The 72,089-nt window shown below is 39.3% G+C and overlaps 2 protein-coding genes and 1 long non-coding RNA gene across 3 annotated transcripts in view; 2 read left to right on the forward strand and 1 right to left on the reverse strand.

Annotated features, from left to right (window-relative positions):
- Window positions 1-1,599, forward strand: part of LOC139721075 (quinone oxidoreductase-like protein 2 homolog) — a 63,450-nt gene extending 61,851 nt beyond the window's left edge. The window contains exon 9 of the mRNA XM_071632404.1: window positions 1-1,599. This exon is cut by the window's left edge and continues 429 nt beyond it. The gene's annotated coding sequence lies outside the window, so the exon portion shown is untranslated.
- Window positions 1,600-9,012: 7,413 nt separating this feature from the next.
- LOC139721076 (uncharacterized) lies at window positions 9,013-18,402 on the forward strand. Its single transcript, XM_071632405.1, has 6 exons — window positions 9,013-9,087; window positions 10,647-10,804; window positions 11,252-11,466; window positions 11,832-12,034; window positions 13,985-14,272; window positions 15,211-18,402. Exons 1-6 carry the CDS (start codon window positions 9,013-9,015, stop codon window positions 18,400-18,402), a joined length of 4,131 nt encoding a protein of 1,376 aa, XP_071488506.1.
- Window positions 18,403-24,182: 5,780 nt separating this feature from the next.
- On the reverse strand, window positions 24,183-28,689 carry LOC139721059 (uncharacterized). Its single transcript, XR_011710204.1, has 2 exons — window positions 27,696-28,689; window positions 24,183-24,831 (listed from the first exon to the last, which is right to left on the reverse strand). It is a non-coding gene; the product is annotated as an uncharacterized lncRNA (long non-coding RNA).
- Between the last annotated feature and the right edge of the window lie 43,400 nt (window positions 28,690-72,089).

Genomic DNA, 72,089 nt, shown 5'->3' on the forward strand with positions numbered 1-72,089 from the left:
ATATTTTAATATTGTAAGAAGTTAGAAATTCACTGCAAATAATATGTAGATAGTTTCAGTGCCGTAGGTAGTTACAGGGTCCCAAATTCTATTATACTGAAATTATGAATCTTTTATCATTGCAAACCTCATAAGAAATTCTTTAACCTATTGAACACAAGTCTTGAGTATACTTGGGCAGGTGTCTATGGGAAATGCGTATTGTAGCAAAATCGGCCTGTCCTCAGCGGGTTATTAATAATTCTTCAATGTGACATGGCTTTGGAACAGATCAAAATGCTCTGAAGCAATTTGGCGGCAGTCATCTGAACTGTCTTATATGTAATATTAGCGTAAGAATCATATTTCGAGGTAATCGCGTTTCAAGTTTACACATATTCCAATCATGATTGCTACACTTTTATGTCGGGCATTTCCAATTATTTTTGTAATACGCCAGACTTTAATTCTTACTTCAACGTGTGATGCTTTCATCAAATTGTGTTGTTTGGAAATATGCAAAAAATCGCAAGAGAGGTACATGTATGTTTTTTCGGTCTGCAAAGACTATTGTCATTTAACATTTTGTGTCTCTCCAGTATGACAGTTTTGTTGACTGCGTGCACAGTACTTACATTCACCGAACCGTTGTATATCACTAATATTACATGCAAAGTCTATGTGCCCTATACAACGGTTTGGTTGACCTTGCGCACTGTGTTTGCGGTCATCTGCATTGCGGTCATTGCGTTTTTTTTTTTAATGCACACACCTGTGGGGAAAAGTAATTATTGAAGCAAAGTGAAACAGCAAGACTATAAAAGTGATAATCACACAAAGATTTCACCAAGTTTGAAGATGAGAATTTCACAATATGAATAATGGAATGTCCAATTGCCCAAATGTCAATGAATATCGAAGTGACAGAAAATCTCAGAATTGAAAATTTGACCAAATATAGGATATATGTCGGTTGGGATGACCACCGACAAATCAATCCCTAGAAGCATTTCAATGGTAACTTGGAAGAAAAATATCTTAACGTCCATTCATATGTCATTTCATCAAATATCATCTTTCCGTATTTGTATTATGGTATTCATTAGAAACACCCTGAACACTTTCCTAGCCAGATGTTAAGGCATCCACACACATTAACTTTTATCAAATTTCACCTTTATCAAAGTGCTCAGGGATATATGTATAGCGAAATAAGAATGAATGCAGTGATTTGTTCAGTTTCTCTCACATACAATCATGTAGACTGCCATTTTTAAAATTTGATTTGCTTTACTTTCATCTCTCAATTTGTTCTGAAAAAAAAAATCATGTCTGTTAGCAGTAATTGGGCAGAGATTTATTGCAAGTGATAATACATATACATGTATTTCATTTGTCAAAGTCAAAATCAGTGTAAAATGATTTTGGAATAACAACTCAGGAATGAAGAGTAGTGGAAACAATGGAAATGTGGCATGTACAAGTGCTTAAGTACAATATGGGAATATTTATATCTTTTGTAATAACTGTTAGTGACCTGAAGGACTGAAATGTATGTTTAAACATTTGATAAACCAAACACTTTCCTTCTCTTTCAGTCCATGTAAAATATTAAGAGAATTGCAGAACAATTTAACAGATTAAGACAAGATCAATGAAAGCATAGAAGTATATGTGAAATAAAGCATAGAAGTATATGTGAAATATGTGCAAAATTTCTGTCTATTTAAAGCAGAATTATGTTTCTTAAAATAACACATTCCTAGAATATGTACTTGATGTCCGTCTTTTTAATTGCCCCAGTAGGAAATGTACAATATTAATTCAATTTAGTGACAAGGAATGGTATGCATGGAAACTTTAATTTTGTTCACACAATTTGAAAGAATGTTATTCTTTGGTATTTTTATTCTTAATTACAGAATGTCATGAAGATAAAGAGCTACCATGTCTTTCTTTTTGGCATCAATCTGCAATGTATGTCACATGTATAAATACTCTTGATTTTGTATACTTTATGAAATGCAGACCTATTTTGCATCAGCTGTGGTTACTTCTTTTGATGTTGGCATGTGTATTGCCAATGATGCACATACTCCACTTACAAAGTCCAAGGGTGCATGGGAATGGATGTTGCCATGGCAACCCCTCCAAGAGTCTTCCAGTAGACCCCCACCTGTTATCTTACAGCAGGTTTCATGACCACATCTCCAGTGCCTTATATACCCTTCACTTGATGCTCTCCCAACTTTGCCTAGTCATAAGTTTTGGAGCCCCAGGAGATGTTGTTCCTGGTCCTCTCAGCATCGTCAAACTTTTGGAGATGGAACATGGTTTTGAAAAAGTGGATTTTGTGCATCAGCTGACACAGCTATGAGTTTGGCATGAAGAAATGGATGTGTTTTCTGAATTTTCTGGTAAGATGTCATTTGTCAAAAGATAAAACTTTGGTTAGTTTATCAAGTTGAAAAATGAGTTGTTATTTCATTTACAGTGCAGAGTGCCAAGAATTCAAATTTATAACAACTTCTTTTTGCTTTTAAATTTGGGCATCTTGTGTATCACGATAATAATGGCATAAATTGGTAGAGGTTCATTAGTTGGTGGAGCAGTGACATGATAGTTCATGATATCCCAAACTATATGATGTAGAATAAAATGAAATCTGGATGAAAAATCAGGACATCTCTCCCCCTGGTCAGTCAGTCTTGTTTGAGACATATATTCTGCATAGATATGTTACAGTTCAGCCATGTATGATGAAAGCAGATACTGTCGTGTCAGTAGCACTGTGATTGTGTGTCTAAAAGTGCTAGCAGTGTTTGGATTTACTGAAATATTTTGGTACATGTATATTACAAGATCTTCTGATGCTGATTAAACTGTAACACAAATGAACATCATTTCAGGTTTCTCTTGTAAATTGTGTTTGTTGTGTTAGAAAAATCAGTGCTCATATTTTTCTCAACTTTACATTAATGTATGTATACATGTATATATATCTATAAAAATAATATAGACATAGATATAGATATAGATATAGATACACATACATATAATAGAGAGAGAGAGAGGGAAAGGAGGGAGATTGAGAGAGGGAAGGAGGGAGAGCCAAGATTTGTCAACTTGTAAAATTAATGTTGACTCGACGCACAAAGAAGAAACAATTTAAAACATGGGACATTTTTATTGTGTCTATCTATGTGATGTGGCTTATGTGAACATGGCTCGTGCTAGGTTTAGTATTATGTAGGGCCTACTATGTATTCATATTCACAACAGTAGGTCAATATAAACTCCGTTAGAGATGTAAATTCGACGAATTTTCACCCATAGGGCTTTGTCAAGTCAATACATTTGACACTTTATTTTGAAGCAGATCAAAATAGAAGATGCGTCGTCACTGGTAGCGCGTCCATAACAAAATGCGCACATACACAAATAGCGCACAAGGGCGCACATACACAAAAAGCGCACAAAGTAGGACGTCACAAAGAAAACTAGGAACCTTCCTATACTTTCTTAGGACTCCGAGCAGAAACTGCTGTTATTCATATATATATAAATATATATGTATATACATACATACATATATTCACATTTATGTACATCACATATATATGTTTATGTTTTATAGATTATACACACGCATGAAAATATATGTATTGATATATAGGGCCTATATGTATACATAATTAATGATGTCCAATACACTTTCAAAAGCTCCTGATAAGAAAATAAACATGAACTTCACATTGGCTCTGTACAGAAAGCATATCACAGCTAGGCCCACCACTAGCAATTAGTGCAGGGAATGTGTGCGTGTGTTTAAAAGAAAGTGAACTTTTGTATAATTCTATGATTTTCCTTAAATCGGTACAGATGTTTTTCAAAGCTATTTATATTTAATGGTACGATATAGTAGGCCTATGTGTTAAATTACACTATATATATATATATATATATATATATATATATATATATATATATATATTATGATAGGTGTGTGTGTGTGTATGTATGTATGTAAGTGTGTGTGCAGAGAGGGACTTCACTCAAAACACCATTGACATATGGCATGTGGTCTCCTACATAGTGGAAGAACACAATTCTCATTTCTTTGATTTCAAGTTCAATATATTTGGTATTGCCAGTACTTTTTATCTGCTCCACTTTGCCACCCCCCCCCCCCCCATCCACAAGCATGCAGCTCTTACCCCCACCCCCCCCCCCCACCCACACACACACACACACACACGCGCACACACCACAAAACAAAACAAAAAACAAAAACACAACCCACAGAGGAAAGATACACGAATTGAAAGTGGAAAGAAAAGGAAATCTCGCTTAATATTATGATAAAAGATAAATTACGCCTTGTTCGAAGCCTCCACTACCCCCCCCCCCCTAAAAAAAATACATGTAGAGTTGAAGTTTAAAAAAAATGGAATCTAGTAATGTTTGTGCACCTTCATGAGTTGTAGGAAACAATATACACACGATCGCACACCACGTGGGTTTACGCGGAGCAGCAAGTTCATGTGTGTGATCGTTAATAATTGGGCACACAAACTGTACCGCCAGCTTGGCGGGTCTCTGTGTGTGTCTGCGTCATGCCTGTGCTGTGTGCTGGTCGCACGTTGCGGCAGAGCGCGGCGCTCTAGCTATCATCTTTGGTTGCGGGATCCGGACGTGTCCGCGACGGCTACATGCTGGTGGTGGCGTTGGGTACGGGTCGGTCGTGTGTGGATGGCTAGAGCGCGTACGTGCCTCCAAATAAATCCGCGATGGCGACGCCGAGCTGCTCCGAAAATCCGAACACTGATGACGAGAAAGACGCTACAAATCCAGCTCTCCAGATGCAAAGAGTGCTGGATACCTTCCTTCAGTCCTTTCTGGCCTCGAGCTCTTCTGCAGGAGGGAGCGATGGAGACCACATCAATAACAATATCAAGTTTTGTCAACTGCTGACCGAGGTAAGCGAGAACCGCTTCCAGGTTAGCAGCATTGTGCGTGCCCCAAGACAATCCATCACAGTATTCCATAGGTTTGCTCGGAGCATGCAGCGCTCATCGTGGAGCCCGATGCCGAGCCACCGACACCAGCCAATGCTCTAACCTCATTCGTTTGTTTTGGTCCTCGAGGCCCTAGCCTAGTCTAGACAATAGAGGTGTACTGGAGCGGAGCCCGAGGGCTCTTGGCAAAGCGAAGTCTCTTTTGTTGTATCCCGTAACTGATTGTGTTTACTAAATGTGAGCCAGATATTAAAAGTGATTGTTTCCGCCAATGTTTTTGTCGGCGTTTGTTTTTAAATTTTACTGTGTAAAGTTATGCACTTTTCAATTGTAGTCGCGGCCCCTGGGTACCCGGGGATGGCCGGGACTTGCAACCAAGTTGGGCGGGGATTTCAGCATTTTTTTCGCCTGGTTGGGTCGGGAATAGACCGGGCTTTGTCGGGGGAAATCCACTCAATTTGCCCCGGTGGGCCGGGGATATACCGGGGTGTTGTCGGGGGAAATTCAATTATTTTGCCCCGGTGGGTCAAGAATGGACCAGGATTTGTCGGGGGAGATTCACTTATTTTGCCCCGGTGGGTGGGGAATAAACCGGGGCTTGTTGGGGGAAATTCGCTCCAACCAAATGGCAGGGATTTGGGGCGGGAGTTTTGGCCGGGATTGTGCCGGATTTTGCTTGAGAGTTGACCGTGCACCGCGTAATTTGTACCATTTCCAGTACGACGGTAATGTGACCATAAAAATTTTGCTTGACTAGCAATTTCCTGCTATTGAGGACTCAGTAACATTGCCCAAAAGTCGCATAAACGCCTGAATCACGTAAGAAAATTGAGCCTTGCGTGAAACATGCGCGATTTGCGCATTACATTTGTAATAATAGAAATAATTAAATTGTCTGACGTGGAACCTTCGTATTGTCCGCCGATGTGCAGCGGATCGGCGCTTTACGCGATCCATGCGGGCTCAGTCACACTGCCCAAAAGACGCGTTTAAATCGCATAAATCACGTAAGAAATTTGGTTTTGCGTGTTTGTCCGTCGAGAATTTGACCATTTTTGCTGATTTACGCAAGGAAAATCACCGATGAATTGCGCAAGAACTACGCGGAAAGATCACGCAAAAATCACTAATATAGCGCCAAATATAGGCTACGTGAGTTGTTATGATTCATCGATCAGTATTTCATAAGTATTACATGCGCTTATTTGCGTGTTCTGTGAGAGATACATACGCCAATATTTTTTTTCAGTGATTTTCAGTGATACGTACGTAGGTGTTACAAGCGCAAAATATGTGTCATCATTTATGTCTGCTAATCGTTAGTGGAAAGTCAGTGAATGCAATAGCGGCAACATTTTTGGAACTATCGCTGATATTCCACGCATATTTCGCGCATTGTTCGCGTAAGAACCATGCAAACTACGCAAAAATTACGTAAAACAGCACAATACTGCGTATACTTTTACGCGAAGCCGACTTTTGAGTTGCTCAAAACCCAGAATCGTGGAAAGGTTCCACATCAGACAAACTCATGAAATGCGCAAATCGCGCCTGTATCGCGTAAAAGGCTCGAATTTCTTACGTGATTCATGCGTTTACGCGACTTTGGGGCAATGTGACAGGGCCTCAAAGACTCAAAACTCGGCTTCGCGTAAAAGTTTACGCCGCGCAGTATTGCGCTGTTTACCTACTCTGTAAAAAAATTTAAAAATATTCACTCTTGAAGGAGTGAATACAAAAAAGAGTGAATTTAGAGTGAAATTGGAGTGAATTTTGGGTGAAAATGTTCATTTTCACTCGTTTTGGAGTGATCTCAGGGATCACTCGAAGATTTTGGAGTGATCCCTGACGTCACTCTAAAAAGAGTGAAAACAAACATTTTCACTCAAAATTCACTCCAATTTCACTCTAAATTCACTCTCTTTTGTATTCACTCTTTCAAGAGCGAATATTTTCACTCGTTTTTTTTTAGAGAGTAATATTTGCGTAGTTTGCGTTGTTCTTACGCAAACAATGCGCGAAATATGCATGGAATATCAGTGATCGTTTGCGAAAATGTTGCCGCTATCAAGTTCATAATGTGCGAATTATGCGCGATTCATACGCAATTCATTAGTGATAAAGCGCAAATTATGAGTGATTTTCCGTGGACCTCAGTCGTCGCGCACAACCAGGAATTCGCCCTATTTGGAGCCTTTGAGTGCCTTTGCACTGAAAGTGCGTGGTTTAGTGATTTTTGAGTGATATGTCCGTAGTTCTTGCGCAATTCATCGGTGATTTTCATTGCGAAAATCAGCGAAAATTCTCATCTGACAAGCACGCACAATCAAATTTCTTGCGTGATTCATGCGTTTACGCGACTTTTGGGCAGTGTGACCGGGCCTTGAGGGTCGGGACTTGGCCGGGGATTTCTATGCAAATATGCCCGGCTTGTCGGGGACTTGGCCAGGGATTTCTGCACAAATATTGCCCGGACTGTCGGGGAATTGGCCGGGGATTTCTACTTCAGCTTTGCCCGACCTGTCGGAGACTTGGCCGGGACTTGGCCAGGTGGTGTAACATCCGAAAATTGGAAGTGGGATGCAAGTCCCGACCATCCCCCGGTACCCAGGGGCCGGGACTACAATTGACAAGTGCATTACTAACACTAACAGGAGTTACGAGTTCCAACAGTCAACATGTTAAAGGACAAGTTCACCTTCATATACATAAGGATTGAGAGAATGCAGCAATATTAGTAGAACACATCAGTGAAAGTTTGAGAAAAATTGGACAATCCGTTCAAAAGTTATGAATATTTTAAGTATCTGCGCAGTCACTGCTGGAAGAGAAGACTACTGCAGTGTATGATGTCACATGCGTACAACTATATAAGGAAAATAAAAAGAGAATTTCACAAAACTTTACTTTTTGAATAAAGTACACATTTCTTCGACTTGCTACTGACGTATGTTAAGGGTAATATTATTCCCCCTGCCTTTTGAAAGAGAGGAGTCGAGTGTTCTTTTGTTATGCGAGAAAAATGGAAATATGTTGAATTTTCTTTATTCTTTCTTTATATCGTTGTACTCATGTGACATCACAAGCTATAGTAGTCTTTTCATCCAGCCGTGACTGAGCAGAAACTTCAAAAATTCATAACTTTTTAACGGATTGTCCAATTTTGCTCAAACTCTCACTGATGTGTTCTACTAATATTGCTGCATTCACTCAACCCACATGTCTATGAAGGTGAACTTGTCCTTTAAACAGATTTCATTTTGATGAAAGTTGTACCAGTAACAGGAAAAGTCGATACTGAAACAAGGAATAAACATTTAAAGATGATTTAGATTTGGTAGTGATCAGGGAATTTGTATGAAATTTAGAAGGATTTAAAATTTAAAATATTTTGCCAAAAAGGGACAACAGGTCAGTGAACTTGGCCTTGCCCAACAGGTTCAAGAATCAAGCTGCTAGCTGTGTGTAGATTCTAACGTGTTAGACCTATTTGAAGTGAATTAGAGGTTTGCATACGCACTCTAAAGGTGGATGCTGATGACATGAACAAAAGGTTTCTTTTGGGAAAATTGGACAATTTTCAGCATGCCTGCATGGGTGAAAATAAATGAGCTGCTGTGTGGAGTTCTGCCCTCTCCGAGTGCTTCTCTAGAAAGTTCAAATAAGAAAGAGTTCCTGTACGCACTACGCCATGGTTTACCTGCTGTACGATACGTACACAGTTTAAGCAGCGCCTTGGTCAACACAGCACAAGCGCAGATCCCGAGCGTTAATAATTCATGTGGCTCCAGAACCCACTGTGAATGCCTGCCACTCACTCCCGATTGCTCAGAGAATGTCGACATCTCGACTATCACAGTGCAATCGCAGCAAGGACAGAGATAGATATCTTGGCCTCTCTAGTAGTGTAGAGCTCTCTCCTCTCCGCTGCTCGCTTGCTAGGTCTTGCTGCTGATTGGCTGAGCCATGGCACTGCATTGGCTGTGTGTCTTGCTCGTTTTCCTGACTGCACAGCATGCGTGGTCACTCCAAGCTCGCTCTTGAGACTGGTTTCTACCCTCAACCTCGCTGCGCACCTCAGAACTATCGGGTAGGTCCTTCGCTACGGAAATCTAACAATTGTTGAACATTGATCTATGCACTTCAGGCATCCTCGCACATACGTTGCACACACTCACACTGGTTAAATTTAGGATCAAAGCACAGATAAGTTGCTCGAGAATTTATGAAAATATGCCAAGAGATCAAAAAAGATATGCATGTATGATCAAAATTACTCCTTTGAAGGTATACTCCTGGCACAAACTGCTGGAAAATTCAAATTACAAGGAAAAGTTATCATTTTGTTTTCCAAGGAGCCACGGAAGCAAACGGAAGAGTATGTGGTATTTATTAACATAAAGCTTATGAATGGAAGAAAGCTAATGAAGAAAGGTAATGTCATTTTTAGAAGGCATTGTGGGAAAACAACCCGACCAATGAGGAAAAGCTTTTCACAGTTGAAAGCAATAGCAAGCAGATCAGCTAATTTATACTAGCTTGTCATCATTTGTTATGATACTGGGATAAATGGCATGGTGCATGCAGTGTACTAAGCGAGACATGATGTCAACTTGGCAGTGCGAACCGCAGTGATATGTACCCCCCACTAACCTAGGCCACTGGGGTCCGCATTACCCTCGGACACTGAGATCAATGTAGCCGTAACTCTAACCCTCCCCCTAAAGCCACGTAATATACATATAACTCTTTACCTAAACTCTAACCCTCACCCTAAAACTACCTAATGTAAAATTTAATCATATTACTTAAATGCATATCACTCTTCTTTCATTTTTTCAATTTTAGCGGAGGTACACCATACGGAACTCTTGCCAAAAAGTCACCGAGGTCATGTTCCAGTTTCAAAATTTTTTATCTGCGTTTTTCACCACTGCTTCAGCAAGTTATTTAGACAACTAGATTCTATCTAATAGAGTGTAAACATGCGTTCGTTTTGGTAGTTGAATATCAGCTGTAACAGTAGAATGTTGTTGTCTAAACAATTTACTGCCCCAAACCAAAGGTTGGACCTCCCGTGCCAAAATTCAACTGCAAGCAAAAGCATTGTTTTCTGCATGTAGCCGGCTGTTGCATTAAATTGGGTGGCTTGTTGTAATTTTAGACCTATACGTGGGTAGGAAGTACATACAGGTTTGTAAGTGGGCTACAGTAATATGGATGTCGGATGAATGGTCACACACACTTTTGTGGTACAGACTTTTGTTTCATTTGTTTGATTTGGGATTTGGTTGGTTTTAATCATCCAATAAGTCTGGCCAGCTCACCAATTGCCATGGGGGGGGGGGGGGGTATGTTGTTTACCATGCTTTATGAATTTTTTTCTCCAGTCCGTGTGAAAAATTAACTAGGGACAAAATTGCACAAATTGTTGTTTGTATGATGTCCATTGACTGATTATTGTCTGGTGTAGACTTGCCCAACCAGACGTCATGTGCAGCACGGTGTCTGACAATGCGCCATACACCGACCGAGCTAGACCCCTCTACACAGCTACAAAACTTTAAAAATGTCTACATTCTAGCACAAATTTTATGTTGTTGTGGAGTGTATTTATGCACAAGCTTCTTCCACCCTATGCTTTCCCAGGTCACAGAGTCTTTTGATATGCACCAGCGAGCTGCCAGCATTGCTCCCCTGCAGGCATTAGCTGGGTTCTACTGCATTCTCCAGACCATAGAAGCAGCCATTGCATGCTTTCATGCAGGTCACGAGCTCTTGTCTACTGTTTGCTGCAGACTCTATGAGTAAGTCTATCTGTGTGCTGTGAAAGAACTTCTTGGACACTTGGCAAACAAGCAGACAAAGCTGTGCTAATAACAATTGACTTATGTGTTCAAGAACTTCACCAATAAATGTAGATGCAAATTTTAGGAGAATGAAAATGTTTAGGTGTCTTGACAGTCTGACTGAATCATGTTCACTGTTTAATCTTTCAGTTCAATCTTTGTGTCAGATACAATGTTTAGATAGGTTTGTCATTTGTGTTGTCTCAAAAAGTGTTTTGTTGAAGTGAGTTCAAGACAACTTTGCTGATGAGAACTGATCTGAGATCTCTTCACTAAGTAAATGGAAGTTGTTACAAAAAGTAGGTGCTTCATTATCTTTTGTGGCAGGCAGCATACCAGTGAAGATATCCAGTTGATTTGACTTTGTTCTGTTTGTATTTCCACACTGACATATCCCTTGTCCAGATGCTGTGTGTGCCTCATTCTTGACAAAGACTGGCTGAAGCTACCGGCCTTTACTGTGGAAGTTGTGGCAAGCAAGTTTTCCAGCCTCCACGAGAGCCTCAAGCCCTGGGCACAAGACAATTTCCTGAATGTCGCCCTCCTAGCCAGGGATCCATTGGGCAAGGAGCCGATCTGCAAGATTCTTGCTGCCGAGAACATTCTTGACAAGATTCAAGGTATCAGTGGTAGTTTCATTCTGTAGGAATATTCTTTCTGCAGATAGCATATGCGTGCGTAAATTATTACAAAACATAGTTGTTGTGAGTCCTTCAGAGGAGATTGTTTATTGGTTCAGTTCATTTTAAGGGAAAGCTCAATTAGCTTAGATGTCTCATGTGAGTACAAATGGAAAGTCAGTACAGTTTGGTCTTGAAGTGTAGTTTTGAAGACAAGGCATGAACAGTAGAAAGGGTCAGGAGGGGATGATAAAACACAATGTTGCTTTAATGTGCTTGAAGTGTGGAACTCGGATTGTTTCTGTGAAACTCAGATTGTTTCTACTCCTCCCTCTTTTTTTTTTCTCTTTTTTTTCATTTGCCAGTTGACAAGTGCCTCACTAGGCAGGGGGACTTCCTGCTGGAGCGGCGGGTCAAGGTCCTACTGGAATCTGGCCACCATGCGGCGGCTCTCTGCCTGGCCAGAGCCTGCAGCTCCCATCCCCAGCTCTGCCGCAATCCCATCTTTTGTGAAGTCACGTGTCTGCTGTGTCACAGCCAGGGCGACTTAGAGGGTCTTGCTTTGCAAGTATGCTATCATTAGGAATCCATCATTTAAAGGCAAAACATAGTTCTGGTACGCCTGCAAAATTGTTAAATTTCACTCCAAAATGTACATGTATGCCTAAGAAATGTGTGGAATAACGCTGTAATCACAAGATATTCGTTGGGTAACGACGGAAATACAAAATATTAACCAAAAATGTTTGCATCTCAGAGCTTACCTGATAGGGTCAGGCTAACTCGGACTCGGGGACAACTCAGCCTCGCTTTGACTGTGGGGCCGAGTTGTCCCTCTGGATAATAAAGTGTTGTACTACGGGAGTGCTATGCAGTCTTGCTGGTCGCAGTTATGGACGGAGTTGATACAACACGCGCATCAAAGAACCTCTTTGGTGTGCATACAAAATGAACATGCACCTATGTATGGAATATAGCGATCACGAACTGCGTATAAATTGTCTGAAATAGGGCCGAGTTGTCCCTGAGACAGAGTTAACCTGGAGCCTTCTGGAATAAAAGTCGGTAAACCGACTTTTACTTTTGATCTCAAAATACTCCAAAACAACTCATCATCCCGGCAAATCACGTCAGTCACTTAAGATTCGTGGTAGCCTCTTTCGATATATTGCAAGCAAATATGAAATGGTGCAAGATGGGTTCTCAAACCCTTACCAGAACTATGTTTTCACTTTAAGTCATAGTAACACCTGTCAGAAAGATTTAACCAATGTTTGATGGATAGAAACTTTGCAAAGAGAGACTTGTCCAATGTTTAACATGTTCTCCGTCTCTGATTGATGCTTCAGTCACTAAAGTTTGTTGGTAGCCTCTTTTGATATATTGCAAGCAAATATGCAGGGCTCGACACTAACGGTGGCCCGGGGCCACCAAAAACGCACGTCGGGCCACCAAAATTTCAGAAATGAAGCATTTGGTGACCTGATCGGGCCACCAAAAAAGGTCGGATGTTTGCCTTTGGGCCTCAAAAAATAAAAGTTAGTATGGAGCCCTGAAATATGAAATGGTGCAAGACGGGTACTCAAACCCTTACCAGAATTATGTTTTCACTTTTAGCAGTAGTTACACGTGTCGGATAGATTTAACCAATGTTTGATAGATAGAAACTTTGCAAAGAGAGACTTGTCCAGTGTTGAACATGTTCTCTGTCTCTGATTGATGCTCTCACGAATAAGAGTAGGGAGTGGTTCATCGATTTACCCATAGCATGTCAGCTAGAATCTATCCCGGCCCCAAGTCTAGTCATCAAGACATAAGCCAATGCAAACTGACAAGTACAGGAAGAGGAAGACGGAAGTTGGAAACAAAAGGCTTTATTTTCTCGCAAACAAAAATCATATAATCAAAGGACAAATTTGTCCAGTGGAGTCTATTCCATGTTTTGCTCATGCACAAAACTTTCCACCAGACTGGAAGTACCTCGCCAGACAGGGAATATATTTGCCCAATTAGAAATGGACGAGAAACACATGCAAACAGAGATCAATAGATTTAAAATTTTGTCTTTCATCCGATATCCCTTAAATGCTATCCACCAAGGTGTGACTGCTGCTTTGCTGGCATAAGGTGTATTAGATAGGAAGTTTTTGAGGAGTTATTTTATCTAGGAAGCAATGGGGTTATTGGCAGTAGTCTTGTTGTAGGTGAAGGCATTTTTTTTTTCTTTTTGTTATGGAGATAATTTCATTGAAAAGATATGTTAAAGAAAATGCAATTTTCTGTTAAAGTCAATGTAGGAGGTTTTGCAATGGACACCAGGTAGTGATTGATTTATATATCTGTATAAATTTTTTGTTTACAAGAAACTAGATAAAAGATAAAAAAAGACATTTTCAGACACGTTCACATTTGTGACAATCTTTAAAGAAATGGAAAACATTGCAAACAGCTTTGATGAATAGCGTGTCTGTTAAGCGTGAAAGTTGATAACTGTATTTGACCGTCCTCTACTCGATAGGTAAATCAATATCCCAGTGTTCAGCATCTGATCCCCGTAGCCGAGGGCCTTGCGTCATACTGCCCGAGTACAGCCGTCCTGGTGTCGAGATTGCTGTTGCTGCGATTGTGGGAAGAAGAGAATGCAGACATTGCTGGCGTGGAGAAGGTCACCAGTCTGTGGGTGGAATTGACGTGGGAACTCTGCGCCCACAATAGCTTGCAGTTTGCCGAGGCTTTGGACAGTCTACACAAGCTGACCGATGACCCCCTCTTCCTGTATTACCTGGCAAGGATGGCCTTTGACAAGGTGACCATTGCAGTCAGTTTGACTTTATATTTCATGTGCTGTTGTTGTTTGTGTGTATATGTGTGTGTGTGCGTGTGAGTGTGTGTGTAAAGGGTAAGTGCAGTTGTAGTGCTGCAGATTTTTCTTTTCTTTTCAAAAACTCTGAGAAATAAGGGGTTTCTAAAGCTGTGATTTTTTGCTGTCATGTTGCATGTTAATAATTGTCAACAGGGATATGATCATGTAGGGCAGTCGGTCACATTTATTTCATGTATTCCACAAAATGATACATTAGTGATTTGATTCTCAGTGTTTGTTTGGAAGGACTTTTCCTTGTAAAGATTACCTCATCTTAAGATTGGAGAGAAAAAAACCCCCAGATTTTTCAAAATATTTTACTTCTGATGGAGTGCCATTAAAAAGAAAAGCACCATTCGGTGATAGTAGGACCTGTGGTTTTCTTGCTATCAATCAATATCAACTGTAATTCAAATGTTATGGAGCTCCTCCTTGTTTTTGTCAGCAAAGTTCTATCAGGTGACAGAATCCACACAACAAGATACATACTTGTATTTTCACTTTGCCTTATCAATATCTGCTGATATTAAAGGGCCCCTGAAATCCAAATGCAGGTTGATTTGTGTTGATTTATGATACCCTCAACATTACTTTTGCGGTGAAACGAATATCGAGAAACCCTATATTTCTAACAATTTTTTCTTATATTTTTCTTCAGATTACTTGGGAGCGTCCACAAAAAATCCTTCCAAACCTCAGATAACCTCATCTGCCAATCATCGCTAAAGTGCTGAAATGTTTAACAAAAGCAATTGGAATGCACCTTCCCCTCGATTCAGCATAATTTGCACGTTCCCTCGACATTTCTTTAGTTAGTCACATTACTATTGCAGAAACATGCAAGATTATGTTCTTTTCTCTCTCTCTCTGTCTACCTTCAGGTTGGTGTTGGGGTCATTCCAGTCCTGGTATCTCTCTGTCTCGGTGCCTTGAGAGCACCAGAGGTGCACCCCAGTGAGGACATTGTCACTGCCACAAGCATCGACCTGGGGAATGAGGCCCACTTCCAACTGCTGTCCGAACTTTTGGAGGATGACGTCCGCATGCAGAGGCTGTGCCTGCTTGCAGTATTCTACATTGCCCCAGGCCCCAAGAACTTTGCCAGTCTCAAGGAGAACTATTCCTCTCCAAACCACTCAACAGGTCCTGCCAGGCTGAACTCCTGGCAGCAGCAGTGGCTGATCCAGAGTGTTAACTACTTTGTGCCAGGAACTGTAGCCCTGACTCTCTCAGAGGACTGGCCCAGAGTGGAGCCTGTTTTCCGCAAACACGCGCAGAAGAGCAGGCTGATTATCTCAGAGTGGCTCTTACTGAAGGGCCGTGAACGAGCAGTGAAGCTCTTTTTGAAGCCTGTGGTGTGCGATGAGCAGATTGGAAGGCTGTTGTCTGTCCAGGAAGGTAAGATGCGATGGAAGCAGTTGGCCAAGGGGTGTAGGAAAGGACTGGTGTTGAAGGCCGTAAGACATATGGTGCCAAAGCTCCCAAGACCAGAGGCAAGTGTTGATCCCCTCCAGAGTTCTTCCACTGAGAAGCCACCAGCCTGCCTTCAAGAGCAGGGTGAGGTGGATGATGTGGGTGAAACAAGAGATGTGCTTCCAGCGGAGATGATCACCAGTCAGTCTGTCCATCCTGCAGAGGCAGAACTGCCGCAGCAGCCTGCCTGTGTGGATTCTGAAGTGACGGGAACAGTGGAGAGAGTGCAAGGTGACCAATGCGCAGCTGAGACGGAGGATGATGCTTCTTTTGAGATGGAAGTGGATATCACAGAGGAGCCAAGAAGATGTGATGGCTCTCCAACCGATGAAACGTTAATGGCGACAGATGATGGTGTCCAACGAATGGAAGTATCCAGTGGTGAGCAAGCAGAAACATGTCGGATGGGTGTCTTGCCAGTGCTTGAGGCTCACAGTGACAAAACTCCACTTTACAAACAAAGTGACATTGAAAAGACCATGCAAAAGGTTGTGCTTCTCAAAAGCGCAGGTGACCTGCAAACTTCTTGTGAGGTGCAGAGAGACCCACCAAAAAAGTTCCCAGGGGCAGCAGTAGTTGTGGGAGAGGAAAAACGAGAGGATAATGGCCAGCACCAAGTAGCATTAGTTGCGTTGAAAGGGGATAACCGCGTGGCAGCCAAGCAGGTGCGAAAGTTCAAACTCAATGCTGCACAAGCAATGCAGATCAAAGGGAATGGCACAACATTCCTGGTTGTGAAGGGTAACTGTGTGCTCACCAAGATTGGGGAATGTCAACAGCATGTTGGTACGGAAAATGACCAGTTGATCAAATCGAGGAAAGATGGAGAGATCTACGAGAGTAGAGGAGGCAAATCATTGTCTTTAGCTGCAGAAACACTGAAGGACGGACCAACTGGTCATGTAAGTGGTAATTCCAGTGATAAATTACCCCAAACTGGATCTGCGTCTGTGATGCAAAAGTGTCAAAAAACTGAGGGTCATTCCAATTGCCGTATACAGGTGCCTCGAGGCACACAGGGCACGGTAGAGGTAGCTGTTAGTGCGGGAGATACTGACAGTGCCAAAACAGAGCGCTATCGAACTCCACATTTGAGTCTCGGGGCGAGAAGCACAGAAGCAGTATCACATAACAACAGCAAGAGCCTTCTTGTCGTGCAGAAGGAGAGTGCAGGGAAGAGATGCAAGATGGCTTCAGCACTCGGTTCACGTGACCATGGTGAAGGGGAGAGCAGAGCGTGCAGAGGCTCAATCAAGAAGCAGTCACACGCGACGGCATGCCCGCAAACTCTTGTAAGCAAGAAAAACAAAAAGACTCAGTCTTTCGCTCCTACGGGCAGCATCTCTGGAAACTGTCAGCAGGGAGCCAAGCACTGCATGGCTAAATCTGGAGGTTACACTCAGTCGTGCCAGAAAAATTGTGGTCCGAGACAGGGAAAGTATAAAAAGATCACAATTGCTGTGTGCCCTAGTAATCTTTCTACCTCATCAGATTGCAACAGGAGACGGCTGCAATGTTGGAGTACTCACAATAGTGTCCCAGAAAAGCGTAGGATGCAAAAAACGAATGATACTGCTGTGACTGCACCACAAAGCTCATTGGGCTCCAGTGTAAATAACCCTTCTCAAGAGCATGACAAAGGAAGATGTGTTAGGACGACGGAAGTGTCTGAAGCAGGTAAATCAATGGACTCGGCAGAATTAAAGAAACCACAAACAGAGACTGATTCCATAGCGAGCAAGGAAGACGTAGAGTGCAAAGAAGAGGGCTGCATCCAAGGGAGTAATGGAGCAGTTCCAGGCAGTGGGGATGTGTGTACAGAGGAAGACAGTCAAGATGTCAGCAGTATCACAGATTCAGACAGCTGTGTGTGGCTGAATGTGAAGGATTCCGCAATAGAATGTGAGAAAGGCATGGAGCAAAGTGAGAGTGATGTGCCTAAAGCCTGGACGTTAGGTTGTGAAGCGGATGATGGGGAGAAAGGAAACACCGTAAAAAACGGGCCCAAAGGCAATGCTCATTGCTCACCCAGGAACAGCTGTGCTGGGGAATCTGTGAAAAGAAAATCAGTGCGGTTGAAGTTTCGAAACAGGGAAGCTAGTTCGATGAGAAGTGGCTGTGGTAAACGAAGCAATAAGCGGAGTAGAGCATGTCGAGGCAAAGAAGTCAAGCCCAAGGATGAATTTGTGAGCATCACGATGGAGGATCATGCTTCACAGAGGGGGCTGGCCATGAAGGTGTCATCAAGGACAGGAATCTCAAAGAAGAGAGCAAATGGAGTGATAAAATGTGACCCGGCTGCTGCTGGTGAGAAAAGGGGTGAGGAAAGTGGCAAACCAAAACAAGAGGCTGTGTGTACCTCCCCCGTTGCTGGTCAGGAAGCTAAGGGGACCTCGGAGCAAGATTATAGCGGAAGGCACAGAGACCTGCAGCAGAACCGACTCTTTGCTGTGACATACAACGCCAAGGAAGCACTGAAGAAGAAGCTCTCCCCAAAGGTGCCCTCCCGGAATCGGAAGGGACCAGGCCCACGAACCGCGGGTCCCGTCGTCCTGACCAGATGCATGCATGCCAAGGCAAGGATACCGCCACCTGATTAGAATCGAGCAAGTCTATCCACAGAAGATTGAGTGTCTTTTAGGGAAAAAAATTCACCAGTCTTTCATTGGTTTAGAACGTGACCTTCATTATTTTTTTTTAGCGTTGATACATAGATAGTTTGCAATATTTAGAGCAATACAATGATCACCTGACATGCCTCAAATATGCAAATTAGTTTGTGGTGACCGAAAAAGCATAATGTTCTCTGGTGTAAGTTTCTTTGATTCATTCCATGAGGGACTAGATGTTCAGTACTTGTGCATGTTGAGTGGTAATAACTGTACTTTTGCCATTTCTTACTCTTTTGTATGATATCTTTGCAGATTTTTGTCTTGTGCCAAAAGCATTTGTATTTTAGATCATTCAGATTTTACCAGCATTCATGTTGCATTCATATTCAAATAATCAAACTGATCGACAACAGAGAGAGATAGAGAGATAGAGAGAGAGAGAGAGAGAGAGATTGGGAGAGATCAAATTTATGAATTGCAGGAGCATATACATTTCTCACATAAAACTGTAGGAAAAGTCCCTTTCACTTTAATACCCATATGTGTAGATTGCACACTTGTGTTTGAAAGCTACTACTTGTTGATATTTTTGGCAGGACTCAACACTATTTTTTTTTTTTTTCCTCCGGTGGTGGTCCACTCTGGGCACAGAAATATTTGAATTGGTGGCCAAAAAAGGGAAATGTAGGGCTTGAAATAAAAGGAAAAATAAAAATAGATTTTCAATTTTAGCTGCCAAAATTAGGCCACAAAGAGATAATCTTTTTGGAAATTTGTTGGCCAGGCATCAATTTTTTGCGGCCCTAGGCCGCTAGGTCACTGCTAATGTCGAGCACGTTTTATGCATAAGATATAAATATGCAATTTAAATTTTAAATCTTAATACTCATAAGCTGCAGTCACACTAGCAAAAAATTGCAAAGCTTAAGGTCACAAAGTCTTTGCAATCTTTGGTCGTCCGTCCACAATGGCAGCCAAACTTCTCAACCTTTATTTAGAAGTTCTCAAAGTTTGGGCCACCGGTGCGCATGTGCAAGAAAGAGGAAAGAATGTGCCGTTTGACAGCTAGTAATTATGCACACCTGTACATTGCAATTACTGAGCACCTTGCAGGCACTGCCGCAAATGTGGTGGACTGGTCACATGACAAACTTTGCAAAGTTTAAGTTTCTAGCTTTCACACTGTCCAGAGATTGAGAAGATTGGCAGGGGTGCGGGAAATTTCCCTAGTTAGAGTGGGAAGTTTCGCAAGAAGTTTTTGATCACACTGGCAAAACTTTGAGATATTTGAGATGGCAATCTTAAACTTTGTGATATTTTGCCAGTTTGATGGCGGCTGTGGAGTTGATTTCAGAGAGACGATTTGCAATTACTTTGCACTCACATTCTCTACCTCACTGTAGAACAGACATTTCCTTTTATAGTTTTGTGTACATATTCTGTGACAGCTTGAAAAATGGTCACATACGTGCAGTCAATCTCTTGGATGTGGAAACAGTTTTTGAGTGACAAATGAGTTTGAATTCTTTGAATATTTGACTTCTGTAAGGGTTGATTCCTTTTCATTTTCCACATAATTTGATTCTTTTTTAATGCAGCAAGATGGGCTGACCTTGTTTCTCATTTTCATAAAATACTATGTTTTTAGTAGGTATTGGTCATTCATGTACAGAATGATTTGTAGATGTCAATATACTTCCAATTAGTTTTACATCCAGTTATGCAGGCATATACTGTGTTTCAATTCTTCCCAGTTATGTGTACTAATTTTTTGTACTTGTTTTTTTTTAATAATTTTTAGAAAATTAATTTGAAATATGAATAACTGTCTGATGAGTGATCTTTGTTTTCAATCCTTTGAAAGAGGAAATGAGCAATTTCACATTTAACCACAATTTATTTTAGAAGAGTGCAAAATGTTATAGGATGAGAGGTGTCTCACTTGTTGCTGTTTCACCTCCTAAAATGTTCCTCCTCTCCTAGTGTTGTTCGTCAAATATGTGCCATTTAATGGATTTTTTTTTTTATTGTCTTCCTCATATGAAGAGAAGGAGGCATTTACAGTTAATATATTTACTGCTTATCTGGTGTACCCCAGTGTACTGATTAATTTTTTGCCCTCATTTCTTTCAAAGAATATGATTTAAAAGTAGTTATAAAAGCATTACAGGTGAATTCAGTCAAAATTACAGACATCTATATGATGCTTTGCTTGTATACGATATGACACACACATGCACACCCTAGCTAATACAACCTCAATGCAAAAATGCCGAACTCATATTTACACTGCATAATAATTATTTCAATCAGTACTCCGCACCCTTTGTTCTGTGTAGTGTTAAGTGAGGGGTTTGCATGCAAGTGTATTTATGATGATTTTCTGAAGAGAATGTGCATGATAACTGTCACATTATTTTAGATTAAGAAAAAAAGAAGAAAGAAACCAGAATGAAATCAGATTCACTGGAATCCAAAGTAATGACCAGCGTGTATGGACATTTCTCAAAGTCATGTACATGTACATGGTCATGATATACATATTTATTAGGTATGCGTGTGTGTGATAAAAGGGCAGCTGACTGGTATGTGACAACTGCTTTGTCATTTGTGTCCTTGATGACTTGATGCCTTAACTCTGAAAAGAACAACTCAGAAAAGTGTGGACAGCTCACAAGACTTATATTCTCTGCATTCGAATGGGCTATTTGTGTGGGATTGTCCGTTTTCTCGCCTCCTATATTGAGGGAATGAATGTTTTCATGTATTGTATTAAACCAAAGTTGATAAGTGTGGGAAGAACGCAAGATGCTGTAGGTAGAGATGTGTTAGTTTTCAGAATTTCACATGCTGAAATGTGCCTCCTGCATAAGTGTTGTACTTTAATGATGTGTCGTGTAATAATATTCTTTTTGTTAACTCTTATGTTAAGTTATGTTACGGAGGCAGGAGAATTATCTACATGTACTGTGATGTATCAATGCCTGTGTGTTTGTTAGAAAAAACGTGTCAATGCTAGTCATTGGACAAAATCAGTGGAGGAAGAGAGCATAGCATGTTCTTCATGAATGCAAAAGTTGTTTTGCAGCAGCAAGTATGCATCAACTTTACCAATTGCATTTTTGATTTGGTATTGACGGAATTTGATGTGGCTAGCTGTAATATTGTGTGTATATAAAACAAGAATAAAGCTCAGCACTGGAAGTTCCATAGAAAGAGATCTAATGATAACAACAAAAAATGAGAGTAGCAAATTCAATCTCATTTTTTTTTTCTTATGTAATCATACCAGGGGCCCGTTTCATAAAACTTGTCATTAGTGACAAATTGTCATAGATGTGACAAGCTACTGAAATCCTTGCATCTGATAGGCTGAGAGCAAATTTGTCATAGAAATGTGGCAGTTGTCACTGATGACAAGTTTTATGAAACGGGCCCCTGATCTTTATAAAGTGAAAAATGTTGAAATTGACTCTATTACCAGGACTTCCTTCAGCAAATTTTCCCTCTGCCGTGATAGAATGCATACTTATTGCCAATGACATTCTGAAATAACTGGTCTTGTTTAAACAGAGCAACTGATCTGGAAGTTTGATTTCCTCAAAAAACCAATGAACAACTCATATTATGAGCTGTTAATATTAGACGACACAGAAAAAAAAAAAGAGAAGATGTATTTCTGTACATACAATGCTTCATAACTCAGTAATTGTGCATTTGCGACAAATTGTAATTCTTGCCGTATTCTCATTTGACTTCAAAAGATTCATGATACATTTTTTTTTTCCATTAAAAAGATTATTGTCCACCAACTTTGGGTTTATTATTTGCAGCTTGAATGACTTAAAATTGTTTAAAGTGTGTTGCTGATATTATTATTGTGGCCTATGATGATTTTTTTTTTCCTTCTCTCTCTCTCTCTCTCTCTCTCTCATTCTCTGTTTAAATCTGTATATTTATTATTCAATCAGATATTTGTTAAATTATTCAAGTATAAGATACTTGTTTGTTCACAACTTTTCATTTCAAGTATTTGCATAAAAAATCAATTGGTGAGGACTACTGAAGGCTTTAGTTGTGAAAAAAGTAAACTTTTACACCACTCCCACAAGTCCTACAGGACTTCGCTACTACAAACACACAACAAACAACACTTATGTCGATATACACTGTATAGCACTAAGACAAGTTATAAAACATATTGTTTAAATTTGAGACCTGTTCAATGCTAAAATTTGCCAGATGCTTTTGAACTTGACTTAATTACAGTCACTTACAATAAATAATCATTTTTGAGCAGTCACTTTCAAAATATTAGATAATCATTTGCCAATGGCAGACATATTCCTTCACAGGAATACTACATATTGCGCAGTGTTACGTCACATATTGCCTGTATTTTAAAGCTACCATGTAGACCTTACTGCAGTTTGGCACTAGGATGATGACTGATGAAATAACATCCAACTGCTGCACACAGATCACAATCTGCACCCCTGTGTGGTTTATTCAGTCTTTTAACACCCCAGTGCAAAACTGCACATGTGTCCTTGGTACATTAGCCTGCTAAAGATGAGTCCCAAGTATACTCAGTCTGGCGTCTAAGGAAAAAGCATTTTATATCAATATCAGTTCATTTTCATAAAAGAAATACTGCTATCTCCACAGTAGACTGCTCAATTCCAACTCCTGCCAAAAAATAACATTTGTACCTAAAGTGTTAAGGGTAATCGGCAATGCACAATAATTTAGCCCGCTAAAGTGAATTACCCAAACACTATACCACTTTGCTCTGTCCACAAAAAAAAAAAAACCCGAATCCTCCACAGATCCAAATGATGATGAGGAATTCTGAAACAAAAAACAAAAATGCTATTATTCAATAAAATATATATCTTTTCTAATATAACATGCAAACATAAGTAACGTTTGAATATCATAACAATCATGAATAATTAACATTCCAGTATTCTTGGTTTTGACATAGACTGTCTCTAATGTATCGCATGTTGAATGGCCCAAACTTCTACACTGTTTGCTACTGAAACACATGAAGTAATAGTATTGCAACTCATGCCTTTCTGACTTGACAATATACCACCTAAATTTGGATCCAAACAGACATGCCCGTCAGAAGTTATGAGAAATTATCAAAATGCACCCTAAACAACTTTTTGGCTCCTAAGAGTTCATTGACCCCTGCCTGTGACCTCCGACCTTGTGGTTACCTTCATCTCCCAAGGAAACATTTACTACCTAAGATTGGTTGCAAACAGACATATCCATCAAAAGTTATGAGCCATCATCGAAACACGCCATAAAAAAACTTGACTTCCGCCCTTAAAGTTCACTGACCCCTGCCTGTGACCTTTGATCTTAAGGTGACCATGCTGTTTGGTAAAATGTGTAACTTTGCATAACCACAGTACCCTCCAAATTTGATTAAAATTGAAGCCCTCAGTACAGATATTCCAGTTTTTGTAGCGTTACAGACAGACGACAGACGAGCGGATAAAGGAGGGACAGACACTGCACACAATCCCTTAGTCCCGCCCCTCACCTCCAATGGGCTCGACAAAAACCTACAATAGGCAATCACGTACAACTCAAATGAAGTCATTCAGTGCTCTGTTCCATCTCTCATGAACCCAAGGTAAAACTGCACTATTAGTCTATTGAAGATACTGGTATCCTCACAATAGACTACACAAGCCTGATTCTTGTCCAAAAAAAAAAAACTGCAATAACTTATTCTCCTAAAGTGAATAATTGTACATCCTGCATAACCTTTAGTCACTACCAACAATACGCAAGTATTTACTTTAGTGGGATATACTATAGTGCAATGCCAGTTATCATAAACACCAATGGCAGACATATTCCTTCACAGGAATACTACATATTGCGCAGTGTTACGTCACATATTGCCTGTATTTTAAAGCTACCATGTAGACCTTACTGCAGTTTGGCACTAGGATGATGACTGATGAAATAACATCCAACTGCTGCACACAGATCGAAATCTGTACCCCTAATATGATGTCACTGTGTGCTTTATTCAGTCTTTTAACACATGTACCCCAGTCCAAAACTGCACTTGTGTCCTTCATACATTAGCCTCTTGAAGATGAGTCCCAAGTATACACAATCTGGGGTCTAAGGAAAAAGCATTTCACATCAAAATCAGATCATCATCTAAAAAAAAAAATACTGCTATCTCCACAGCAGACTACCAAATCCCAACTCTTTCCAAAAAACAACATTTGTACCTGAAGTGTTAAAGATAATTGGCATTGCACAGTAATTTAGCCCGCTAAAGTGAATTACCCAAACACTATACCAGGAAAATGACCACTTTGCTCCGTCCACAAAAAGAAAAACCAAATCCTCCACAGATCCAAATGATGATTAGGAATTCTGAAACAAAAAACAAAAATGTTATTATGCAATAAAATATATATCTTTTCTAATATAACATGCAAACATAAGTAATCTTTGAATATCATAACAATCATAAATAATTAACATTCCAGCATATTTGGTTTTGACAGACTGTCTCTAATGTATCGCATGATGAATGGCCCAAACTTCTACAATGTTTGCTACTGAAACACATGAAGTAACAGTATTGCAACTCATGCCTTTCTGACTTGACAATATTCGCATGAAACAATGAAAAATTACCTGAAAATTTGTGCAGTTTTGATAGGATACCTAACAAAAATACTAGTCCAAAACTCTTTAAATAATGTCAAACATTTTGAAGGATATTAGGACAGAAACAGAAAAGAATAAAACCTTGTTTCATAATTATTAATAATATTTAAATACTGTAAAACATGATATATTGGCGGCACGAATTTTTCGCGAATTGGAACCGACAGCCTTTTTCGTGGCATGAAATTTTCGCGAAGTGCCACTGGCGTTCAATGCATGTAGTGTAAACAAGGACTTTCGCGTGCATTTTAATTTCGCGATTCTTGGCGCTCGCGAAATTAAAGTGCACGCAAAAATTTGTTTTACAGTAAGAAAATTCGGGCAAATGATATCTATTTTCGGGCAAGTGTTTTGCAAGTATCAAAATTACCTAGCCTAATCAGGCAATTGCCCCCCCCCCCAAAAAAAAAAAAAAAAAAAAAAAAACCAAGAAATTGTGTACCACCCTGAAACTGCCCTAATTATCCATTAAAGGGGAAGTTCAAGACTGGAACGGAGTTTGCAAATTTCCTAAAGAATCTTAGGTACGGTAATTATCCCAATTCCAATAAAGATACATTTCTGACAATTAAGAACTCGTACCTAAGTACAATGTAGTCTCTTCCCCTGTATGCCCCCTAAAAAAAAGGAAAAATGAAAGGGAGAAATGTTGTTTTTCGTATTTTATTACCACTTTTAAATCATTCTGATTATCTGCGCCACGTCATCCTCTAACCCTAAGGAGTCCATGAAAGAGTCTATGACTGAGCTCATCATATTAGGTTGATCACGTCACGCATGCTGCGCGAGACTCTAGAATTTAGGGGCCATCTCACAATCTCATGCATGACACCCATTTTTCTCACGCATAGGGCGAAGTCTGCAACTTGGACCTATAATAATGAGCATAGCTCAAAAGATTTAAGTGATAGTTGCAATTGAGGGTATATTTCCCTTTTGTCTGTCAAAATAAGAAAAAAAATAATCACTGAAGTGTGCACCTGACCGCACCATTAAGAGCAAAAAATTGAAAAAGCTCCCTACCGTGGGAGGCCACAGGAAGGAAAAACCCTCCCACACCCTCACTCGCGCGCACATTCGCACGCCGAGATACCAAGTTATGAAAATCTCACTCATAAAAATTGTTTGAACTTGGCATCCCTTGTCAAGTGGCAGTGTACAAGATAAATTTCCCTCCACCATAATGGAGTGTGTGCAGTGCATCTATGTACAGAGCATCTATTCACAGGGATGCCAAGTTCAATTTTTAGCTCTTAGACCGTTCTAGTCTTAATGGCACGATCAGGTGCATAATAAAGCGACCATCTTTTCTTTTACTTATTTTGAAAGACAAAAGGAAAATATAGGCCTAGACCTTATGTCTACCTTCAATTGTAACTATCACTTTAATCCTTTGAACCATGCTCCTTATTATGGACCCTAATTCCAGACTTTGCCCCATACGTGAGAAAAATGGGTGCCATGCGTGAGATCGTGAGACGACCCCTAAATGCTTGAGTCTCACTCACAATGCGTGAGACTTGGTAGCTCTGTATTCATATCATGCACAGAAATCACTGCTATTACACCACATAAATACGCCCTCTATCGATCTGTTAGCTAAGAAATGGCGTCCGTATTTCGCCCATGGACCTACTGACGTACGTTCTACTATTGACCGAAAGATCGGTCTGTATCTGTCCGTCGGGGAATGTTCCGCGGAGACTGCGTCTGGCTTCACGGATCCCCTCCGTATACAGACCGAAGTCAATGATTGCGGCTCCTGTGTGGAGCAGTCGCGCACAGATCAAACGTTACGATAAACCAAATTTCAGACAGCTTTTTTACATTCAAACAAGTATGACATGACATGACACATTATGCAGCAATATTTGGGATAAATTTCTCACATTGTGCAATCGAAATACTCACATAACCTCGGTTATAATGCAGAAATTTTATCGATATCGCAACATCGCCGTTCGCGAGCAGTAAGTCGCCATTTTGAATCTGTAACAATTGCTAAGCCAATCACATGCGAGGTACGTGTTTTAGTAAAACAAACACGTAGAAACTACCTCGCATGTGATTGGCTAATAGATTCATAGTGTATGTTTCTGCAGTTTGAATGTGACGACGCGACAGGCTGTGTTTTACGTTGAAAATTCTCCGTTAAGAACATCCACACAGCAATGGGTACTGCAACCTTCCGTCTGTCTACGGGGGACAGCGTTAATGGCAAAATATAAAAGAGTCCTCCGGACAGACGGATCTTTCTGTCTAGTTCTACTACTACCCCTAAATCACTATCTCTTTGGAATTGAATGGAACTTAGGCTTCTTACAAATCTCACCTTGCCCATAGATTCAGGTAACATGGTCTAACATTAAATTCTACGTAACTACGTTAGAAACCTTGCTTGCGACCAACAGCCTCATACGCACTACAACGTACATTCAGGGAGGTATCTCCCTTGATTTTACTTTAATAGCTGCGGGGGCCTGCATGTGGTGCATACGGTGGGGCCAGATACCAAGAATCGAGTAAGGGGGACAGTCTGTGTTTAGACATGCCTGTGCACCTACCTGGTATGGTACTCGAGCTGAAAACTCAGTGTCAAACAAAGGTCGTGTCTTAGGCTAGGAAGAAATTAGACGTAGAGTAGTCGTAGAAAGTTTACAGTTACCATCACACCATAGCTTTACGTACGTCGTGATTGCATACAAAGTACTGTAGCACATCGTACCACTGTAAACACGCGTACTGTATACACGTACACGGTATAGGGATCGGAGAACATGTGTGTACGTGTATAGAGCGCACGCAGTTTGGTAGGTACATAGGCGGAAGCACAGAACATCAGTCTTACAAGGAGTTCTGTGGGCTGAAGACGTTGTCACGCACAAACGCTCAAACTATGGCAAGCCGAGTGTATTTCCTAACCATTAACTACAGTTCAAATTTACGATCAGCTCGATATCCGAAAGTTCGTTATTCCGAGGGCTCTTTATTTTTCTTTCTTTCTTCCACTTTCTGTGCAATAAATCAACAACAACAATGGCTATCAACCACACATTCTCCACATGTTTAGTTCATGTCACGAACATAATTCCATGAAATAACAACTACTTGATCAGACACCATCTTGGGTAGGTAAATTATGGTCAAAGGTCAAAAATGTCTAATCGTGTATCTTGATAAATGCACGTCCTATCTTTCCCACATTTTGCACACGTAAGGAACATGTTGCAAGAATCATTTCATAAAATAACTTTTTGCTCAGATGCCATCTTGGCTGTGTAAAGTGGAATCAAAGGTCAAATGTAAATATTTTCCACACACACATGGACCTCGATAGATGTATCATCTCATAAAATAACGACGATTTGGTCTGACGCCATTTTGGTTGTGCAAATGAGGTATTATCTCTATGGGAGTACATTTTTTCTGGAAATTTTAGTACATGTCAAGCACATATATTTCTCATAAAGTAAGTGATTCATCAGACAATGTCTTTTCTCGGTAAATTAGGGTCAGTAGTCACAACATTTATTTCCGAATAAATCGGATCACCTAATTTGTCAGTGTTGACAAATTCTAAGTCTAGTTCTTTTTATTTCTTTTGTTTCAACACACACACACAAAAGGAGGCGCCCCTCTGAATCCGCCACTGTTTTCAAATGGAGAAGCAAGAATTAACTTAACATCTATACAGTGCCGGAGGACGGAAATCAGACTGAGAGGGGTGATACCTCGAAACAGATGCTGATTACTTGTCTGATCAGAGAAAATCAATCTATAATCTTAATAGCGTCAATTAAATTGCACGGACACACACAAGAAGCATGAACGTTTCACACCAGGTTAAAAATTACTTTGAACATCTTATTGTCTGACAACGGATTGTCCCTGGCATATAGACATATACTTCATAACAATTAACATGAATTCTGTGAACACTAAACCGGGCTACAGTGAGATTAAGAAAAGAAGCTAAAATATATGTGAGCACTAGGAAGCTTCAAGTTGATAAAGGGAGCATGAAGTTTCATACAGTAGGCAACGGATATGATTACAGAAACGATATCATAAGGCAGAAGCGATCCTTTGCGTCAAATGATATTTGTATAGCAGTTTGGTCAGTTAGGCCTCTAGGGTTTATTTCAAGGATTGTAATTTTATTCTTGTACACAACAAAGCAAACAAGTTGTCAGTACATGAAACGTCACCTCAGATTATCTATTTGTGGTCGCCAGCAAAACGCACAGTTGCATCACTTTTCTTTGAAAATCATAACTTCAAAAACTTCTGACATTATCCCCATTAGATTTAGAAGGAGGTTTGGAGGGCATATGCATCGTACTCTCAGGCGTGTTTTTTCATGTCAGTCACGAAAGCTTAATCGGGATCATTGTATAGGAGCTTTGCTTATGACCAGGTTTTTATTGCTTGCTGCAGATAAAACAAATAATGGGAACGTTTAATTTTGCAGTGAAAATGACACCATTTTCAATTCCGCTGTGACACACCTTTGGAGATTGGCATCAGCAAACTCCTATCAGAATAGGCCTATACATATTTCATTTGATATAGAATATACATAATTATGTACAATATTACGTACGCTCTCTTTATTTTCGACACAATATTGCATATAAAACTGAAAACGCAAAAAGATGTGGCAAAAGATAACTTTTGCTTTAATTCTGTTTCAATACTATGTCAACATGGAACAATGAATAAGGCCTAGAAAATTATTATTTACGTCAAAATCGCTGATGCTGCCAACTCGAGGAAGTCAGATGGATACAGGATGTCGGGGTGATCTATAGAGACTGCTCTCTGCCTCGGGCAAGAGAAATAGCCGCTCCGGTGATTGGAGGAGGATTTAGATGGAGAAGTGATGAGGATGCACTGGTGGTGGAAGAGAACAGGTTGACATGGTTGATGTCTAGACGTTAAGTGTTAACATGTTGGTGTCTTCTAATATAAACGGATCTTCATCAAATCAATGCGCCGGTCAAGTCTACAAAATAATGAGCAAACGATAAAATAAATCACCTCTGGTGGTATCCAATCTCTTTCCCCTTTTCCTCCAATGAGAGCGTCGCGATTCGAAACAAGATGACTGGAGTAAAATGATTTGTGAGTTTTGCGATCATTAAATGAAGATCTATATACTGCCCATACTATACTGCAAAATTAAAGTCGAAGATACTTTCTCCCAGAAAAAAAAAATAGAGATAGATTATCAACAGAGTAATGCATATACGTAAATTTCAATAAAGTTATCAAGGAAAGGAATAAAGTTATCAAGACGATATCTCACCAAAAAACAAAAACAGAGAAAAGAGAAAGTAGAAAAATCCAATTTCAGTTCCATCATCACTGTCCTTTGTCGAATACTCCTTCGCAGTGAAGATGGCAAAACTAGGATCCATCATGGCGATGAGTGCCCTTTTCTCTTATAAATTCCCATTCGGGTCTACAAAGGTAACGTAGAGAAACGACCTCAGAAATTTATTTAGACGGAGTGCTTTATATTTGAAGAAAACAGCAAAAAAAAAAATTATGTTCAAGGTATGTTCGTTATCATAGGATTTCAATATCACGTGTCCTCTGTAGAGCACGTCCTTAAATTCAAACGTCTATCTTCTTTCCTGAATCTGTAGGAAGGAGGAAATTTCTTTGCCAAATATTTTGCGGGTCTGTATTTTGCGGTTGAAGATTACATCAACACAAGCAATCAGGTCAACAGTTTGTTGTTGTTTTTTTAACCTTTTTACGTTGCACTTGGCGATACAGTATGCAATTACTGGGGTTTATTTTGGGACCTATTGATCGTAATGATTTTAATGTTGTGTATTCAAAAGAATAAAAACGGTATATTTTTCAAGACATGTATAATTTATTTGTTATCATGAAATTTCAATAGGTTCCCCCGCAAAACATGTCACGTAAACCCCTTTTCTTTTCTGGCTCTCTGCTTAAAGATGAAACTATACTTTAAATTAGTTTGCTATAGCAAGTAACGGAAAATGTTGTCAATACCAAATCACTCGAATCTAGATCTTTTGATAGTTTTTGCTAGACGAGTTTGATACTCGTCGATTCAATATGCAATTACCCGGGAATCAACGCATTGATCTTTTGTTTTGAATACCGGCATTTTCCAGTCAAACCTTCATCTCTTGACCGTTTTACATGATACTGGTGTATTCAATATTCAATTACTTGTGAACTACTGCATTGATTGTTTTGTTTTTAATACCGCTATTTTTGATTGAATGAATAGTCGTCGGAACCCTTTTCTGGGAAGGCATGCACAAATGATATTAGTGAAAGAATATTTATTGTCTAGAAGCTTTGGTAGCTGACTTTGCTAATAGGATTTGAATGATTTGCGGTATGATCCCATATATTAATTTCAACAATCACCGTTGTATGGTCTTTGCAAATCAAACCTTGCTTTCCCTTAATGATTTCTTGATTTTGATTCTTGATTTTTCTTCTTGTATCTCGCCATGTTCTAACACCATGTCGCATTAAATTTGTGTATTTTCACTCAACACGTTTTGCTATATCTACCGAGCCATAACCTTTTGATAAAATATGATTGTCTTCACATTCTCGGATAATGTTCAGAGATGGAAACCTTATCTTAAAAGAAGATTCCCATCGCTAAGTTCTTCTTTTTTATCTGTCTGTGTATGGCTTTTCTTTAGCTTGTTTGTTCGTTTGTTTTTATACTTTCTCTGGTATTTGCGTCTTTTCATCAGATTGTACCTTATTTGCAAGTAAGTTCCAATGTAGATTAATGGTCTGGTTCGGATTGATACAAGAAATAATGTTAATGGATGGCTAGACAGGAAGAAATAAAACTAATGAAATCATGGGTGGAGGTGAGAAGGAAGGTAAGCACGCAGGAAGCGTATACACTAGTATGCTAGAGGCTTCATGAATGCCAACATGTATTGTCATATTAAGCCTCTCGACACTCACATTCCCAATTCAAAGATCTTTGTTGCTGGATGAATTCACTTAAAGGATATTTGTTGACACACCCATTCCACATGTAGGGCAAGTGACCACTGAGAGACTGTAAAAATTAGCGGATCTCTCGATGATCTTTCACTGAACTACCCAGAGATCCGGTAGACAACCACAGTACATGATATGCATTTAAAGATTTCTTTTAACAGGGAACTCAAAGGGGAATAAGGTTATGGGCGGAGCATCAGGATTGTGCGCTTATTGGCTTGTCACAAGGCAAGAAGCTTACATAACATCCAAGAAGCTTGATGGGACACCAAAACATCAAGACTCTCTTCGAACAATGACGTTTAAAACATAATTTATTTGAAATTCTTCATTTTTCAATAAGATAAATACACTCAAACAATGTGATATGAATAAGATATTATGATCTTGAGATGTAGTTAGTAAAGGTATAGTAAACGGAACAGCAAGCAGTACGTGCTCTCACAATTTACCCGGCATGCTCCTGGAACTTATTGAAAATAGAGGTTATAGTTTGGGCCATGAGGTACAAAATGAAAATGTGTTAGGAAATAACTACATACATGTTTTTTGGCAGCATTATGCACTAGAGGAAATATTTTCCCAAACATAAGCTATAGCCTGACCGTACGATATAAACTATTATCTACCAAAGTATCTGCGAACACCACTGACGAATGCACTAAAATACAATACAAAACAAAGCATACCACGACACCTCAAGAAGGAGGTGTATACAGAAAGATATAATCGTATAAATGCAAAATTATGATTTTGCAGGATAGGAATATAAGGAAAAACAGTCTGTTATCGTTATGACAAAAAATTTAGGGCTCCATGGTTGAAAACGAAACAGCATATATATATAGAGGTCTTTGAGCAGCATAAACGTTTTGAGTGTCAAAGATTTTTGTGTGTGTGTTCTGCTCGTTTGTGTCCGTGTGTGTGTAGTGTATAATGTGTTAGTGTATGGGCATTCGTGTGTGTTGGTGTGCGTTGAATTGTGTGTGTGAAGTAAAAAAAAGAGTGAGACACTGAAATAAAAACAGTCTAGTAGTTCATTCTCTTGTTCGAGGTAATGTATTTTAAGTATGGATTTGTCAGATTTGTATCAGATATTAATGTTTATGTGTTTTATAGTACAAACAAATTTCAAAGATTTACTTTACTTTCATAACACAAATAATATCAGGGATTCTTATTGCTTTGGAAAATCTTGGTTTCTCTGTATTAATGACTTCATCACATGAAGTGTGTAAGTTTCTAAATAAATCATGGACGTCATGTCGTAACTATGACTACGCCAAACTATTTGTTCGAAACCTTCCAATGTTTCTGCTATATCAGCTTTTGAAGGCCGTGTGAATTTTTAAGGGAAAATATTTGACTTCCAATTGCGACTGAAGAACACTCGAATGGCACTGATTGCCAAACTGCCATTTCGACACCTTTTGGTATGTTTGAGTTTCTACGCATGCCCTTGGGTCTCAAAAATGCGGCACAAAGTTCTCATGTTTCAACGATTCATTGATGAGGTGACACGAGAAATGGGTTTTGTCTATGTTTACATCGATGACATTCTCGTCGCCAGTTCTACACCTGAAGAACATGAGCATCACTTGCATCAACTCTTCACCCGCTTGAGAGAGTATGGCATTGTCATCAGTCCCAACAAGAGTGAGTTTGGTGTGAGCGAATTGAACTTCCTTGGACATCATAAATGCCTACTACAAGCAGCTACGCAGTTTCCTGGGGTTAGTAAACTTCTATCAGGCGGCTTATCCCTCACTGCGCAGACATTCTCGCTACACTGACTAACCTCCTGTCCAAACAAAAGAGAGGATCTGGCAAACCGTTAGTCTGGACGCCTAAAGGCCACCGCACACTACACGATCAGACTGGTCTTAAAGTCTTAAGCCAAGCTGGGTCTTAAGACCAGTCGTACGACAGGACACCGCACACTATACGACCCGACTGTAAAGCGTGCGTAGTGCGCACTGCGTGCGCTTGCATTTTACTGCATTGTGAATGGCTGAAAGCCTACGACCAGTCGTAGAAATTCAACATGTCAAATCTCTACGACTGGCGCTAAGACCCAGTCGTACGACTGGAAACTGGCAAGACTGTGACGTCACACTTCTAGTCTTAAGGTCTTAAGACCGGTGAATCGGGGCAAAATCGTGTAGTGTGCGGCGGGCTTTAGAGTACACAAGCCCTCTGTGACATAGGCGTTATCACACACCACCATGTTGGTGCATCCCGAGATCAACGCTACGCTAACTGATGCATGATGCATCTGATGTCGCCGTGGACGGGTACTGCAACAACTTGTTGGAGATTCAATTCAATTCAATTCAATTCAAAGGTTTTATTTTCACTTCTTTCAACAGAATGTACAAAAAATATAAATTCGACATACGTTTGAAGGAATGATACATAGATAGCAAAGGATAGCATTTGTCAATAATCATTACAAATTTAGGCATTTTTCATACAGACATATTTATACATTCTGCCAAAAAAAAGTGGAGGTACCCACTCAAAAGACTATGCTTGTACAACGTGGGCACCTCACAGGAAGAAAAAAAAAGGTGAAAACTTAACTACAAGTGTGCGGGATGAAAAAAGAAGTGGAAAAGGGGAAAGGGAAGAAGCATAAATACAAGTAAAGAGACGAGACAACTAAGAACAAAAAGCCTAGATCAATCGGTACATTCAAGATCAAACCAACAGAGACTATTAGCCATATTAGAAGTGTAGAGCATTAAAAGCGACGAGAAAGTGATATATACAATTGTATTGAATTGCTGATAGCAGAACACATTATCTGTTCTGTGAAGGCACGTAAGTTTGCAATAGGAAAAACAGGGGATGCGATGCGGAATTCCGCGAAAGACGCGACCTAACAAGCCTATGAAAAATCAATAGCATCCTGGTGCTTACAAAACCTACTTACTGAAAAAAATAAACAAACAAAATTAATTTCTTTCTGTTACATTATAAGACTTAAGAAGGAATGATTTCAATCTTTTTTTTGAATGAAAACAAAGAAGGAGCATTTTTTATGTCTGGACTAAGGGAGTTCCAGTCTCTTGGGCCTGTATATATAAATGTCTGCTGAGCTAAAACCGTTCTAAGCAGGGGCAAATGAAATTCATTAGACTGTCTTGTTGGGTAACTATGGTATGTCAGGTTACGAGGAAACATAGAATCGAATATAAGCGGAAGACAGTTATTATTATAACTATACATAAATTGTCCTAAATGAAATAAAAACAAATCCTTAATTTTCAGAATCTTATTTTCAGAAAACAAAGAAGCTGTATGAGAGCAAGGAGCGGCATTACAAATGATTCGAAGTGCCTTCTTTTGTAACAATAAAACCCTATCTAATAATGTTTGATGCGTGTTTCCCCATGCCAAGATTCCTTAATTTAAATAAGGTAGTATCAAAGACGAATACAGTATGAATAATGAATGTTGGGGAAGAAACAATTTGAACCTGTTAATGACGCCTATATTGCGCGAAATAATTTTACAAACATAATCTATATGAAATTTCCAAGAAAGTTTATCATCTACTGTGATTCCAAGAAATTTTGTATATGAAACACTTTCTAAAACAGTGTCATCAAAATAAATATCCATATTCAAATTATCTAAAGTGTTACTAAAAAACATATACTTGGTTTTATTGATATTCAGGGACAGCTTATAAGCTCGTATCCAATCTCGTAAATTTTGTAACTCCGCATTTACTGTGTGCACAAGAATATTTGGATCTTCATGTGAAAAAACACATTTGAGTCATCGGCGAAAAGTATGAATGATAACACTTGGGAGGAAGCACATAAATCATTAATATAAACAATAAACAACAACGGCCCCAATATACTACCTTGTGGCACGCCACACATTAATTCTCTCATATCAGAGTTATAATTGTTTATTGAAACATATTGTTTACGATCAGTTAGATAACTCCTGAACCACTCCAAGGCCTTCCCACGTATACCATAGTGGGACAACTTATAAAGCAATATATTATGATTAATAGTGTCGAAGGCCTTGGAGAAGTCCAGGAAGATACCGATCAAATGAGAATGATTATCTAAAGCATATGCTACTTTATCAATAAAATTCAAAAATGCATGAGAGGTGCTATGCTTTTCTCGAAAACCAAACTGGGAGTTTGTCAGAACACAATGCGTCTTCAAAAAATTCATTGTTCTTTTATATATAATTTTCTCTAAGATTTTTGATATACAAGATAATAAAGAAATAGGTCTATAATTACTAATATCCAGGTTGTCACCATTCTTAAATATAGGAATAACTTTTGCTATTTTCATTTGTTCCGGAAACTGACCGTTTGACATTGACAAATTGAAAATATACACCAAAGGATCCACAATAGAATATATTGCTCCTTTTAAAATCATATTGCTTATATCATCATAACCTGCACTTTTTTTATTTTTCAAACCAGAAACAATATCAACAACCTCATACCTAGTGGTAGGAGTAAAGAATATAGAATGTGTATTATACTGATTCAAAAAATCCGTAAAATGTTTATCAGTATTGGGAATTTCTTGAGCAATATCTTCTCCAATAGTTGTAAAATATTTATTGAAAATATTTACAATATCTTGAGAATTATCAATAATCTTGTCATCAAATCGAATTTTTGATATACCAGAGATTTCGGTAGATGTATTCATAGCTTGTTTTAACACATTCCACGTACTTTTTATATCATATCTATATCTCTGCAATTGCTTATGATAATACTTTTTCTTTTCTATACGTAATATTTTTGTGAGGGTATTTTTATATGATGTGTATTTCAAACGTGCTTGCTCAGTACTTTTCATCTTAAATGAATAAAACAATTTATTTTTTCTGTTAATAGATCGCAAAATGGACTTTGTAATCCAGGGAAGCCTTGGTGTTGTTTTATAATTCCCCCGTTTGTATTTTCTTTTGGGAATACATATATCCAAATGATTATTCAAAACATCAAAAAAATTATTCAAAGACAAATTAATGTCATCTGTATCAAACACACATTCCCAATTAGCATTATCTAAAGAAGCACAAAAAGAAAACAAGTTTTCTTGAGTTACTCTACGCCTTTCCTGACGATGAAATGAATTAACATTAATATGATTATACTTAAAATGCGTCATAACAGGAAAATGATCAGTAATATCAGACAAAATTATAGAAGAATCTGGGAGAGTTAAAACATTACAAAAAATATTATCAATCAAAGTAGCCGAATGACTAGAAACACGAGTTGGTTTGGAAATAAGGGGTAAAAAAGAAGAGGATAAGAATGTGTCAAGGAATTCACCCGGTATATTGTCTGTTGTATGTTTTAACAAATCAATATTAAAATCACCGAGTATAAAGGACTCTGAGTTAGCAAATAAAGGATCTGTGAGCAACTCGGTGAGATATGATAAAAAATCTTTGTTATTAGAATTTGGGGGTCTATAAATGATACCTATCACAATATTTTTACTACCAGGAACATTAATTTGAACAAAAAGGGACTCCACAATGTCATTCATTTTACTCAACTTTTCACAAACAATACATTCAAAACTGCTTGAAACATATAAGGCAACCCCACCACCAGAACGATCGGGTCTGTTATTCACAAAAACATTATATCCTTCAAGCGAGAAAGATCGTTTGGGGCATGAAGATAACCACGTTTCAGTTAGTCCTATCACAGTAAATAAAGGGTTATTTGGGTTATCCAATAACTGTAATTCATCAAAATGCTTACTTAAACTTCTTATATTCAAATGTATCAACGAAAATGTGTCTTTACATAAACCCTTACGAATTTCTTTAAATTGATTCATAGTAACATAACTACATAATGGGGCTTGGGTTAAATCATCAAAATCATACTGCATTTCTTCAGCTGTTGAGTTCATATTATCGGCAACTAACTTATCATAAAAAGATGTATGCGAATTAGAAACATCATCTAGGAAATCAAATTCTGGTGTAGTAGGTCTAAATAGATCAAAAAACTCATCATCCAATACGGAACGAAAAGGCGCATTTATCCCCTCAGCCATTTTGAATGAGAAATTCTCTGACATTTGAGCGCGCAAATGATGCTAACAGGAAGAAACCAGCATAGGCATAACAGCAAAGTCGACGCGGCAGATACCGCACCGGATTCTGCGCAAAGTGAAAAGGTAGGCTGGCGCCATGTGTGACAATGAAGGGTAAGTGCCTCTCACGGGCATACAAACAAAATGTTCGGGCTAGTTGGCTGTCAGCAAAACCAGGGGTACTAGAGTAGTTAGAGGCAAGGAAATAAGAGGAACAGTGAACAATCAAGAAAACATAAAACATGGCTAATGTCTCTGTAGGCTTACACTTCGTTATAAAACACAACATACATAGAAAAGAAAAGAACAAAATGTTGAGAATACACATAATGGACAATGATCTTACACGATACACTACAGTACAGGTAAATTTCTCGTATGAAACGAGGGTGTAATCCCAGTTGCGGGTAGAGCTCCCGCCAATAAGTGCTAAAAAAAACATCAACAGCTGATTTATAACGAGATACACGGAATGAGGTAGGCCTTTGTGAAAAGGATAAAAAAGAGAGTGGGATAATCGATCAAGAGGGTGAATAGTGAGCGAGCATTATCAGAGCACCTTGTATTTTGAAAAGAAATAAGTGCGGCGGGGAGAGTCTCGTCTCAGTGGACTTGAAATATGCAGAATGAAACCGAATAAACCCAAGAGCTTCAAAAGGGTAAAGATTTGAGAGACTTTGACGTATTCAATAAAAACAGAAGATCAGGTTAAGAAAGATGTGCATATATCATGAAATAAAACATGTACATCTGAGCAATTTATCGACGTGTTGACATCAATCAGCGATTTTTTTTTTATCAATGTGCAGCTGTTCAAAAACTTACTCAACATCAGGGTCAAGGACTTACGTAAGACATAATATGAAGAAAGAAAAAAAATAAGAAAGAGAAAGAGAGAAAAGAATGTGTAAAGGGAAGGTGTCAGCAAGTAAAACGTATAGAACCGCATACTTCCGAACTGGGTGTGGACAAAACAACACCAATTGAACCCGGTAATCTGCTACATCGACAAAGACTTAACAAGGATAATGAACTGAGGGAATTTGATCTGTTCCTAACTTGTAACAAGACAAACAAAAATCGGAGAAAAATTCCTGTGACAGGGAACAAAACGTTTGTACTTGAACATTGAATCTATTAAAGGGAATGTGTATCGGTTCAAAAACTTGCTAAGCATTAGCGTTTAGTCAGAGGACTTGCGTAAGACAAGAAACTTGCATATCAAAACGAGTATTCAGGGGCGTCACCAGCTTTTTTTTGAAGGGGGTGCGTTTTGACACTAAATGTTTACGAGATTTTTTTGGACAGACATTTGGAATATAGGAAGCTCTCAATCCCTAGACTTTTAATGTTAGCTAGGATTTCATCGGGGGGGGGGGGGGGGGGGAGGGTGTGGAAGTGCCGGAGAGCGGGTTGCATCCCTTATAAATGGATTATGGAATGACGGTGTGAAACGACAAATTACTGGCAGCGATATCAGGGGGATGGCATAACGACTACATACGAGCGAGCGGAGCGAGCGAGCTTGGAAATTTTGACATTTTACAGTCCAAAAAACTGCCGTTTGTAGACATATTTTTTTTGCTTTGTAAATTAAGGGGGCGCACCGAGCACAACTGCTGGCAATTCCTGGCAGCAATATCAGGTGAATGGCATGATAATTAAATGCGAGCGAGCAAAGAGAGCGAGCTTGGAAATTTTGACATTTTACAGTCCCAAAACTGCCATTTGGAGCCATATTTTTTCGCTTTGGAAATAAAGGAGGGGTGGGGCGCAACGGGCGCAACTGCCGGTAATTACTGGCAGCAACATCAGGAGAATTGCATAACGACTACATACGAGCGAGCGAGCGAGCGAGCTTAAAAATTTTGACATTTTACAGTCCCAAAACTGCCGTTTGTAGCCGTATTTTTTTGCTTTGGAAATTAAGGGGCACACCAGGCGCAACTGCTGGCAATTACTGGCAGCAACATCTGGTGAATGGCATAACAATTAAATGCGAACGAGCGAAGAGAGCGAGCTTGAAAATTTTGACATTTTACAGTCCCCAAACTGCCATTTGGAGGCATATTTTTTCGCTTTGGAAATAAAGGAGGTGGGGGGGGGGGGTTCACCGGGCGCAACTGCCGGCAATTACTGGCAGCAACAACAGGAGAATTGGGTAACAATTAAATGCGAGCGAGCGAGCTTGAAAATTTGACATTTTACAGTAAAAAACAAACTGCCGTTTGTAGGTATATTTCTATATTTAAGGGGGCCCATCGGGCGCAACTTCTGGCAAATACTGGCAGCAATATCAGGAGAGCATAATGATTACATTCGAGCGAGCAGAACGAACGAGCTTGAAAATTTTACATTTTACAGTCCAAAAACTGCCGTTCTTTTCTTAGCCATATTTTTTCGCTTTGGAAATTAAGGGGGAAGGGCACCGGGCGGAACTGCTGGCAATTACTGGCAGCAACATCAGGTGAATTGCATAACGATTAAATGCGAGCGAGGGAAGAGAGCGAGCTTGAAAATTTTACATTTTACAGTCCAAAAACTGCCGTTCTTAGTCATATTTTTTCGCTTTGGAAATTAAGGGGGGCGCACCGGGCGCAACTGCAGGCAATTACTGGTATCTAGCAACATCAGAAGAATGGCATAAAGATTAAATGCGAGCGAACGGAGCGAGCGAGCTTGAAAATTTTGACATTTGAAGACCTGAATATAAGAACGACCCAAGTCCAATTTTTGGCCAAATTCAGTTTGACATGGGAAATTGTAGCTTATGCATGGACTCATCTTGTGTATAAATGATAAATCCCAATTACCCCCCGGAAGTGCCTGAAATGAATGAGTTAAATCTTATATTAATGTAAGAATGAAGGACTTGGGTCATTCTTACATTCATATAATAGCGCTCTCTCTCATCCTTCTCTCATCTCTATAGCAGAATATCATGTATATGAATCAAAGAACGACCCAAGTCCACCACACAAAATGGTCTCTCAACAATTAATGTAAATGTTAATTATTATATGGTTTTTTTTTAGTTTACTCGAAATGGTCTTCCATGGACTTGGGTCGTTCTTATATTCATATACTCATTTTACAGTCCCCAAATTGCCGTTTGTAGCTATAATTTTTCGCTTTGGAAATTAAGGGGGGGCGCACCAGGCGCAACTGCCGGCAATTACTGGCAGCAACTTCAGGAGAATGGCATTACGACTAAATGCGAGCGAGAGGAGCGAGCGAGCTTGAAAATGTTGACATTTTACTGTCCCAAAACTGCCGTTTGAAGCTATATTATTTTTTTTTTTTTCGCTTTGGAAATTAAAGGGGGGGCGGACGCCCGGTGCGCCCGGTGCGCCCCTCCCCCTGGATCCGCCACTGCAAGGGTGTGGGTTTATGTTCATGACTGGGGGAGGTATGACCAGCGAGGTGGCGTCGAAGTGACCAGCGGGGAAAGGATGTCCAAAATCTGCACTTTAGAGCATCCCCTAAACTAATTGTGCGTGTTTGTTTGTGTGTGTGTATTATATGTACATGGAAAAGTTAGGAATTAGCCCAGGTCAAGTCTTTTTATTGGCAATGCAAGACATTTTTACATAGACTAGTATGTAAAGCAACACTGCAAAAGCAATGATCTAGCTTTGATATAACGAAGCGTAAGGTACAAAGGTGCTGTACATTCTACATCACATTGCGCAACATTGTAGCGACTCTTCGTTCGGATGTACTGAGTACACTGCGCACATCCTGCTTATATGCAGAATGCCAACCAGGAATCACGCTGAATCACAATCTTTTGTCGGGTCCGGGCTTTTTGAACAATGTTTCACACTATATACCTATCTAAAATGGTTAAAAGAAATCCGATAGAAAAATATCTTATTTCTTGATCACCCTTTCATTCAAAAGCAGTTTACTAACACTTGAATTACTATTTCGGTAAGTCTTTTTTTTTTTTACCAGCGGATTATGAGGGGGCGCACCCCCCCCCCCCCGTAGTTACGCCACTGCTTTTGGGTGAAATAATTGGACATATTTCTTGAATTCTAACAAAAAAGCAAGACAATCTTTTCATCGCGGGAATTATGATCATGTGGGGTGGGGCAAATGGTGCGCTTGCCTTCCAATATTTTTATGGGGGCAACATTTTTGTTTTATTTCAAAAGCAAGAAAATTTCTCATTTCGAGAATTATTAATTATGGGGGGGGGGGGCAAAATTAAAATATGCTTGCCCCTCCAATATTTTATGGGGGTAACTTTTTGTTTTTCGGTCCAAAAAAAAGATAAGAAAATCTTCTCGTCTCTGGAATTATGGAGGGGGGGGGTGGGCAAAATAATATGCTTGCCCCTCCATTTTTTTTCATCTTTTTTTAATGAGGCTAAGGCTCGCTCTTGTGATGGGCTGGCAATATGGATTGGTCAGAAGTAATGTACATAGACCCTACTATGTACTTGTAAGTAGCACACGTACATGCAAACGTGTATAGGTGCTCGGTATCGTAGGGATGTACAGTACGGTCGATAAATAGTAAACACTGTAGAATACTAATAGATATGTATAAAATCAGTGCTGCCAGAACCAGGGGTGCGAATTGATTTTTTTTTTTGTGTGTGTGTGTGTGTGTGTGTCCCTGGTGCAAAATATGAAAAAAAAAATAGAAAAGAGTAATTATCTAACGTCCGGCGTTGAGGTCGCTCGCAGACTGATTTTTTTTTTTTTTTTTTTTTTTTTTTTAGGATCTGAAGGGGGGTGCTTTCGCACCCAACGCACCCCCCCTGGTGACGCCCATGGTATTAAGTGTAGAATGAATGCTAGACAAACATCAGCAAGAAAGAGAAAAAATGTACATATATTTTGTGATAATGCACGTAAAGCTGAATATTCTGTCGATGTGTTGACATAAATCAACGATTATTCTATCAGTGTGCAGCTGTTCAAAAACTTACTTAACTTCAGGGTCAGGGACTTACGCAGGACAAGAATATAAAGGAAAACAGAACAAAAGAGAGTGAGAAAAAAATGTTAGAAGGGAAGGTGTCAACAAGTAGGATACGTGGGTATGAATAGCCAGAAAAGAATAACCATTTTAAAATTGCAGAACCACATACTTCCGAACTAAGTGTGATGGGCAGAACAACTCCAAGTAAACCCGGTAATCTACGACATCGCCAAACAAAAGACTTAACAAATCTGGGACAGGGAACAAAAAAGATTGAACCTGGGTATTGGGTCAATTAAAAAGAATGCGTATCAGTCATGTCGTTTCAAAGACTTGCTAAGCATTTGTTGGAGGACTTACGTAAGGCAAGAAACTTACATGTCAAAAAAGCATGTAGGAAGCATACATGACAATGAAAGCTAGAGCAACAACAGCAAGGTTGGAATTCTGAAATTGCATACGTTGAAATGTGCGTAGGAAGTGAAAGTACTGCTTGCCGACATGTTTACAAAGGGCAGTGACTTAAAAAAGAATTGATACGTTTTCTGGTGTGTAACAGAAGGCTCGCTCAAAAGAGAACTGCATTCGTGAATAAATATAGCGTGTGCTAAAAAGCATTAATGACATGTACAGAGACGCAATAACAAAAATGTGGAGCAGTTCATGATGGAGTAACAGAAAATTCTTATCTGAGCTATAGTATGCGTAAAACAGCGAGAAATTTGAAAGGAAAACACACAGATACACACCAAAATTTGTACATTTACGCGACCCGAAAACCAAAATCCAAAAATAAGACTTCAGTATCGTAACATGAAGGCCTATGACATGGAAATAATGATTACATGTCTTTTCGATAATCAAGGGAAAATTCAGCGCATGTTTTCAGTTATCAAACGCTTTTCGTTGACCTTACGTTGACATTGTGAAGAACATTTGAAATAAAGAGGGCACAGCGTAAATGAGTATGAATAGCCCAGAGAAAAAAGAAACTCCACTCATTACAGGAGCGTACTTTACAGTCATTACGTGTGAGTTACTTCATAAGGTAAATGGATTAAGATGAAAAAGTACCTGAACAGCTGTAGTACAATAAACTAACAAACCAGACCATTCAATACTCTGTGACTTTTCGAGTGTTGAATTCTCCTGCTTCTCGTTTCACCGTGAAACGTGATGATAGTACAGTGCCAGTGGCAGACCGAGGCCCGGAGCAGACAAAGCACTGGAGGGGTACCATGTGCGCCAGTCCAACGCCCCGCCAGCCCCAAACCCCAGTCCGCCACCGGCGCGTAATTGGTTACTCTGTTTTCGACATTTATAAAAGAACAACGATTATATATTGGGGAGAATGAGAAGTAGTTGCAAATCATGATATACAGGCAGGCAAAAACAGTCTTCCTATTAATACCCTAATTTGGAACGATGTATCTAACAACCATTTCATATTATCTTGGTATTGCAAACATACCGATATGAAAGTAATTTACAAAAATTGTTTTAAAATAAATACATGCAATTTAAATGGTGGATGTGTCTTGCTTGCAGAGAGATGTGAAAAACAATAACAGCGACAACGTGATTGCGCTGAGAAAAAGGATATTTATGCTTAGTGCAATATCAAAACTGATACATCTAATTTCCTTCTCTCAAATCACATTAATCATTCACCTGCCCATACACCTATCAAAGTATATGTTGCATTCACACATAATTAAATGCAATATAGTGATTATGAGTAAATCACTGAGTTGCAGAGAAAATTTTTATCATGAAAATTTTGTTTAGTGGGTTTTGTGGGTATGAATAGCCAGAAAAGAATAACCATTTTAAAATTGCACAAAACCACATACTTCCGAACTAAGTGTGATGGGCAGAACAACTCCAAGTAAACCCGGTAATCTACGACATCGCCAATCAAAAGACTTAACAAATTTGGGACAGGGAACAAAAAAGATTGAACCTGGGTATTGGGTCAATTAAAAAGAATGCGTATCAGTCATGTCTTTTCAAAGACTTGCTAAGCATTTGTTGGAGGACTTACGTAAGGCAAGAAACTTACATGTCAAAAAAAAAACATGTAGGAAGCATACATGAGAATGAAAGCTAGAGTAACAACAGCAAGGTTGGAATTCTGAAATTGCATACGTTGAAATGTGCGTAGGAAGTGGAAGTACTGCTTGCCGACTTGTTTACAAAGGGCAGCGACTTAAAAAAGAATTGACACGTTTTCTGGTGTGTAACAGAAGGCTCGCTCAAAAAGAGAACTGCATTCGTGAATAAATAAAGCGTGTGCTAAAAAGCATTAAGGACATGAACAGAGACGGAATAACAAAAATGTGGAGCAGTTCATGATGGAGTAACAGAAAATTCTTATCTGAACTATAGTATGCGTAAAACAGCGAGAAATTTGAAAGGAAAACACACAGATACACACCAAAATTTATACATTTACGCGACCCGAAAACCAAAATCCAAAAATAAGACTTCAGTATCGTAACATGAAGGCCTATGATATGGAAATAATGATTACATGTCTTTTCGATAATCAAGGGAAAATTCAGCGCATGTTTTCAGTTATCAAACGCTTTTCATTGGCCTTACGTTGACATTGTGAAGAACATTTGAAATAAAGAGGGCACAGCGTAAATGAGTATGAATAGCCCAGAGAAAAAAAGAAAATCCACTCATTACAGGAGCGTACTTTACATTATGTGTGAGTTACTTCATAAGGTAAATGGATTAAGATGAAAAAGTACCTGAACAGCTGTAGTACAATAAACTAACAAACCAGACCATTCAATACTCTGTGACTTTTCGAGTGTTGAATTCTCCTGCTTCTCGTTTCACCGTGAAACGTGATGATAGTACAGTGCCAGTGGCAGACCGAGGCCCGGAGCAGACAAAGCACTGGAGGGGTACCATGTGCGCCAGTCCAACGCCCCGCCAGCCCCAAACCCCAGTCCGCCACCGGCGCGTAATTGGTTACTCTGTTTTCGACATTTATAAAAGAACAACGATTATATATTGGGGAGAATGAGAAGTAGTTGCAAATCATGATATACAGGCAGGCAAAAACAGTCTTCCTATTAATACCCTAATTTGGAACGATGTATCTAACAACCATTTCATATTATCTTGGTATTGCAAACATACCGATATGAAAGTAATTTACAAAAATTGTTTTAAAATAAATACATGCAATTTAAATGGTGGATGTGTCTTGCTTGCAGAGAGATGTGAAAAACAATAACAGCGACAACGTGATTGCGCTGAGAAAAAGGATATTTATGCTTAGTGCAATATCAAAACTGATACATCTAATTTCCTTCTCTCAAATCACATTAATCATTCACCTGCCCGTACACCTATCAAAGTAAATGTTGCATTCACACATAATTAAGTGCAATATAGTGATTATGAGTAAATCACTGAGTTGCAGAGAAATTTTTTATTTTGATTTAACAAATTAACGTAAAATATTTCTGAGACATTGGTGAGACGAAAAGTTACAAAATCTCATGACAAAGTTTTAAAACCTATGCTATCTAAGTATAGGTTGTCAATTCTTACTTTAGCACAGGTGACTCAGTCATTCCAGGCTTTCCAAGGCAGTGGGGTTGCATTTTCATTTGGCTTTCTCGTTTGCAAAATTACTTTGGTTCCATTGACTATGATTCTTGTAGCCAGCTTTTGCTCCTTTCTGAGACGGTAGGCGGTAGCTGCCAGCCTTCCGCGCTCTCTCTTCATCGATGCCGGTAGGTCGGTCCTGACTGTTATGCGCGGTTGAGGGCTCGATGCTGCGTTGGCATAGGACATTTCAGCAGCCTGCGGTGGCCGGGGACCTGGACGTTCACGCTGGGATGCATGCAGGATACGCTCACGGTCGCACATTCGCCCAAATCGGACGATAATCGGGTCGGGATTCGCAACACCATCACCGGGCGATGTTTGGGATTGGTGGTCGTTGGGTCCTCGGGCTGGTTGTCTGTGCATTGATTACGGGAATTCGGGCCGCTTCCTCTTGGGATATGTTGAGCAGCATGGCGAAGACCTCCGCGCACACTTTCAGGACATTTTCGTTGGATTCCTTTGGCACCCCGTACAGCAGTAGGTTGAGTTTGCGTTCGTGGATCTCAAATAACAAAAGTTTTTCATTTAGCTCACTTTTGGCCTTTTCGATTTCTTTTAGTATGTTCGGCATTTTTGTAGACTCTATCTCGTCTAGTCGACTACTGGTGTTAGTGGCACTCACCTCCAGATCGGAAACGGTTTTCTTGGTGGTCATGAGGTCCAGCTTTAAGGAGGCCACGTCGCTCATGAGTAGGTCTATCTTTGAGTTGAGTTGGCGATTGTTAGCTTCATTTGCCTGTTTTAGATCAGAAATCATTTCAGCAATGTCTCCAATAGTAGCAGTGGTGTCAGCTTGGTCCGAATGGTCAGCTGCCGGCGCACGGTCTCCCACAGGATGGGAGGGGCTCCCCGCAGTGCTTGACGTAGCGTCGTCATGTTCCTGATCCGAGTCTGCCGCACAACTTTCATTTGCTGTTTTCTGGTTTCTTGTAGATTTATTTCTGGTTGACATTCTGGTAGATTTCACTGCTGGAACTTTGGGTCTCACTGCTGGGTTAGACATCCTCTCTTTGGTTGGGATGGGGTTAACGTAAGCTCACTTTCAGCTGAGTGTTTTATAGTTGAGATGAGTTATTGGGAGCGGGAGCTCAAGAGGACACGTCCTATCAGTTCCACGTCATTCGATCGAATGATTCATGGTAATCCATGGATTCATGGTAATCCATCGCTTTTTAGTCCCACAAACTCCTCCATGCAGCGACAAAATTTTTCTGGTTATTGGCTATCTATCTAACCATCCGGCATTTACGGCATATACTGGAAGGCAGACTGTTCTGCATTCACACGGATCATAAGCCACTAATATCATACACCTTCAATGCCTGCCCGGATCGCCATAGCCCACGTGATATACACCCACTAGACTTCACTGGAGGAAGCATCACCTGCGACATGTCTACAGGCAGTCCACGGCCCTTCGTGCCTAAAGGACATAGGCGAGCAGTATTTAATGCTATCCACGGGCTTTCCCATCCAGGGAATAGGGCGACTCAGAAGGGGAATTCTTCACGCTTTGTGAGGCCTGGAATGTGAAAAGATATCCACACTTGGGCACAGACATGTCTACATTGTCTGAAGTCAAATGTGCACCTTTACACATTAAAGCTCCACTCGGAGGAAATTAGCACCCCTGACAGTCGATTCTCCCATTATAATGTACACTTGGATATTGTTGGACCGTTACCAGTTTCACACGGTTTTTCCTACCTGCTGACTTGCATTGACAGATTCACATGCTGGCCGGAGGCTATTCCTCTTCAGGATATGATGGCTGAGACTGAAAGGCGTTCGTCAATAGATGGATTTCAGTGTATGGCACTCCTGCAACCATAACAACAGACCGTGGACATCAGTTTGAGTCGCCTCTCTTTGTGAAGCTGACCAGAGATTGCTCGGTACAAATAGACTTCGCACGACGGCATACCATCCAGCGTCAAATGGACTGGTTGAGCGATTTCATCGCACCTTGAACGCTGCACTAGCTGAAAGCACACGACGACCCCGACCACTGGTTCGAGTATCTCCCTTTAACCCTTCTCGGGATCCGCACCACAGTCAAAGCGGATTTGAACTGTTCTCCAGCGGAACTGGTGTATGGTACGACGCTTCGACCACCCGGCCAGTTCGTTGCACCAGAACCACCTACCCCTCCATTAGGTTCTGGTAGTTACGTCGAGCGAATTACGCAAATACATGCACCATCCTGCTCCAGCTCGCACACGAGACCAACAGGTAAAGAGTGATGTACCCACAAATTTAGCGAACGCTTCATTTGAATTTGTGCGTGTGGTCATGGTTAAGAAACCATTACAACATCCTTCCATCTGCCCCTTTCATATCTTGAAGTAGAGAGAGGAATTCTACACACTCGACATGAATGAGTGGAAGGAAAACAACACAGGGCGGCGAGTACTCACCGCCCTGTGTTGTTTTCCTTCCTCCCTGCATTCATGTCGAGTTGGCTCAGTCGGTAGCGCGTCTGGCTCACGATCACACGGCCCGCCCGGGTTCGGATCGAACCCGAGTCTGAACTGAGCAATGTTGTGTGTAAGCATACCGTCCCCTCTAGCAGGAGACAAAACACTCTGTCCCTCGGATAGGACATAAAATGGAGGTCCCGTGTATGAGAGAGTAACAACTCATGCACCATGCACGTAAAAGATCCCGCTTCATTCATTAATCGCAAAGAGCAGGGTGTTTAACCCGGTGAAGTGGTCCCACCTCACATCCAACTGGACCCCGTGGAAGACCAGCTTAACGTAGCTGAATATGGGCTATCCAGCCATCTTCTCAGATGGACATGAACAAACAAACAAACAAACAAAAAGAACAAACCTTGATCGCCTAAAAGTAGCCCATCTTGGACAGCCTTCATCGTCAGAATCTGAGAACCAGCCTGTTTCTTCACGAGATGCTGACGTATGGTCATATCTAGTCAAGGGTCAACTTCCCTCCTTTCCCCTCCTTTCCCCTCCCAAACCTCCCCAATGTCTTTTTTTATGTCGTAGTCAGATTTCACAAGGTCAGGACAATAGAAGAAAACGACGAAGACTCGTTGATTGAGGGGATGAGTTCTTTTATTGGGCTGGCAGCATTGGTGCTCGCATGTAGAAGATAAAACCAAAAAAAAAAACCTCTGCATAAAGCAGAAAACAAGAGAAATCGTAATCAGTACATGGTCATGATTTGATTCACTTCATTTGAATAAACGTCATTAGACACATATCACCGACGGGAATTCATATCACCTCTTGCTATATCATTCGCCTGCTAAGTATAAACATGACTTCAATTATGTATTAACCATATAGAGTCATTATTACATCTCAAAATCCATTCATCACCAAATGGATATAAAAGGAATCGTCCAAAAAAAAGGATTGTTATTTTCAGTCATAACAATGCATCTCGTTGATTAACTCTAATCAAACCAATTATTTATCTGTTTGTAACTCGATCCCTCCTTTTCATATTCTAACACATGTACATGATGATACAGAACACAATACTGACTGCAGTGTGCAATCTCACTTCATAAACACTAAGCAACAACTGGTATTGTTTGATGAACTACAAAAAAATAGGATAACACTCTACAAATACTTGACGTATACATTCGTTCACTGATGGCACTATAAACACTTTGGAACAAACCCATTGCTTGATGAGGATGGATGATACAAAAAAAATGAAAATACATGTATATCATAAACTCGGCCATCCTGACTCTTAACTCACCCAACTGAGGTTTTGCTCTCACCAGCCTTGGACGCCAACTGCAAGACCAGTAGACTCGCTCACCAGCTGAATCTATTGTGTGTGCAATATAATAAACCCTAAGTGTACCGAATTGTACTAAACAACTTTGAATCATAAACAATAATAACAGTGATTAAACCCAATGACACCATACAGTGTATAACATCACTGTCACCTAAGCTCCTATTCCTGTCATAATTCGTTCACAAAATTATCTGTATAAGTTATAAATCCACAACATGCAATTGTATGTATGTGAACACAACCATAATGCTCATATGTAACTGCATGTGATAACTCAAGACAGATGTTGACTGTCTCTGGCATGCTACGATTCACAGAGAAGGATAGCATATTATATCTCAAACATACTGTTAAATGCTTGAACACTTTTCATGTGTTACCAGATACACAAATCTCATGCGTGACACAATGTGCTTTTACATTTCAGTGATCAGCATAAAGTGTATTATGTGGAAACTCAAAGGAGTACAGTGTACATTTATATTCCACAAAATGAATAATTAGTCATGTAACTAATACCTCTTCAACACTGACCAACTACCATAATCATACAGGTATATAGTAAATATTACCATAATATTCACTTACTAATAAGCCATTACTGTGCTGTTATGCAATACACAAAATTCTTATAAACAAACATACCTTCACTCTTCGAAGAGCTGTAATCTGTGTCACCCTCTAGTGACTCAGACACCAGACTTTGACTTTGGTTCTCCCACGAAACGGAACCCTGATTAAAATTAATGATAATACTTAATCAATACCTCCAAATGTTATACTAATCACATTCCTAATTAACACATGTAACATCACCTCTAGTGTTAATCTGAGTATTACAGCACTATAACTTTTATCCGCATATAAAATAACCTTTGTCTATAAGTATGTTAACCTGCAACTGAGTCTGAAAAGTAGACTAACCCAAACTTTACGCAGGGCACAGTACCCGGTAGCGATTTTTTTTTCCGTAACCCTAACGCGTCGAAATTGCCCATTGTGTCACTTGAGCAAAGACTATCAGTGTACAAGTTGGTTTTTGTACGCATGTGCGTGGACTTCGCAGTTAGGCGTTGAGTTCGTACTGTTACACAGTATACAGAGTACCATAGGCATGGTCGTCTGCTAACCACAGAATCAGATTACAATGTGAGAATGGGACGCCGTCCTTCAAGCAGAAACATAACAACGGGTTTGTGTGTATGGGTATGTGTATGCGCGTGTGTGAGTGTTTGTGTGTGTGTGTGTGTGTGTGTGTGTGTGTGTGTGTGTGTGTGTGTTTCCACTTCATATGTCATCGCCATCGCGTTCGGCTTCGGTGGTATTTCTTGAGTTTTGTTCGCCGTCTGCTGACTTGCGTTTAATACTACTAGGATGCATGCAAACTCGACGTCGTCATCAATATCTTGCAAAAAGTAAATTGGAAGTCTAATTGAAGCTTGGAATAAATCATAATCAAAGTATTATATATACGTAGCGACACGTAGCGGTATTTAGGTTAGTGAAGCAACCTTCTTTGTCAAATTTGTAATCTGCTATTTACATGCAGATTAACGTCTGTATATCTGTTCATTTTACTCATGTTTGTATTCCCATATACACTATAATCTTGTATATCTTTTGTGTCATGTGTAATCGTTAGTATTGTATTCACTGGTTTGTTATATTGTTATTCATACCCTTTGTTTGCTACTCTCATACCCCGAGAGGAGGTCGAAAGAGTCAATGAAATTCACAAAATTCACAAATATTTAGGTCTGCAGCGATTGCTATTGTTAACATTGATCATGTTTATTAAGCCCCACAAAATCATATTCGAAGAGGGCATTTGGTCTTGGGTAACATGGATGAACTCCTAGGTTAATTTGGGTTTATCCTCCAACTTCACAATGATTCAGAAAGGCGTAGTATAGGCTCCTTTTTAGTTCAGGTTTATATATATCAACGTAAAGGTATGATTACATTCTCATGCAATAACATCCATGATGAAGATGGGGGGGGGGGGGGGAAGAGAAACTGCGGGAGGCGGGGGGGAGCTAGTAATCATCGATTTTGATCGATGAAATCTCTCTATAAATATTTTAATTTAATCAGCTTTAAAAAGGCATTTTGGATCGGCATTTAAAAATCAAAAGATGTGCTATTTCCATCAAATTCAATTTATTTTCCCAGTCCATACATGTGCAAAATTGCTCTAGTATCACGGTTTGAATGGCTCTATCAATAATTTTTTGATGTTCACTTTATCATTGCCAACCCTATAGTCCTTCTCATCACTTACCATCGTCACCTCTACCATCACGACCATCATTGAAGGAAACCAAAACCCAAAAAGAAATGTGGATTGAGTGAAAGGAGCAACATTAGTAGAACACATCAGTGAAAGTTTAAGGAAAATCGGGCAATCGATGCAAAAGTTATGAATTTTTAAAGTTTGGATGTTGGAACCACTGGATGCATGACATCATGTGTGGGCAACAACATAAAGAAAACCAAAGAAAACAAATATGTTTTCACTTTTCTTGAGTAATGGAAGAGCATTTGATTAACCACTTTCAGAAAGTATAGGGGGAATGATTACTACCCTTAACATAAATTATGTCAGTATCAATCAAGTTGATGGAATGTATAATTTTATCGATTTTTTTTTTGGGTGGAATTCTCTTCATATTTTCTTTACATTGTCGCCCATCATGGTCTCTAGTAGTCTCTTTATTCAGTGATTACAACACAAAAAATATATAAACGAAAAACTTTGCATCGATTGTCCGATTTTTCCTCAAACTTTCACTGATGTATAATGCTAATGTTGCTGGGTTCACTCAATCCATATTGGTCTTTGGGTTTTGGTTTCCTTTAATATCAACCAATCATCACTACCATCATTGCTTTTATTAGATTACCATGCACGACCATAAACATCATTACTATCATTTCACAACTGGATATCATCTTATCATCATCACCACGATTATCACTCGTATTACCATTGTATACATATCACCACAAGCAATATCTTCCACCACTATCAATACTTTTTTCCATGTCATCAATCCATCAACAACAACTTCACGAAATCTCTTTTAAAGTTGTCGGCATCATCATCATTATCATAAGTCTAAATAAGCATTGCGACTGGCAATATATTCATACTCGATCCCTCCCTCCATTGCCCACATGGCCTAGCACCCGTAATTGAAATGATGAAGAGAAACGATTGAATAGTAAAACACTGATTTGTTGGTTTGTTTGTTTGTTTGTAAGAACACTAGCTGTATTCACACGTACAAAATAGCTGGTTACCGAGCGCGCTCCAAAACTCGAGAGTTCTTGTTATACTCGCAACTTTTTATAAACTTCATGATCGATATATTATAGAAACAAACACCAGGCTTTAACTGGTATCAGATTCCCAGGTGGGTTCATGACTTTAAATGTGTATAAACCATTTGTTGTCGACTGACACTCAAAAAAGGAAGCCATGCGTAATTTGTTGTCTCGAAGTCGTGCAGTATCGTACACATAGAGCTGTGATAGTAGTTTACCAGCATATGAAGTTTATCAATATCAGAATAGCCATATGTTTACTATATGTGAGAGAGAGAGAAAAAAAAAATCAAACCCACAGCCCCGATTCTCAAGTACAACACATTTGTAGAAAAGATTTGAAACGATCGTTTTATAATGTGTCATTTGGCACAAAATAATTTCACTTATTTTTAACAATATTAATCGATAACCAAATTAAAATCAATTTGCCCGATATTCAGCCAAATTTAAGGTCTTTTCATTAAGTTGGAGCAACGAGCATTAGTTTAGAGTCACAGAGGCTACTTTCGAGTTTTTATGAAATACATTCATAGGAAACTGATAGCTATAAGTTTGAACGATGATAGCACCCCAAATATCATGATTACAGTTCGTTAGTGAGAAGGTTCGTTATTCCAAAGATTCGTTATTCCGAAGTTTCGTTTTCCAAAGGTTCGTTATTCCGAAGGTTTATTATGGACCCTATTTCATTGTCGGATCAATGAACCTTCGGAATAACGAACCCTATTTCATTTTCGAAAAAACGAGCCTTCAGAAAGCGACCCCTATTTTTTCGGATAAACGAACCTTCGGAATAACTAACCTGCGGAATAACGCCACAAATGTTCGGATTAACATACCCTTTTTGATTTCCGAATTAACGAACCTTCGGAATAACGAACATCCGAAACACTCAAATTCCCTATACTTAGAGGTTTGTTAACCCTAAATTCAAGAACAGTTCGTTAATCCGAGAATATTTAAGTGACGTTATTCCGAAGGTTCGTTAGTCCGAAAATAAAATAGGGTTTCTATTCCAAAGGCTCGTTTATAGGGTTCGTTATTCTGAAGGTTCGTTAATCCAAAAGTCAAACAGGGTTCTGGAATGGGTCATAAGACTTTTTTTGTTCAAAAGTTATCTGGATGTCTATAACGTACAAACGTTTTTCTGTCGGTCCTTAACGAATAAGAAAGGTTTCTTGTTATTTTAACGTTAAAAAAAAACGTTTTTATAACGTCCAATTGAAACGTTTTGAATTCGTCGAAAATCTTCCAGAAAAATGATGTTCTGAAAACATTTTGACAAAACGTCCAAATAACGAATTCGGAACGTTTCAAGAACGTTTAGAAACGTCCAAATGTCAGCTAGGACCCAGATTTGTATCATGGTTGTACTTTGAGGTACTCACATGCGCTTTATTAGACCTTAACCGCCCACGATCTAAAAATGACGTCAAAATCACGTCCATTTTCCTTGTTTACATAGTTTTCGTGAAAAAGGCGTCTTTCAGACGTCTTCCTTTTTTTTCTTTTCCAATATACATCAAAACGGCAAGAATTAACGTGTAGATGACGTGCTCGTGACGTTATTCTGACGTAAATCTTGTCTTTAGAATTGTGATTTACACGTCATTTAGACGAATCTAATGACCACCAATGACATCTTTGGGACAACTTCCATTTGAGCAAAAATACGACATAATTTATATTGACGTCAGTTTGAAAATTACGACATATTCATGTCAGTTTGAAACGATTATGATGTCAAGTATCTGTGTTTATTTTCGTCTATAAGACTTTAAATTAGTAATCTTCACGTCTTTACAACGTCGTCGTATAACCAACCAGGAGTCAGAAAGACGTCACAAATATGACGTCTTTTTAGATATGGGTTCAAACAACAATACGATTTATTGGCGTCAGTTTGAGACGTCTTAATAGCGTCTGTTTTCTTTGCTTATTACCGCAAACAAACGACAGTTATTACGCCTTTCTAAAGTCTAGATAATGACGTCTCTCTATGTCTTCCATTTGAGTAAAAAAAAAAAATATTATTTTTGACAGTTGACTGACGTGAAATTGTCGTCGTTCTGACGACAGTATATATGTCGCAAACTGATATAACTCTATAAGATTAAAATTCCTAGGCCTTATCATATGAAGTTACAAAGACGTCGCAAAACTGACGTAAAGTTAACGTCACGTCATTGATATGACGTGGTAAATAGATTGCAAAGCAAAGTAAATTTTATTTCACTAATACGTCGTAAATATGAAGTGAATAATGCGTCTCAAAACTGACTTGAATTTTACGTCTTTACCCAGTTAACACAAAGACGTTTTCTAAACGTTCTTGAAACATTCCAAGTTCGTTATTTGAACGTTTTGTCAAAACTTTTTTCAGAACGTCTTCTTGTGGAAGGTTTTCGACGTATTTAAACGTTTCAAACGTTGTTTTAAACGGTAAGATAACACTAAAAAAACTTTCTAAAGTTTTAAGGACCGACAGAAAAACGTTTGGACGTTATAGACATCCAGATAACTTTTGAAAACCCTCTAGAACGTTTAAAAACGTTTTAAGAACGTTCAAAAAAAAGTCTTATGACCCGTTCCAGAACCTTGTTTGATTTTGGGATTACCGAATCTCGGAATAACGAACCCTATTTCATTTTCGAATAAACGACCTTTTGGAATAGCGAACCCTATTTTATTGTCGGACTAACGAACCTTCGGAATAACGTCACAAATGTTCGGATTAACGAACCTTTCTTGAATCTAGGGTCAACAAACCTCTATAAGTATATAGGGAATTTGTGTGTTTCGGATATTCGTTATTCCGAAGGTTCGTTAATCCGAAAATCAAAAAGGGTATGTTATTCCGGACATTTGTGGCGATATTCCGCAGGTTAGTTATTCCGAAGGTTCGTTTATCCGAAAAAAATAGGGTTCGCTTTCTGAAGGCTCGTTTATTCGAAAAACTTATAGCTATCAGTTTCCTATGAATGTATTTCATAAAAACTCGAAAGTGGCCTCTGTGACTCTGAACTAATGCTCGTTGCTCCAACTTAATGAAAAGATCTTAAATTTGGCTAATATCGGGCAAATTGATTTTCATTTTCAATAAAATAGGGTTCGCTATTCTAAAAGGTCGTTTATTCGAAAATGAAATAGGGTTCGTTATTCCGAGATTCGTTAATCCCAAAATCAAACAAGGTTCTGGAACTGGTCATAAGACTTTTTTTTGAACGTTCTTAAAACGTTTTTAAACGTTCTAGAGGGTTTTCAAAAGTTATCTGGATGTCTATAACGTCCAAACGTTTTTCTGTCGGTCCTTAAAACTTTAGAAAGTTTTTTTTAGTGTTATCTTACCGTTTAAAACAACGTTTGAAACGTTTAAATACGTCGAAAACCTTCCACAAGAAGACGTTCTGAAAAAAGTTTTGACAAAACGTTCAAATAACGAACTTGGAATGTTTCAAGAACGTTTAGAAAACGTCTTTGTGTTAGCTGGGTAAAGACGTAAAATTCAAGTCAGTTTTGAGACGCATTATTCACTTCATATTTACGACGTATTAGTGAAATAAAATTTACTTTGCTTTGCAATCTATTTACCACGTCATATTAATGACGTGACGTTAACTTTACGTCAGTTTTGCGACGTCTTTGTAACTTCATATGATAAGGCCTAGGAATTTTAATCTTATAGAGTTATATCAGTTTGCGACATATATACTGTCGTCAGAACGACGACAATTTCACGTCAGTCAACTGTCAAAAATATGATTTTTTTTTTACTCAAATGGAAGACATAGAGAGACGTCATTATCTAGACTTTAGAAAGGCGTAATAACTGTCGTTTGTTTGCGGTAAATAAGCAAAGAAACAGACGCTATTAAGACGTCTCAAACTGACGCCAATAAATCGTATTGTTGTTTGAACCCATATCTAAAAGACGTCATATTTGTGACGTCTTTCTGACGCCTGGTTGGTTATACGAAGACGTTGTAAAGACGTGTAGATTACTAATTTAAAGTCTTATAGACGAAAATAAACACAGATACTTGCCATCATAATCGTTTCAAACTGACATGAATATGTCGTATTTTTCAAACTGACGTCAATATAAATTATGTCGTATTTTTGCTCAAATGGAAGTTGTCCCAAAGATGTCATTGGTGGTCATTAGATTCGTCTAAATGACGTGTAAATCACAATTCTAAAGACAAGATTTACGTCAGAATAACGTCACGAGCACGTCATCTACACGTTAATTCTTGCCTTTTTGGTGTATATTGGAAAAGAAAAAAAAGAAAGACGTCTGAAAGACGCCTTTTTCACGAAAACTATGTAAACAAGGAAAATGGACGTGATTTTGACGTCATTTTTAGATCGTGGGCGGTTAAGGTCTAATAAAGCGCATGTGAGCACCTCAAAGTACAACCATGATACAAATCCGGGTCCTAGCTGACATTTGGACGTTTCTAAACGTTCTTGAAACGTTCCAAATTCGTTATTTGGACGTTTTGTCAAAACGTTTTCAGAACATCCATTTTTCTGGAAGATTTTCGACGTATTCAAAACGTTTCAATTGGACGTTATAAAAACGTCTTTTTTAACGTTAAAATAACAAGAAACCTTTCCTATTCGTTAAGGACCGACAGAAAAACGTTTGTACGTTATAGACATCCAGATAACTTTTGAACAAAAAAAAAAAGTCTTATGACCCATTCCAGAACCCTGTTTGACTTTTGGATTAACGAACCTTCGGAATAACGAACCCTATAAACGAGCCTTTGGAATAGAAACCCTATTTTATTTTCGGACTAACGAACCTTCGGAATAACGTCACTTAAATGTTGAGATTAACGAACCTTTCTTGAATTTAGGGTTAACAAACCTCTAAGTATAGGGAATTTGTGTGTTTCGGATATTCGTTATTCCGAAGGTTCGTTAACTCGGAAATCAAAAAGGATATATTAATCCGAACATTTGTGGCGTTATTCCGCAGGTTAGTTATTCCGAAGGTTCGTTTATCCGAAAAAATAGGGGTCGCTTTCTGAAGGCTCGTTTATTCGAAAATGAAATAGGGTTCGTTATTCCGAAGGTTCATTGATCCGGCAATGAAATAGGGTCCATAACAAACCTTCGGAATAACGAACCTTTGGAAAACGAAACTTCGGAATAACGAACCTTCGGAATAAAGAACTTCGGAATAACGAATCTTTGGAATAACGAACCTTCTCAATAACGAACTGTAACCATGATATTTGGGGTGCTATCATCGTTCAAACTTATAGCTATCAGTTTCCTATGAATGTATTTCATAAAAACTCGAAAGTAGCCTCTGTGACTCTAAACTAATGCTCGTTGCTCCAACTTAATGAAAAGACCATAAATTTGGCTGAATATCGGGCAAATTGATTTTAATTTGGTTATCGATTAATATTGTTAAAAATAAGTGAAATTATTTTGTGCCAAACAACACATTATTAAACGATCGTTTCAAATCTTTTCTACAAATGTGTTGTACTTGAGAATCGGAGCTGTGGGTTTGAATTTTTTTCTCTCTCTCTCACATATAGTAAACATATGGCTATTCTGATATTGATAAACTTCATATACTGGTAAACTACTATCACAGCTCTATGTGTACGATACTGCACGACTTCGAGACAACAAATTACGCATGGCATCCTTTTTTGGGTGTCAGTCGACAACAAATGGTTTATACACATTTAAAGTCATGAACCCACCTGGGAATCTGATACCAGTTAAAGCCTGGTGTTTGTTTCTATAATATATCGATCATGAAGTTTATAAAAAGTTGCGAGTATAACAAGAACTCTCGAGTTTTGGAGCGCGCTCGGTAACCAGCTATTTTGTACGTGTGAATACAGCTAGTGTTCTTACAAACAAACAAACAAACCAACAAATCAGTGTTTTACTATTCAATCGTTTCTCTTCATCATTTCAATTACGGGTGCTAGGCCATGTGGGCAATGGAGGGAGGGATCGAGTATGAATATATTGCCAGTCGCAATGCTTATTTAGACTTATGATAATGATGATGATGCCGACAACTTTAAAAGAGATTTCGTGAAGTTGTTGTTGATGGATTGATGACATGGAAAAAAGTATTGATAGTGGTGGAAGATATTGCTTGTGGTGATATGTATACAATGGTAATACGAGTGATAATCGTGGTGATGATGATAAGATGATATCCAGTTGTGAAATGATAGTAATGATGTTTATGGTCGTGCATGGTAATCTAATAAAAGCAATGATGGTAGTGATGATTGGTTGATATTAAAGGAAACCAAAACCCAAAGACCAATATGGATTGAGTGAACCCAGCAACATTAGCATTATACATCAGTGAAAGTTTGAGGAAAAATCGGACAATCGATGCAAAGTTTTTCGTTTATATATTTTTTGTGTTGTAATCACTGAATAAAGAGACTACTAGAGACCATGATGGGCGACAATGTAAAGAAAATATGAAGAGAATTCCACCCAAAAAAAAAAATCGATAAAATTATACATTCCATCAACTTAATTGATACTGACATAATTTATGTTAAGGGTAGTAATCATTCCCCCTATACTTTCTGAAAGTGGTTAATCAAATGCTCTTCCATTACTCAAGAAAAATGAAAACATATTTGTTTTCTTTGGTTTTCTTTATGATGTTGTTGCCCACACATGATGTCATGCATCCAGTGGTTCCAACATCCAAACTTTAAAAATTCATAACTTTTGCATCGATTGCCCGATTTTCCTTAAACTTTCACTGATGTGTTCTACTAATGTTGCTCCTTTCACTCAATCCACATTTCTTTTTGGGTTTTGGTTTCCTTCAATGATGGTCGTGATGGTAGAGGTGACGATGGTAAGTGATGAGAAGGACTATAGGGTTGGCAATGATAAAGTGAACATCAAAAAATTATTGATAGAGCCATTCAAACCGTGATACTAGAGCAATTTTGCACATGTATGGACTGGGAAAATAAATTGAATTTGATGGAAATAGCACATCTTTTGATTTTTAAATGCCGATCCAAAATGCCTTTTTAAAGCTGATTAAATTAAAATATTTATAGAGAGATTTCATCGATCAAAATCGATGATTACTAGCTCCCCCCGCCTCCCGCAGTTTCTCTTCCCTCCCCCATCTTCATCATGGATGTTATTGCATGAGAATGTAATCATATACGTTGATATATATAAACCTGAACTAAAAAGGAGCCTATACTACGCCTTTCTGAATCATTGTGAAGTTGGAGGATAAACCCAAATTAACCTAGGAGTTCATCCATGTTACCCAAGACCAAATGCCCTCTTCGAATATGATTTTGTGGGGCTCACACACGCGCATACACATACCCATACACACAAACCCGTTGTTATGTTTCTGCTTGAAGGACGGCGTCCCATTCTCACATTGTAATCTGATTCTGTGGTTAGCAGACGACCATGCCTATGGTACTCTGTATACTGTGTAACAGTACGAACTCAACGCCTAACTGCGAAGTCCACGCACATGCGTACAAAAACCAACTTGTACACTGATAGTCTTTGCTCAAGTGACACAATGGGCAATTTCGACGCGTTAGGGTTACGGAAAAAAAAATCGCTACCCGGTACCACACTTCCAAGACAAAACTTCATTACTGTACTTATGCTCCACTGCTCGTTGAGGGATTTTGTTCATGTAACTTGACTCTTCCTACTATGCCTGTTCTCAAACCATTTCTTACAGTGTACCTCACACTTGAGAAAAGGAGCATGCATATTACATGATATACAATATAACATTATTCAACACAAATGAATAACACATAAAAGTTTCCCTTCATTAATCAGTCACAAAACTAAAAGTTTGTGATACACACTCTTCATTCTTATGGCGTGTGTGTACAGCACATGTATACTTAATCAGTGCCGCTGTCCACAATGTTGGCTCTATATTACACTGGACATATACTGTGATGCTACTCATACCACTAACTTCTGCAAAACAAAGCCAAACTTATAATGGTCATTAAAAGTCATATTCCTTTGTTGATCTGACCTTAAATCACATAGTGGATTATACAAAAGTATATCCTACATTACTGATACATAAATTGATCAAACATACCTCACAAGTCTGCCAAAAACCCAGCTCTTTCGATGACTCTTTTCAGCTAGCACATCCAGCAATCCAACACATCCAAAAACCACCAGTGCATCTCAGGAGGAGTGCTGGTCAAGCACTTTTCCTGGCAGAGGGCTAGTTTTCCTTGCCACCTCACCTCATTAAGTATGCAATATTAATCCACCAACTACTAGTCAAGTAGTCATATAACCAAATTTTGTACCCAATCAATTGCCTTTTACACGATATGCAATCGCAACATACTCTTAGTGACAATAACAAAATAATTATCTGAATATTTACGATGTGGCATGGTACTATATTTCCTCCTCAGTGGAAGGATATAGAGTGATGAGGCCTACTGACCAGCTGACCAGCTGCTCCCTGTCACTCTTTCTGGCATACAGTGCCTACCGTTGTCCTCCAGATCCTTATCTTTGACACTCTGGCTTGCTCTGGCACAGCCTCCTTTGTTTACACTGTGGATACACATCTCATAGGGAGAGTGCAAATTTCCACTCTCCTACATTTACACTTGCCACTGCCTCTTCACCTCCAACCCCAATTACACGTTCAGGGAAGCATGTTCATTTCCTCAAGCATTTCGCACAAAATGCTTTTGTGTAATGCGTTTAACACATGGGTATGCGTTGATATTTTTTTTTTCTTTTTCTTAAGAGATATATAATACATTTTTCCTGTTTAAGGTTGTGGTGTAATGCTCATGCAGTTTCATAACCACCAATGAATTAATGCTCATGTCCCTATACATTGTGTGCATGGGGTATTGTATGTTTGACACTACACATACAAATAATGTATGCACATTGCCTTGGTTTTTTTTAATTTGTTGACTATGCTGTTTCAATTTTTGTCGCCACTCAGAGGTTTTTCACAACTTCGTGTCTAGCGATGGGTTGATGTAGCAGATCAACATGTGTCTATGCATAAAGAGATATGACGTGCATTTTTTGTAACTCTTAACAGTATGAAACGCAGCGTGCTTAATATGAACTACACTGCTGTAAGTTTATACACAGCTTTTCAACATCTACTGTAGATTGCTGCTAACAAAGTTATTTGTTAAGTACCACAACAATCTATTTGCAAGCTAGACATACCCTGGATGCCCAGGTCTCTTCCTGTCTGGAAAGACACGTGACGTCTGGTTTGTATGCTAATGAAGTAATTATGAATAATTATTATATCCCTCATGTAAAGCTTCTTGCCATAGGATTGTACAGAGCACGAACATGGTGTAGTTTTACTAGCTAGCTACGAGCAGCTGGATGCGGTGCAATTGGTTACTAGCCAGCGTGATATAGTACTTTTGGGAATCCACGATTTGCACCCATCGTGATCGTGTGATCGATATCTACATTTCTCACTTAAGAATGTACGCAGTGCGCGTAGTAGCGATACTTTTGAGCGACAGTCCTGTGGCTTAGGTAGCTAGCTAGCTAGCGCTAAGAGAGCGCGCGGTGTGATGTGCGACAGCATTACAGAAATCTGTGTGGTGCGATGGATATGGCGTGGCCGGTCGGTGAATAACGTGTGGACGTGTGATACGTGATCAATGCATTCAGCTCAATTGACAAAGTGACTGCTTCCAGTAACGGAAGAATGATCGCAGGAGGACACCATATCAGGTACGAATTAGGAATAAACTAAAACCGATTTTGAAGATGATCTGGGTAACGAAGCCGCTTTAGGCCTACTTCTAACGTAGTCCTGGACCTCGATCTTTCGGAGTTTTGCACGCTGTAGTGTAGCTCGTGTGTAGGAATCAACAACAGCGCAGCGGTGTCGTTCGATACGCGCTGCACGCACTGCTGCTGCACTGCTACAGCCTAACGTTAGATTTATCGTTCACGAAACCTGCACACTTTTCCAAAAGGGAACCGTCATTACTCTAGTAAAATGCTCGAGAGGGATATGATATAAAACAAATATCGACTGCTTTCTTTCGGGCCATGGTAAAACTATTTGACCTCGGTGATGTCTCAACAGTGCCATGTCCCTCGACTTCGTCTCGGGACATAGCACTGTTGAGACATCAGCTCGGTGCAAATAGTTTTACCATCTCCCTCTGCAGCAGTCGATATTTGTATACTATATGCCAACCAATCATCCCCACAGACCTATATCCCTATATAGTGCGTGCAGACATTAAACTTCTTCGGAACCAGATTGATAACAAAGGAGAATGGTGTGTGACGTCAGCGTTGTGGTCTATTTGTTCTCCTAGTCTTAATCCTAAAGTTCCGGAGGTTCGTTAGTACACACTCTTTCTTTCTTTTTTTTTTCTTTTCCTTTTTCATTTTCAGATTAACAAAGCTTACTAATATCTAATTTTCGGACTATCGAATCTTCGGATTAACAAACTTTATTTCACTTTCGGACCAACGAACCCCCGGAATAACGCCTTGATAATGACCCGACAAATTAATGTTTGGATAAATAAACCCTGTTTCATTTTCTGATTCACAGACATCTTAGTATATAGAAAGTATGTGTTTCTGAATAGCGAACCTCATTTCATTTTTTTTTCCAAATTTGTTTACTATACATACAACACTAGATAATTAAATTGTTAATGCAATATCCTTCGTACTTTTATCTGTCCTTGAAATGGAGTGGCGTGCTCATAGAACTGTCTTCCTTTCTTGTCTGATCTTTGACCTTTCTCATCGTTCTTTGTTGTGAAGTAATTTCATTTTCTGTTCTTTACTGTAGAATATTACGTCTTTGTTCATGCGTGATTTTTTTTTCTGTTGCATGGCTACCTCTGTGTCTTTGTGTGTTGGGCTTTTGTTGTTTTTGTCACAATATTTTCCTGGCACACACTGCTCAATGAATGGTGTCTGAGTCGCAATATTGTTATCTTACTTTAAGTTGTTCTTTTTGTATTTTAAAACAAGCACTGTTTACGCTTCTACCTCATTACCTTCATAAAAGTTGATGATAATATGTATATATATATATATATATATATATATATATCTTCCATTTAGCTGGCGCTAATCCTGTCGCACGACGCTTTGGAATTCTCTGCAGGAATATGTTGGGCCATCCCAAAAACATCTACGAGCAAAAAGTAGGCCTGTTCTTCACTCACCGAGCAGCCGAAGCATTCTATACTTCAGATGCTCATTACTCGTAAGTTTCTCACGGTTCTCGTTTAGAAAATTTACCACCACCCCGAACACGGACTCACGTACACAGCTTTAGCGCCATCCCCAGGACAGAGTTATAAATGTAACCAAGTTAGTTCGGTAAAACAAAAGTATATTCCTTCGGGCTGTGAAGAGGAATAAAGAACGGTCTATAACGTGATGATTTGAAAAGCTATCAGGACATTGAAAGATAAGTTATGGATCTTGTCACGTTGTCTTCCTCCTATAGCTTCCCTCAATAGCTCCTTCAAATCTAGCTCTCCCATGGAACATACAGTATTATGTTCCTAGTACAGTCATCGTCTACAAGTAGCGATTATCTTTATCACTTCTAAGAGGCCGTAAAAACAGAGAAGAAAAAGAATATACTCAGTACAAATTCCGATCCATATATTTCTGCAAGCACATTTTATTCGCCGTCTTGTTCAATTCACATACTAACTCTACTTGAAACCAGGTTTTCCTGGTATATAATACTGCCTATATAAAAACTGACACGTATGCCGTGCATTTATTATTATACAACGATATGACATTCCTTCTCTTTTTTTTTCCCGCTTGCTTTCTTAATATTACAACACAAACTCAACACAACACATTTATATTCAATTGCTATATACATCCAACTGCCACAAGTTATTTTGACTGTTACTCAGTCTTTAATTTTGGCAAATATATTGATCAATGAATCGATTTAGTTGTTTACTGAATGTTTTACGAACGATCCTCCTCCCCTTTGCCTTGTGCACAAACACATAGAAACAGCCAACAACGAAAACATAAACAACCATTGCAAAGTTTATAAAGGGCTAATGACATGATTATTAAAATGCTACAAACATTTCGTCACCTTCATTCCAGAAATATACGGAAAATGATTGTAGAATCTAGAAGGAACTGTGTTTTGCTATAATTACATACCAGATTATTTCATGAACAAGGATATTACAATCATAATGTGGTTTGTTATACCATCTCTATATAGTTATCTAGAACTGTTTTCTATGAATGTCATTTCCAGTTACTCCTGTCAACTTAATATGTTTAAATACCAATACATAGCTGCGGTGTAGATGATGAATTATAATTTAATCAAATCGTACATATAACTTTATTTCCAAGTTCTGAGGTATAGAGAATCAGACTGTAGGCCTATACACGGTGCTCCGTGTAGCTCTTTATTCAATTTGTTGATAGAAACTTTCTTTTGCAATAACGAATGCAGGGAAAACTGAATGGTATACTATGCAAAAGAGAATGCTATCTGGCAGGCCTTTGAGCAGAATTGAAGTGAGAAAATGATTATGAGGATGTACGTCTGAAAGTGCCACAAGAGATTGAAAGTTCACAATAAAATTTTAAATAACAGAAAGGATGAATTAAATAGGGATCTTTCGATTTTGACGCGCGGACGTTTGAGACGACGCTTGCGCTGGACGTTCTCCTCTTCCTGCGTCGTGCTGAAAAGCAGGTTTAGATTACGCTGGGACGCAACGTATAGAAAATAAAATGGCGCCCCCATATTATGATCAATGCATCAAGTAGCTCTTTACGTTGCAAACTGTGCGGACGTAAAAATAGCCCAGTATGCGTAGTGAAAAACTAAGGCGACGCAAGCTAAAAATAGATCGACTTGACGCGCGCTTCTGCGCATGCTCAGAACATTTTTTTTTTTCCCTCTGCTGAGCGTCACCGTCGCGAAAATCTAAAGCTCCCTATTGTGTGTCGGTGCGCGCGCCCTTTCGTACACGGTTGTGTTGTTCTTTCACAGTCGAAGAGAATAGGGAGCTTTAGATTTTCGCGACGGGGACGTTCAGAGGAAGTAAACATATTCTGAGCACCGTATAAGGGTTAATTGTTAATTATACCAATATTTCGTGAAATAGTCTTACATATATCATCAATATGAAATTTCCATGAAAGCTTATTATCAACTGTTGCGTACGTCCCAGTGTAATCTAAAGCTACTTTTCAGCATAACGCAGGGGAGAGGAGCTCGTTGTCCAGCGCAGGCGTCGTCTCAAATGTCCGCGCGTCAAAATCTAAAGCTCCCTAATAAGGATTTTGATAGAGCATTCAAGCTGCAGGAGAATTATCTCCAGCATCGATCTTTTTGTCCTTCTCACTGTCCAAGCGGATTTGAAAGATCGTCGCCGAGCTGTTGGGGGAACAGGTGACCAACTCTGCAAGCGCCTGTCTGAACTTCGGATGTGCGGCAGTGTAGATGAGGGGATTCGCAACGGCATGGCTAGCTGCCAGTAGGCTGATCGCATGATCTAGGATGGAGCTTGTGTCTGCGTATTTGTCGATCCCACCGAAGTTGAAGCTGAGATCGACAACAGCGTGTGGAAAAAAGCATACGATTATTTTGACGTAGATCCCAAATAAGAGCCACAGAAACTTCTTGTTGGCTTTTAGCAATCGGGACTCAGCTGAGGTGGACGTACAAGCTCCCCCTATGTTTCTGTTTTTTATTTGCATTTGTTGCTTCTTCAAAGAGTGAGCCGAGAATCCGATGGCAGTGATAGTCACTAGAGAGGGCAGAGTTACGTGAGTCATGAAAGCGAAGATCCCTGAGAAAATATTAAATATTCTAGAAGAACGAGTGACTTCGCATCCACGCATCGTGATGTGCACTGGAACAGTTCCCAGGACATACACTTCTTCGATTATGACGACCGTATAAATGAATACATTGAGAGCCATGACAAGCGGTTTTGCCGACACGCCAGTGAACATTGAAGAATGAGTGATAGACAAATACCGTTCAGTGCACATTGCTGCAATGGTGTAGAATGAAACGGTGGTGAAGAAAGAAAATATCAGCGTAGCATACAAACCGCGACAGTACAGCTCTCCTTGCCAGGTTTGTGGAACCCGAGTCGCAATCGGACGGGGTAGGGTGCCGACAGCAGAGAAGAAGTCTGCAAAGGCCACCATGAAAATAAGAGTGTCCGTGAGATGTCTGAGACATCTGTGCCGAAACATGACGGCCATTACCAGGAGGTTGCTTGCAATACCTAAAGAGGACAAACCGAGTCGGCAAATACCCCACCAGGACTGAAGACTCGAGGACCACTCCCATTCTGGGGCCTCTTCCATCAAGATCGCTGGGCTCGTCATGTCTTTGAGAAACGCTGGCACCGCGGTTGCTGTGTTGTTTGACAGCCACTTCACTGTTTCAGGTGGGATGACTTCGGGATCTGTCGACGTAGTTATGGTGACCAGCATCCCCTCGTTTGGATGAGCAGTATTGACAGTGGCGGGGCTTTTCAGGATGATGTGGGTAGAATTGACAAATCCATTGTCTTCCGAACCGGTAGTCGTCATCGTCAGGAGCAACAGGGCCATGATTTTACCTACAGTAGTCTCCATAGCTACCCTGAGGATGAAACGATTTGGTTGAATGGTTAGGTCACCTTAAGCATCCTTGTGTAATTCTGAGTGAGACAGGAGATTTGTGTATTAATAGCCTACAAAATAGATGATTATAATATGGTGTTCTTTATCCAACGTAGTCTCTTTAGTGTTGCCGCTGGTCTACCAGAGGGCCCTGCCATTATCATTTTCCTGGAGTTGCTAGGTACCTGGGTCGAGAGGGACGTGTTGGCTTAAAACGTCATGTCCAAAGTCGAAAGCAGTGGGTGGGATTCGCATTCGGGTCCTCCGATTTAAAGTCAGAAGTGTCACAGTGTCCCCACTGTGCCACAGAAAATTTTGAAATCATACGATGAGCAATAAACTGGCACTCACAAGTATTATCTTCTTCCTTTTGTAAATAAGCATTGCACTGGTCCACAATCTCCAGCTGGCACGAGCGACAACAGATTCAACAAATTTAGACCGCCCTTGACTTCTTCAATGCATATTTTACCCTATCCATTGTACAGATCTGTAACTTCACCAGTGCATACTAGTATACCAACGTCAAATTTGAGTGACATGACACCAGATGAATTTTACCAATAGGCCTACTTGGATCTTGTGACGTTTATGGGCATTGTGCAGTTGACAAATATAGGTCTACAAGTCCCATGTATAATTCCCCTCTCCAGCCTTTTACAATGTCTTCCAAGAGATTTCAAACCATCGATGCCTTCCAACTATTGCCAATCTCATACACACTCTGACGGAAGGAAAAGACTTCAAGTTGACTTCTTAATACGCATTACAAAACTGTAAAGAACTAGACATCCCATGAAGATATTTCTCTTTAGACGAAAGAATGGCGAAGTCCAAAAGTCCATATGGTATTATGTTATCATATCATATTATGTTTTACCTTCTTCATGATTGTTTTTTTCATGAACTGTTCGTTCACACATATCAAAATAATGATATCATATGTGCTTCCCATTGTTATTGTGAAGGGTCTATAGGGCAATTACCCCTTGTATGGGCAATTACCCCGGACCCTTCCTCTTCCCCTGACCCCCTAACCCTAATCCTAACCCTGAAGCTAATCCTAACCCTAACCTAAACTCCGAATCCTAAACCTATCACCATAACCCTAATCTTTACCCTAACCTTATCACTAACAAGTACTTAGCCGGGGGTAATTGCCCTCGGAGGTTATTGCCGTGATACAATTATGAAATGTTGACAGCACAGTATTCAAGCATATAGTCACTCGATGTACTAAAGATTCTGTCGATGGGGATCTTGACGATTAAAATATAAATATGGTTACTAAAAGACACTGAAATGCACTTCCCCAAACCTGCGCTTAACTTGCATATTGTTTGCAATAATGTTTTCAATGTTTCCTTTATTCTTTCCAATGATATAAATATAAGAAACGATTGATACTGATATTGTGGAATGATCTTTTGTGTGCGTGTGCGTGTGTGTGTGTGTGTGTGTGTGTGAACGTTGAAAGATTATTTAGAAATTCTTCACAGTTACTCTCTCCCTTTCCACTTTGTTTTACTCTCGGTGTATACAGTATTGTACAGTAATACAATAGTCATGTAAAAGAAATATATAGTTAAGTTTATTTCTCTTGTCTATACCATTATTTGTATTTGTCTGAATCACGTTATTATTTGTCATTCTATCCTTTGTAACGATACAGGGCGCAATTGTAAAGCTAGCAAACTTAATGTGTCTATCCTATATTTTTTTTTCTAAGAAAACATGAGTGAATGAAATTTCCACGCATGTTACGATTTAAAAGAGACATTATAAGGAATATCATACATGAAACATTTGGCACATAAAAACTTAGATAATATCCATTTGACCACATAAAAATCGTGATCAGGTATTATAAATCAGCACAAGTCCATGTGCTTTTGCATTGCAGAGGTCCTGTGAAGTATAGAATTGAACACTATTTTCTGTATCAGCATATTTTTTTTTTTTAAATCACAGCTTAATGCAAAATAACATAGAGAAATAAAAGTTAATTGAAATTGATTCGTTACCATGGCAAGACTTTTATATTTCCTCAGTTCCGTCCCTAGCTCCGTCTGCGCAGCATGCCGGCCCTTTAACGGTCCTCTGAATATGTACAGCAAATTTAGCTCTATCACTTTAACTCTTTTGGTTCAAGAGAACATTTGACAGATTCCCTAGTTTCTGGCCCGGGTTTGGGCCAGGAGGGGGCATGGTGCCCACTGAATAAATTGAGATTCTATCACCCTGGGGATGCTATAACTGCATGCTAAGTGTGTTGAAAATTCGTCATTAAAGCTGAAATATATTTGAGTACAGCGAATAACGAACGATGGACGATACGATCACATTAGTTTAATAGACCCTTTTGCTCAAGTGAGATATCAAACAAGATAAATAGGAAGTCTTGTAAGCTTTTAACCCTCTTTCTTTACAAAGAAAGGGAGGACTGTGAAAAAAATAAACAAACAAAAAACCGTTGGTTGGTTCTTCATGACAAGTCCTTCACAGTTTGATGCATGCAAATACATTATGACACCTGTAATATAGTTACGATCATAGTAGGCCTCCAAAGCAGATAAGACGATCAGGTATTCGTTCAAACTACATGAACAACACCGATCATATAATGATGGCATATTTCTCGTCTCCTCCAGGGCAAAGACGGTTACAGTAATCATTCCGAAGGTTCGTTAATCCAAAGGTTCTTTAATCAGAAGGTTCGTGAATCAGAAGGTTCGTAAATCCGCAAATGAAATAAACTTTGTTATTCCAATGGTTCGTTAATCCGAAAATGAAACAAAAAACGTCCGTAATTCCAAAGGTTGTTCATCCAGAAACGAAACAGGGTTGGTTTGTAAGCATCCACTTTACATTTTCAGATTGTTAAACGAACCCCATTTCAATTTCGGATTAATGAGCCTTTGTAAAAATCTATTTGCTTCCGAAATTACGGACCTAGCTTCGAAATAACGAAGAATCGGAATAACGCAACAAATTGTTGGGATGAGCGAACCCTTTTCTTTTCGCTTAGCGAACATTTTGGTTGCATACGGAATTTGTGTGTTTTTGGAATTACGATCTTATATTGACATTATGTCATTTTCGGGTTAACGGCACCTTCAGAATAAAGTGAAGACACCCTAATATTATTGTGTGATAGGGGGCCTATGTACTCTTACTCATTCTCCTCTGATGTTCATAATGTTGATGAATTTGCTTCCTTAATAGTCCCTGAGAATTGAAATCCATGGTTGATTGGTTCACAGTCCAGATGAGTAGAGTGTATACGATATTATGAGTTCGACTACATGACACATAAATTCACGTGCATTCTCACACGCCACTCTAAATAGATAGGGCCTATCCCATAGTTTTCAAACACAGTTTAACAAACACTATAAGTTCTGATGTTGCTGTTATAAAAGAAAAAATATTTGTTTGAAA

This window comes from Diadema antillarum, unplaced genomic scaffold (genome assembly GCF_040938485.1).
Source record: "Diadema antillarum isolate AM-2024a unplaced genomic scaffold, OU_Dant_1.0 scf00000137, whole genome shotgun sequence".
NCBI classification, from domain to species: Eukaryota; Metazoa; Echinodermata; class Echinoidea; order Diadematoida; family Diadematidae; genus Diadema; species Diadema antillarum.

Coding starts and splice junctions, on each gene's coding strand:
- LOC139721076 (XM_071632405.1), top strand. CDS start 9,013: ATGCGTGGTCACTCCAAGCTCGCTCTTGAGACTGGTTTCTACCCTCAA. Junction 9,088..10,646: donor GCGCACCTCAGAACTATCGG/GTAGGTCCTTCG, acceptor ATGCTTTCCCAG/GTCACAGAGTCTTTTGATAT. Junction 11,467..11,831: donor CATTCTTGACAAGATTCAAG/GTATCAGTGGTA, acceptor TTCATTTGCCAG/TTGACAAGTGCCTCACTAGG.